Source organism: Rhamphochromis longiceps, linkage group LG4 (genome assembly GCF_057381845.1).
Source record: "Rhamphochromis longiceps isolate RC_006_pf linkage group LG4, R_longiceps_female_GT1.1, whole genome shotgun sequence".
Lineage (NCBI taxonomy): Eukaryota > Metazoa > Chordata > Actinopteri > Cichliformes > Cichlidae > Rhamphochromis > Rhamphochromis longiceps.
The window spans coordinates 13,362,874-13,434,548 of NC_140560.1; the positions used below are offsets into that span (position 1 = coordinate 13,362,874).

Genomic DNA, 71,675 nt, shown 5'->3' on the forward strand with positions numbered 1-71,675 from the left:
AGGATGACATGCAATGTCACAAAGAAAAGAAGGATGGAAGGAAGAATCACATGCATTGTCACAAAGGAAAGAAGGATGGAAGGAAGGATCACATGCAATGTCACAAAGGAAAGAAGGATGGAAGGAAGAATCACATGCATTGTCACAAAGGAAAGAAGGATGGAAGGAAGGATCACAAGCATTGTCACAAAGGAAAGAAGGATGGAAGGAAGGATCACAAGCATTGTCACAAAGGAAAGAAGGATGGAAGGAAGGAAGGATCACAAGCATTGTCACAAAGGAAAGAAGGATGGAAGGCAGGATGACAAGCATTGTCACAAAGGAAAGAAGGATGGAAGGAAGGATCACATGCATTGTCACAAAGGAAAGAACGATGGAAGGCAGGATGACATGCAATGTCACAAAGGAAAGAAGGATGGAAGGAAGAATCACATGCATTGTCACAAAGGAAAGAAGGATGGAAGGAAGGATCACATGCATTGTCAGAAAGGAAAGAACGATGGAAGGCAGGATGACATGCAATGTCACAAAGGAAAGAAGGATGGAAGGAAGAATCACATGCATTGTCACAAAGGAAAGAAGGATGGAAGGAAGGATCACAAGCATTGTCACAAAGGAAAGAAGGATGGAAGGAAGGATCACAAGCATTGTCACAAAGGAAAGAACGATGGAAGGAAGGATCACATGCATTGTCACAAAGGAAAGAACGATGGAAGGCAGGATGACATGCAATGTCACAAAGGAAAGAACGATGGAAGGAAGAATCACATGCATTGTCACAAAGGAAAGAAGGATGGAAGGAAGGATCACATGCATTGTCACAAAGGAAAGAAGGATGGAATGATGGATCACAAGCTTTGTCACAAAGGAAAGAAGGATGGAAGGAAGGATCACAAGCTTTGTCACAAAGGAAAGAAGGATGGAAGGAAGGATCACATGCACTGTCACAAAGGAAAGAAGGATGGAAGGAAGGAAGGAAGGATCACAAGCTTTGTCACAAAGGAAAGAAGGATGGAAGGAAGGATCACATGCATTGTCACAAAGGAAAGAAGGGTGGAAGGAAGGATCACATGCATTGTCACAAAGGAAAGAAGGATGGAAGGAAGGATCACATGCATTGTCACAAAGGAAAGAAGGATGGAAGGAAGGATCACAAGCATTGTCACAAAGGAAAGAAGGATGGAAGGAAGGATCACAAGCATTGTCACAAAGGAAAGAAGGATGGAAGGAAGGATCACAAGCATTGTCACAAAGGAAAGAAGGATGGAAGGAAGGATCACAAGCATTGTCACAAAGGAAAGAAGGATGGAAGGAAGGAAGGATCACAAGCATTGTCACAAAGGAAAGAAGGATGGAAGGCAGGATGACAAGCATTGTCACAAAGGAAAGAAGGATGGAAGGAAGGATCACATGCATTGTCACAAAGGAAAGAACGATGGAAGGCAGGATGACATGCAATGTCACAAAGGAAAGAAGGATGGAAGGAAGAATCACATGCATTGTCACAAAGGAAAGAAGGATGGAAGGAAGGATCACATGCATTGTCAGAAAGGAAAGAACGATGGAAGGCAGGATGACATGCAATGTCACAAAGGAAAGAAGGATGGAAGGAAGAATCACATGCATTGTCACAAAGGAAAGAAGGATGGAAGGAAGGATCACAAGCATTGTCACAAAGGAAAGAAGGATGGAAGGAAGGATCACAAGCATTGTCACAAAGGAAAGAAGGATGGAAGGAAGGATCACAAGCATTGTCACAAAGGAAAGAACGATGGAAGGCAGGATGACATGCAATGTCACAAAGGAAAGAACGATGGAAGGAAGAATCACATGCATTGTCACAAAGGAAAGAAGGATGGAAGGAAGGATCACATGCATTGTCACAAAGGAAAGAAGGATGGAATGATGGATCACAAGCTTTGTCACAAAGGAAAGAAGGATGGAAGGAAGGATCACAAGCTTTGTCACAAAGGAAAGAAGGATGGAAGGAAGGATCACATGCACTGTCACAAAGGAAAGAAGGATGGAAGGAAGGAAGGAAGGATCACAAGCTTTGTCACAAAGGAAAGAAGGATGGAAGGAAGGATCACATGCATTGTCACAAAGGAAAGAAGGGTGGAAGGAAGGATCACATGCATTGTCACAAAGGAAAGAAGGATGGAAGGAAGGATCACATGCATTGTCACAAAGGAAAGAAGGATGGAAGGAAGGATCACATGCATTGTTACAAAGGAAAGAAGGATGGAAGGAAGGATCACAAGCATTGTCACAAAGGAAAGAAGGATGGAAGGAAGGATCACAAGCTTTGTCACAAAGGAAAGAAGGATGGAAGGAAGGAAAGATCACAAGCTTTGTCACAAGTGCAATACTTTAATTTTCTGCTGCTCATTCCTGTGCAATATCCCATCTGCCCTCCCGTCATATTTCTTTTCAAGATTTTCTTATTTAATCACTAATGTACATATATTTATATTTATAGATACATATATATTCAGTCATCTTTTCTCTTTTACCATGTCTCTCTAATATTTTGCTCCTTGCTATTTTTCTATTTTCTTTATTATTTTATTTTATTTTAATATATTTTCTCCTACTGTGCATGCTGCTGAGTGACTGCTGCTCGTCAAACACATTTAATTGCAATGTTGACCCTGTGCTAACTTGCATATGACAAATAAATCTGAAAACTGAAACTAAACTAAGGAAAGAAGGATGGAAGGAAAGATCACAAGCTTTGTCACAAAGGAAAGAAGGATGGAAGGAAGGATCACAAGCTTTGTCACAAAGGAAAGAAGGATGGGAGGAAAGATCACAAGCTTTGTCACAAAGGAAAGAAGGATGGAAGGAAGAATCACATGCATTGTCACAAAGGAAAGAAGGATGGAAGGAAGGATCACATGCATTGTCACAAAGGAAAGAACGATGGAAGGTAGGATGACATGCAATGTCACAAAGGAAAGAAGGATGGAAGGAAGAATCACATGCATTGTCACAAAGGAAAGAAGGATGGAAGGAAGGATCACATGCATTGTCACAAAAGAAAGAACGATGGAAGGCAGGATGACATGCAATGTCACAAAGGAAAGAAGGATGGAAGGAAGAATCACATGCATTGTCACAAAGGAAAGAAGGATGGAAGGAAGGATCACAAGCATTGTCACAAAGGAAAGAAGGATGGAAGGAAGGATCACAAGCATTGTCACAAAGGAAAGAAGGATGGAAGGAAGGATCACATGCATTGTCACAAAGGAAAGAACGATGGAAGGTAGGATGACATGCAATGTCACAAAGGAAAGAAGGATGGAAGGAAGAATCACATGCATTGTCACAAAGGAAAGAAGGATGGAAGGAAGGATCACATGCATTGTCACAAAGGAAAGAACGATGGAAGGCAGGATGACATGCAATGTCACAAAGGAAAGAAGGATGGAAGGAAGAATCACATGCATTGTCACAAAGGAAAGAAGGATGGAAGGAAGGATCACAAGCATTGTCACAAAGGAAAGAAGGATGGAAGGAAGGATCACAAGCATTGTCACAAAGGAAAGAAGGATGGAAGGAAGGATCACATGCATTGTCACAAAGGAAAGAACGATGGAAGGCAGGATGACATGCAATGTCACAAAGGAAAGAAGGATAGAAGGAAGAATCACATGCATTGTCACAAAGGAAAGAAGGATGGAAGGAAGGATCACATGCATTGTCACAAAGGAAAGAAGGATGGAAGGAAGGATCACAAGCATTGTCACAAAGGAAAGAAGGATGGAAGGAAGGATCACAAGCATTGTCACAAAGGAAAGAAGGATGGAAGGAAGGATCACAAGCTTTGTCACAAAGGAAAGAAGGATGGAAGGAAGGAAAGATCACAAGCTTTTTCACAAGTGCAATACTTTAATTTTCTGCTGCTCATTCCTGTGCAATATCCCATCTGCCCTCCCGTCATATTTCTTTTCAAGATTTTCTTATTTAATCACTAATGTACATATATTTATATTTATAGATACATATATATTCAGTCATCTTTTCTCTTTTACCATGTCTCTCTAATATTTTGCTCCTTGCTATTTTTCTATTTTCTTTATTATTTTATTTTATTTTAATTTATTTTCTCCTACTGTGCATGCTGCTGAGTGACTGCTGCTCGTCAAACACATTTAATTGCAATGTTGACCCTGTGCTAACTTGCATATGACAAATAAATCTGAAAACTAAAACTAAACAAAGGAAAGAAGGATGGAAGGAAAGATCACAAGCATTGTCACAAAGGAAAGAAGGATGGAAGGAAGGATCACAAGCTTTGTCACAAAGGAAAGAGGGATGGAAGGAAGGATCACATGTATTGTCACAAAGGAAAGAAGGATGGAAGGAAGGATCACATGCATTGTCACAAAGGAAAGAAGGATGGAAGGAAAGATCACAAGCATTGTCACAAAGGAAAGAAGGATGGAAGGAAGGATCACATGCATTGTCACAAAGGAAAGAAGGGTGGAAGGAAGGATCACATGCATTGTCACAAAGGAAAGAAGGATGGAAGGAAGGATCACATGCATTGTCACAAAGGAAAGAAGGATGGAAGGAAGGATCACATGCATTGTTACAAAGGAAAGAAGGATGGAAGGAAGGATCACAAGCATTGTCACAAAGGAAAGAAGGATGGAAGGAAGGATTACATGCATTGTCACAAAGGAAAGAAGGATGGAAGGAAGGATCACATGCATTGTCACAAAGGAAAGAAGGATGGAAGGAAGGATCACATGCATTGTCACAAAGGAAAGAAGGATGGAAGGAAGGATCACAAGCTTTGTCACAAAGGAAAGAAGGATGGATGGAAGGATCACATGCATTGTCACAAAGGAAAGAAGGATGGAAGGAAGGATTACATGCATTGTCACAAAGGAAAGAAGGATGGAAGGCAGGATGACATGCAATGTCACAAAGGAAAGAAGGATGGAAGGAAGAATCACATGCATTGTCACAAAGGAAAGAAGGATGGAAGGAAGGATCACATGCATTGTCACAAAGGAAAGAACGATGGAAGGCAGGATGACATGCAATGTCACAAAGGAAAGAAGGATGGAAGGAAGAATCACATGCATTGTCACAAAGGAAAGAAGGATGGAAGGAAGGATCACAAGCATTGTCACAAAGGAAAGAAGGATGGAAGGAAGGATCACAAGCATTGTCACAAAGGAAAGAAGGATGGAAGGAAGGAAGGATCACAAGCATTGTCACAAAGGAAAGAAGGATGGAAGGAAGGATCACAAGCATTGTCACAAAGGAAAGAAGGATGGAAGGAAGGATCACATGCATTGTCACAAAGGAAAGAACGATGGAAGGCAGGATGACATGCAATGTCACAAAGGAAAGAAGGATGGAAGGAAGAATCACATGCATTGTCACAAAGGAAAGAAGGATGGAAGGAAGGATCACAAGCTTTGTCACAAAGGAAAGAAGGATGGGAGGAAAGATCACAAGCTTTGTCACAAAGGAAAGAAGGATGGATGGAAGGATCACATGCATTGTCACAAAGGAAAGAAGGATGGAAGGAAGGATCACAAGCATTGTCACAAAGGAAAGAAGGATGGAAGGAAGGATCACAAGCATTGTCACAAAGGAAAGAAGGATGGAAGGAAGGAAGGATCACAAGCATTGTCACAAAGGAAAGAAGGATGGAAGGAAGGATCACAAGCATTGTCACAAAGGAAAGAAGGATGGAAGGAAGGATCACATGCATTGTCACAAAGGAAAGAACGATGGAAGGCAGGATGACATGCAATGTCACAAAGGAAAGAAGGATGGAAGGAAGAATCACATGCATTGTCACAAAGGAAAGAAGGATGGAAGGCAGGATCACATGCATTGTCACAAAGGAAAGAACGATGGAAGGCAGGATGACATGCAATGTCACAAAGAAAAGAAGGATGGAAGGAAGAATCACATGCATTGTCACAAAGGAAAGAAGGATGGAAGGAAGGATCACATGCATTGTCACAAAGGAAAGAAGGATGGAAGGCAGGATGACATGCAATGTCACAAAGGAAAGAAGGATGGAAGGAAGAATCACATGCATTGTCACAAAGGAAAGAAGGATGGAAGGAAGGATCACATGCATTGTCACAAAGGAAAGAAGGATGGAAGGATGGATCACAAGCTTTGTCACAAAGGAAAGAAGGATGGAAGGAAGGATCACAAGCTTTGTCACAAAGGAAAGAAGGATGGAAGGAAGGATCACATGCAATGTCACAAAGGAAAGAAGGATGGAAGGAAGGAAGGAAGGATCACAACCTTTGTCACAAAGGAAAGAAGGATGGAAGGAAGGAAGGAAGGATCACAAGCTTTGTCACAAAGGAAAGAAGGATGGAAGGAAGGAAAGATCACAAGCTTTGTCACAAGTGCAATACTTTAATTTTCTGCTGCTCATTCCTGTGCAATATCCCATCTGCCCTCCCGTCATATTTCTTTTCAAGATTTTCTTATTTAATCACTAATGTACACATATTTATATTTATAGATACATATATATTCAGTCATCTTTTCTCTTTTACCATGTCTCTCTAATATTTTGCTCCTTGCTATTTTTCTATTTTCTTTATTATTTTATTTTATTTTAATTTATTTTCTCCTACTGTGCATGCTGCTGAGTGACTGCTGCTCGTCAAACACATTTAATTGCAATGTTGACCCTGTGCTAACTTGCATATGACAAATAAATCTGAAAACTAAAACTAAACAAAGGAAAGAAGGATGGAAGGAAAGATCACAAGCATTGTCACAAAGGAAAGAAGGATGGAAGGAAGGATCACAAGCTTTGTCACAAAGGAAAGAAGGATGGAAGGAAGGATCACATGCATTGTCACAAAGGAAAGAAGGATGGAAGGAAAGATCACAACCATTGTCACAAAGGAAAGAAGGATGGAAGGAAGGATCACATGCATTGTCACAAAGGAAAGAAGGGTGGAAGGAAGGATCACATGCATTGTCACAAAGGAAAGAAGGATGGAAGGAATGATCACATGCATTGTCACAAAGGAAAGAAGGATGGAAGGAAGGATCACATGCATTGTTACAAAGGAAAGAAGGATGGAAGGAAGGATCACAAGCATTGTCACAAAGGAAAGAAGGATGGAAGGAAGGATTACATGCATTGTCACAAAGGAAAGAAGGATGGAAGGAAGGATCACATGCATTGTCACAAAGGAAAGAAGGATGGAAGGAAGGATCACATGCATTGTCACAAAGGAAAGAAGGATGGAAGGAAGGATCACATGCATTGTCACAAAGGAAAGAAGGATGGAAGGAAGGATTACATGCATTGTCACAAAGGAAAGAAGGATGGAAGGCAGGATGACATGCAATGTCACAAAGGAAAGAAGTATGGAAGGATGAATCACATGCATTGTCACAAAGGAAAGAAGGATGGAAGGAAGGATCACATGCATTGTCACAAAGGAAAGAACGATGGAAGGCAGGATGACATGCAATGTCACAAAGGAAAGAAGGATGGAAGGAAGAATCACATGCATTGTCACAAAGGAAAGAAGGATGGAAGGAAGGATCACAAGCATTGTCACAAAGGAAAGAAGGATGGAAGGAAGGATCACAAGCATTGTCACAAAGGAAAGAAGGATGGAAGGAAGGAAGGATCACAAGCATTGTCACAAAGTAAAGAAGGATGGAAGGCAGGATGACAAGCATTGTCACAAAGGAAAGAAGGATGGAAGGAAGGATCACATGCATTGTCACAAAGGAAAGAACGATGGAAGGCAGGATGACATGCAATGTCACAAAGGAAAGAAGGATGGAAGGAAGAATCACATGCATTGTCACAAAGGAAAGAAGGATGGAAGGAAGGATCACATGCATTGTCAGAAAGGAAAGAACGATGGAAGGCAGGATGACATGCAATGTCACAAAGGAAAGAAGGATGGAAGGAAGAATCACATGCATTGTCACAAAGGAAAGAAGGATGGAAGGAAGGATCACAAGCATTGTCACAAAGGAAAGAAGGATGGAAGGAAGGATCACAAGCATTGTCACAAAGGAAAGAAGGATGGAAGGAAGGATCACATGCATTGTCACAAAGGAAAGAACGATGGAAGGCAGGATGACATGCAATGTCACAAAGGAAAGAACGATGGAAGGAAGAATCACATGCATTGTCACAAAGGAAAGAAGGATGGAAGGAAGGATCACATGCATTGTCACAAAGGAAAGAAGGATGGAATGATGGATCACAAGCTTTGTCACAAAGGAAAGAAGGATGGAAGGAAGGATCACAAGCTTTGTCACAAAGGAAAGAAGGATGGAAGGAAGGATCACATGCACTGTCACAAAGGAAAGAAGGATGGAAGGAAGGAAGGAAGGATCACAAGCTTTGTCACAAAGGAAAGAAGGATGGAAGGAAGGATCACATGCATTGTCACAAAGGAAAGAAGGGTGGAAGGAAGGATCACATGCATTGTCACAAAGGAAAGAAGGATGGAAGGAAGGATCACATGCATTGTCACAAAGGAAAGAAGGATGGAAGGAAGGATCACATGCATTGTTACAAAGGAAAGAAGGATGGAAGGAAGGATCACAGTCATTGTCACAAAGGAAAGAAGGATGGAAGGAAGGATCACAAGCTTTGTCACAAAGGAAAGAAGGATGGAAGGAAGGAAAGATCACAAGCTTTGTCACAAGTGCAATACTTTAATTTTCTGCTGCTCATTCCTGTGCAATATCCCATCTGCCCTCCCGTCATATTTCTTTTCAAGATTTTCTTATTTAATCACTAATGTACATATATTTATATTTATAGATACATATATATTCAGTCATCTTTTCTCTTTTACCATGTCTCTCTAATATTTTGCTCCTTGCTATTTTTCTATTTTCTTTATTATTTTATTTTATTTTAATATATTTTCTCCTACTGTGCATGCTGCTGAGTGACTGCTGCTCGTCAAACACATTTAATTGCAATGTTGACCCTGTGCTAACTTGCATATGACAAATAAATCTGAAAACTGAAACTAAACTAAGGAAAGAAGGATGGAAGGAAAGATCACAAGCTTTGTCACAAAGGAAAGAAGGATGGAAGGAAGGATCACAAGCTTTGTCACAAAGGAAAGAAGGATGGGAGGAAAGATCACAAGCTTTGTCACAAAGGAAAGAAGGATGGAAGGAAGAATCACATGCATTGTCACAAAGGAAAGAAGGATGGAAGGAAGGATCACATGCATTGTCACAAAGGAAAGAACGATGGAAGGTAGGATGACATGCAATGTCACAAAGGAAAGAAGGATGGAAGGAAGAATCACATGCATTGTCACAAAGGAAAGAAGGATGGAAGGAAGGATCACATGCATTGTCACAAAGGAAAGAACGATGGAAGGCAGGATGACATGCAATGTCACAAAGGAAAGAAGGATGGAAGGAAGAATCACATGCATTGTCACAAAGGAAAGAAGGATGGAAGGAAGGATCACAAGCATTGTCACAAAGGAAAGAAGGATGGAAGGAAGGATCACAAGCATTGTCACAAAGGAAAGAAGGATGGAAGGAAGGATCACATGCATTGTCACAAAGGAAAGAACGATGGAAGGCAGGATGACATGCAATGTCACAAAGGAAAGAAGGATGGAAGGAAGAATCACATGCATTGTCACAAAGGAAAGAAGGATGGAAGGAAGGATCACATGCATTGTCACAAAGGAAAGAAGGATGGAAGGAAGGATCACAAGCATTGTCACAAAGGAAAGAAGGATGGAAGGAAGAATCACAAGAATTGTCACAAAGGAAAGAAGGATGGAAGGAAGGATCACAAGCTTTGTCACAAAGGAAAGAAGGATGGAAGGAAGGAAGGATCACAAGCATTGTCACAAAGGAAAGAAGGATGGAAGGAAGAATCACATGCATTGTCACAAAGGAAAGAAGGATGGAAGGAAGGATCACATGCATTGTCACAAAGGAAAGAACGATGGAAGGTAGGATGACATGCAATGTCACAAAGGAAAGAAGGATGGAAGGAAGAATCACATGCATTGTCACAAAGGAAAGAAGGATGGAAGGAAGGATCACATGCATTGTCACAAAGGAAAGAACGATGGAAGGCAGGATGACATGCAATGTCACAAAGGAAAGAAGGATGGAAGGAAGAATCACATGCATTGTCACAAAGGAAAGAAGGATGGAAGGAAGGATCACAAGCATTGTCACAAAGGAAAGAAGGATGGAAGGAAGGATCACAAGCATTGTCACAAAGGAAAGAAGGATGGAAGGAAGGATCACATGCATTGTCACAAAGGAAAGAACGATGGAAGGCAGGATGACATGCAATGTCACAAAGGAAAGAAGGATGGAAGGAAGAATCACATGCATTGTCACAAAGGAAAGAAGGATGGAAGGAAGGATCACATGCATTGTCACAAAGGAAAGAAGGATGGAAGGAAGGATCACAAGCATTGTCACAAAGGAAAGAAGGATGGAAGGAAGGATCACAAGCATTGTCACAAAGGAAAGAAGGATGGAAGGAAGGATCACAAGCTTTGTCACAAAGGAAAGAAGGATGGAAGGAAGGAAAGATCACAAGCTTTGTCACAAGTGCAATACTTTAATTTTCTGCTGCTCATTCCTGTGCAATATCCCATCTGCCCTCCCGTCATATTTCTTTTCAAGATTTTCTTATTTAATCACTAATGTACACATATTTATATTTATAGATACATATATATTCAGTCATCTTTTCTCTTTTACCATGTCTCTCTAATATTTTGCTCCTTGCTATTTTTCTATTTTCTTTATTATTTTATTTTATTTTAATTTATTTTCTCCTACTGTGCATGCTGCTGAGTGACTGCTGCTCGTCAAACACATTTAATTGCAATGTTGACCCTGTGCTAATTTGCATATGACAAATAAATCTGAAAACTAAAACTAAACAAAGGAAAGAAGGATGGAAGGAAAGATCACAAGCATTGTCACAAAGGAAAGAAGGATGGAAGGAAGGATCACAAGCTTTGTCACAAAGGAAAGAGGGATGGAAGGAAGGATCACATGTATTGTCACAAAGGAAAGAAGGATGGAAGGAAGGATCACATGCATTGTCACAAAGGAAAGAAGGATGGAAGGAAAGATCACAAGCATTGTCACAAAGGAAAGAAGGATGGAAGGAAGGATCACATGCATTGTCACAAAGGAAAGAAGGGTGGAAGGAAGGATCACATGCATTGTCACAAAGGAAAGAAGGATGGAAGGAAGGATCACATGCATTGTCACAAAGGAAAGAAGGATGGAAGGAAGGATCACATGCATTGTTACAAAGGAAAGAAGGATGGAAGGAAGGATCACAAGCATTGTCACAAAGGAAAGAAGGATGGAAGGAAGGATTACATGCATTGTCACAAAGGAAAGAAGGATGGAAGGAAGGATCACATGCATTGTCACAAAGGAAAGAAGGATGGAAGGAAGGATCACATGCATTGTCACAAAGGAAAGAAGGATGGAAGGAAGGATCACAAGCTTTGTCACAAAGGAAAGAAGGATGGATGGAAGGATCACATGCATTGTCACAAAGGAAAGAAGGATGGAAGGAAGGATTACATGCATTGTCACAAAGGAAAGAAGGATGGAAGGCAGGATGACATGCAATGTCACAAAGGAAAGAAGGATGGAAGGAAGAATCACATGCATTGTCACAAAGGAAAGAAGGATGGAAGGAAGGATCACATGCATTGTCACAAAGGAAAGAAGGATGGAAGGGTGGATGACATGCAATGTCACAAAGGAAAGAAGGATGGAAGGAAGAATCACATGCATTGTCACAAAGGAAAGAAGGATGGAAGGAAGGATCACAAGCATTGTCACAAAGGAAAGAAGGATGGAAGGAAGGATCACAAGCATTGTCACAAAGGAAAGAAGGATGGAAGGAAGGAAGGATCACAAGCATTGTCACAAAGGAAAGAAGGATGGAAGGAAGGATCACAAGCATTGTCACAAAGGAAAGAAGGATGGAAGGAAGGATCACATGCATTGTCACAAAGGAAAGAATGATGGAAGGCAGGATGACATGCAATGTCACAAAGGAAAGAAGGATGGAAGGAAGAATCACATGCATTGTCACAAAGGAAAGAAGGATGGAAGGAAGGATCACATGCAATGTCACAAAGGAAAGAACGATGGAAGGCAGGATGACATGCAATGTCACAAAGGAAAGAACGATGGAAGGAAGAATCACATGCATTGTCACAAAGGAAAGAAGGATGGAAGGAAGGATCACAAGCATTGTCACAAAGGAAAGAAGGATGGAAGGAAGGATCACAAGCATTGTCACAAAGGAAAGAAGGATGGAAGGAAGGATCACATGCATTGTCACAAAGGAAAGAACGATGGAAGGCAGGATGACATGCAATGTCACAAAGGAAAGAAGGATGGAAGGAAGAATCACATGCATTGTCACAAAGGAAAGAAGGATGGAAGGAAGGATCACATGCATTGTCACAAAGGAAAGAAGGATGGAATGATGGATCACAAGCTTTGTCACAAAGGAAAGAAGGATGGAAGGAAGGATCACAAGCTTTGTCACAAAGGAAAGAAGGATGGAAGGAAGGATCACATGCACTGTCACAAAGGAAAGAAGGATGGAAGGAAGGAAGGAAGGATCACAAGCTTTGTCACAAAGGAAAGAAGGATGGAAGGAAGGAAGTAAGGATCACAAGCTTTGTCACAAAGGAAAGAAGGATGGAAGGAAGGAAAGATCACAAGCTTTGTCACAAGTGCAATACTTTAATTTTCTGCTGCTCATTCCTGTGCAATATCCCATCTGCCCTCCCGTCATATTTCTTTTCAAGATTTTCTTATTTAATCACTAATGTACATATATTTATATTTATAGATACATATATATTCAGTAATCTTTTCTCTTTTACCATGTCTCTCTAATATTTTGCTCCTTACTATTTTTCTATTTTCTTTATTGTTTTATTTTATTTTAATATATTTTCTCCTACTGTGCATGCTGCTGAGTGACTGCTGCTCGTCAAACACATTTAATTGCAATGTTGACCCTGTGCTAACTTGCATATGACAAATAAATCTGAAAACTAAAACTAAACTAAGGAAAGAAGGATGGAAGGAAGGATCACAAGCTTTGTCACAAAGGAAAGAAGGATGGAAGGAAGGATCACATGCATTGTCACAAAGGAAAGAATGGTGGAAGGAAGGATCACATGCATTGTCACAAAGGAAAGAAGGATGGAAGGAAGGATCACATGCATTGTCACAAAGGAAAGAATGATGGAAGGAAGGATCACATGCATTGTTACAAAGGAAAGAAGGATGGAAGGAAGGATCACAAGCATTGTCACAAAGGAAAGAAGGATGGAAGGAAGGATTACATGCATTGTCACAAAGGAAAGAAGGATGGAAGGAAGGATCACATGCATTATCACAAAGGAAAGAAGGATGGAAGGAAGGATCACATGCATTGTCACAAAGGAAAGAAGGATGGAAGGAAGGATCACAAGCTTTGTCACAAAGGAAAGAAGGATGGAAGGAAGGATCACAAGCTTTGTCACAAAGGAAAGAAGGATGGAAGGAAGGATCACAAGCTTTGTCACAAAGGAAAGAAGGATGGAAGGAAGGAAAGATCACAAGCATTGTCACAAAGGAAAGAAGGATGGAAGGAAGGATCACAAGCTTTGTCACAAAGGAAAGAAGGATGGAAGGAAGGATCACAAGCATTGTCACAAAGGAAAGAAGGAGGGAAGGATCACATGCATTGTCACAAAGGAAAGAAGGATGGAAGGAAGGATCACATGCATTGTCACAAAGGAAAGAAGGATGGAAGGAAGGATCACAAGCATTGTCACAAAGGAAAGAAGGATGGAAGGAAGGATCACAAGCTTTGTCACAAAGGAAAGAAGGAGGGAAGGAAGGATCACAAGCATTGTCACAAAGGAAAGAAGGAGGGAAGGATCACATGCATTGTCACAAAGGAAAGAAGGAGGGAAGGAAGGATCACAAGCATTGTCACAAAGGAAAGAAGGAGGGAAGGATCACATGCATTGTCACAAAGGAAAGAAGGATCGAAGGAAGGATCACATGCATTGTCACAAAGGAAAGAAGGATGGAAGGAAGGATCACAAGCATTGTCACAAAGGAAAGAAGGATGGAAGGAAGGATCACAAGCTTTGTCACAAAGGAAAGAAGGATGGAAGGAAGGAAAGATCACAAGCATTGTCACAAAGGAAAGAAGGATGGAAGGAAGGATCACAAGCTTTGTCACAAAGGAAAGAAGGATGGAAGGAAGGAAAGATCACAAGCTTTGTCACAAAGGAAAGAAGGATGGAAGGAAGGAAAGATCACAAGCTTTGTCACAAGTGCAATACTTTAATTTTCTGCTGCTCATTCCTGTGCAATATCCCATCTGCCCTCCCGTCATATTTCTTTTCAAGATTTTCTTATTTAATCACTAATGTACATATATTTATATTTATAGATACATATATATTCAGTCATCTTTTCTCTTTTACCATGTCTCTCTAATATTTTGCTCCTTGCTATTTTTCTATTTTCTTTATTATTTTATTTTATTTTAATATATTTTCTCCTACTGTGCATGCTGCTGAGTGACTGCTGCTCGTCAAACACATTTATGTGCTAACTTGCATATGACAAATAAATCTGAAAACTAAAACCAAGAGCACCTGGCTGCAGCCACTGTCCACTGTGGAGCTCCACAGTAACCGGAAACACGTGACCTCCACAGTAACCGGAAACACGTGACCTCCACACTAGCCGTAAACACGTAACTTCGGTTAAATCGACTTTGACAGCGAAAACTAAATTGCGTTTTTGTTACTATAAAATGGTTTTAAGTGGGGGGGGGTTTTTAACACTCTGGGTTTGTTCAAAAAAAATTCACCATCCCCTAAATTGTTCGTGGCCAAAAGTGACACTTGCTGTTTCGCTGATTTATTATTATTTTTACAGTACATCGTGTTGTGCGTTCTGATTGCTGTAGACCATTGTCAATCAATCTAGTCCAGTGTCTCCTGTACAGGAGCGGTCCCTAATAGGCCCACGGACCGGTCCCGGTCCGTGAGTCCTTTGGTACCGTTCCGCGAGGGTTGATCCTCCGGTGTGAAATGTATGGTTGTAGTTGTGTGTCTTATTTTGAAAGAACTATTTACGCGTTACCATAGCGACCAGAGAGCGTTAAGAAGCAGAGAGGAGGATGTCACTGTCATTGTTGTTGGCGCACAGCTCAAGTCACGTTTATTATTATATTTACAAAATACCACAGTTTCTTTTTTTTATTCTTTTGTTGTATTTATCCGCGACACCTTAAAGGTAGTTCCCTGAAAATATTGTCTGACATTAAAGTGGTCTGTGGTGCAAAAAAGGTTGGGGACTCCCGCTGTACAGTACAGAATGCGTTTAGCTTGTCGAATTTACATAAATCTTCGATCGCTAGCAGTGTAACTCTGAAGTGCTGTACTGTACGTTTGGAAGTTTTCTCCCAAACAAACACAACAATGCCGACGAAACGTTTTGCACCCTCAAATGCACCTTTAGGTTTCATTCCATAATACTGGACTTGTGTTTCTACAAAGGTTTGAACTCTAAGAGTGTTTAAACAAAGAGAAAAGTGTGAAAATGTTCATTCCTGTCTGAGAAAAGTGTATAAAGCATGTAGTGAGGGGTTTTACAGTCTTAACATCTGTAATAATTGTAAAAAATAAAGTTGGCTATGGATTTCACCTACCGCGGGTTATTTTTTGAACGTAACACCAGCGATAAACGAGGCACCGCTGTATTATTAATAGTAGTGTCTGGGACATCTAATTGATTAACATCAACATTGATTATTATGCACTATTATTTTTGTTCAAGGAGAGCCAAAAATATACAACTCTCTCTCAGCTTGTTTGTTGCCAAAAATGGCCACTTTTTGTGTATGTTCACAAAATGCTATAAAATGTATATTTCTTAAAACATTTATCTACTTTTACCGACGTGACTCTTTAAAATAGCACCAGTCCTTTTCATCAAAATCAAAATTGTATCTAAATGTTTTACTCTTTATAGCCAGTTAGGTTATATATTACCATTAACTTTTCTGGTAAAACGGTGATAAAGTCCTAATGTTTTCATGAAACTTCCTTTTTTTCCCCATCTGAGCATCGGGGAAAAGGCCGTCTTGCAATTGTTGAGGTCACTAGTGTGTGCCCCATTTCTTCCAGGATCACTCTCTTTATAGGTTTTAGTGGACTCCTAGTACTGCGAAGTGGTTTCATGGTACAAAGGGATTGTATTCCAAGATCTGGGAGACTGTAGAAATGAGCAGTGATGCCCTTCCTACCATCTTTCCAGAAAAATAAGTGATCTGTAAGCTGTTAGGCTGACTTACAGCAGCAGCACTTTCTGCACCTGCATAAACTCCAGGACACATTTACTAACGGTGTTTGTTGCTGTATGTGCAGCTTTGAATTTTTTAATAATATATATTTTGTTAATATTTTGGCTATGGTGTCTTGTTATGAAATGTAAAAGAGTAAAAGTGTTTTTAGCAGGTGCTTCAAAGCTAAGTTTGACTGGGAAACTCAAAGCTCAATTGGCTGTATCAACAGAAATTCACTGCAGCCTATGTAATATTTCATGCGTCATAATTTATTCTACTCTATCTTGCAAATACATATTTGTGTGGCAATGTCATGCACAACACACATAACTATTAGATCCTTAAGATCAAACCCGTGTCATTGTTTTGGTCCACTGCAGTGCAGTAGTCAAAAAAAAGAATAAGTGAAGTGTCCACAGATAGCCAGGATAGAGCCCAGAGTGTTAATGTTTAAAATGTATAAAAATATTATTGATTACAATTCTTTACTGTTAATATCAACAATAAGCTTTTTATTTTGAAATTACAAGTTTAAAAAAATGCTGTTACATTTACATTTAATGCTGTTTCACTGTAATCATTTATTATAAGTATGGACACAGAATCAAGTGAACAACATTTTGAAATAAGTTTAATTGGAATTTTGTACTATGCAAAAACAAAACAACAACAACAACAACAACAACATATTAAACAAACACAGCCAGTGCCTTCATTTGTCCATTACATGTCAAACATAGCACTGACCCTTAGCCCCTGATCATCAGCACATGCTTTCAAAAAGAGCTCCATGTCCTTTGCAAACTGAAAAACAAAGAGGAACAAGTCCCTTGCTCCAGTGTCTTCTTCCTCTGACATGTCTCTTAAGACCCTCTGCTGGTCCCCTTGATTTAAGGACAGATATTTGGGCATTGTTACATGTGCCTTATTTTGGACAGCCCACTGCACAGCAGGACGCAGATCTTCAACAACTGCTGGCTCCTGTGTCAGGCAAATGGGGATGAAAACATAGTTATTTCTCTGTTGCAGAACAGTTTTTTAACAGTTATTCAAATGTCACTAACCATGTAATTACACTACTGTTTAAAGTGAATACTGACCTGACTGACTTCCTGGAACTTGCGCTTTTTCAGTCTGAAAATGGGCACGTGTTGTCCTTCAAGCACAGCTTTGGCTTCCTCTCTCCAGTGTGCAAATAGCTTGCCAGAGCTACGAAGAGTAAGGCCACAGTGAGGGCATGTCATTTTCATGGACTTTCCATCAGCTGCAGTTTTATTGAACACAGAGGGTAGAGCTTATGAATGTTCTAACAAAGACTCAGAAAATGGTTCAGATACCGAAGACAAAACCTTGGGGGGGGGAGACGGGTCTCCTCGAAGAGTTCAGCGGGGAGCAGTCCTGATAATGGTGGCTGACTTGGCATTGAAGAATGCTGACAAGACAATAAATGCCTTGCCATATCCCCACGCCGTATGATTGTAATCTTACAGACAGGGCAGTGAAAGTGTCCTGTTGTCCTACAAGGCTGCCTGCACCGGCATATCATTTTATCTGTAAGAGAAAAAAACAAACAAACAAACAGATGTAATTTAAATGTAGTTGTATAGAATGCAATCAATTTGTCTAACAATCAGATTGTACATGTTAACAAAAACATCCAAGCCAACCTCAATAATGAAAGCAAAATGGTATGGATCACAAAAGTTATGTCAAGAAAAGTGGTGAAAAGTAAATAAAAATATATTTTATAAAAACACTATTTTTGTTGCAGATGAATGCACTGAACTGTACAATATCAACAGCAACTTTTAAGTCAACAAAGATACTGCAGAAGTGCTTAAAAAAGTGCATATTTATAACTATAAAGTATATTTAATACAAACATACCTTTTAAAGGCAAAGCATTTTTTATATGCACACTTAGATGCTCCTCAATCTTTGCCCTGACAGTAGGGCTGAAAGTGGGGCACAGAGGGCAGTGAAAGAGTCCTCTGCAACACGTGTTGCATTCCTGCAATTCTGGCTTTAAGCCTGAATTCCAGATTGATGTGTGCATCTAAAACACAGAGAGAAACAGATAAACACCATATACACATTTAAGTTAAGGTTTTAGCAGAAATAACAATTTACACTTGGCATGTAATAGATTTGGGAAGAAAATTCTTGAAAAAAAAAACCCAAATATTTTAAAAGACACTTTAATCTGTGAGATATGTTTCTATTGACATATAACAGTCAATTGAACAGAGGCTAACTAAAATCTGGGCAATAAAAAAGCTGTACAGAAAAGAATGACGAATAGAAGTATTGATAAATATATAAATCTGTTTGTGACGAAATTTGCAGTGTTGACGCTAACCAAAGGTGTCACAAGTACACACGTTCCTTACTACAGTTTAGATACCTCTGTTTAGAAAGCACTGGCTCGACTTTTTAGTCAAGTCGAAGTAAGAAGTACAGGGTCTAAAATATAATTTATGTACAAAATTTTGAAGTAATCTTGCGTCCAAAGCACGCGTGCTGATTTACAAATGTACGGATTACAAAGTACAGATACGCGTGCTAAAATGTGAGAAGTAGAAGTATAAAGAAGTATACAGTAGGCACAAAAAAGTACAGCAGTAAAGTAAAGATACCAGAAAATTCTACTTAAGTACAGTATTGAAGTATTCGTTATTTTGCATCTCTGACGCCAACAATAAATCATACTCTAATGCAAAATGTGGTTTTTGCTTCTTCTCGCCCACAGAAGCCGTTAATCCAGCTCTCTTACTAAAACCAGGCCCAGGAAAAAGCATATCTGTGTGTTTCTCTGCCATGGAGCACGATGAAAAAACATTAAAATAAGGAGGAATGTTGTTGTAACGCAAAAAAAGTGGCAACATGATCATTGTAAGAAAACTAGACGATTCCTAGAATTATGAAATCACTAACGGCAAATTTATATAAGAAAGACTTAACTAACCTTTGCGATCAACTTGCAAGACTTCCACGGTATCCATGCGTGTTTACGGCTACTGTGGAGGTCACGTGCTTCCGGCTACTGTGGAGGTCACGTGCTTCCGGCTACTGTGGAGGTCACGTGCTTCCGGCTACTGTGGAGCTCCACAGTGGCTGCAGCCAGACCCTTCTCACTAAAACTAAACAAAGGAAAGAAGGATGGAAGGAAGGATCACATGCATTGTCACAAAGGAAAGAAGGATGGAAGGAAGGATCACAAGCATTGTCACAAAGGAAAGAAGGATGGAAGGAAGGATCACAAACTTTGTCACAAAGGAAAGAAGGATGGAAGGAAGGATCACATGCATTGTCACAAAGGAAAGAAGGATGGAAGGAAGGATCACAAGCTTTGTCACAAAGGAAAGAAGAATGGAAGGAAGGATCACAAGCTTTGTCACAAAGGAAAGAAGGATGGAAGGAAGGATGACATGCATTGTCACAAAGGAAAGAAGGATCGAAGGAAGGATCACAAGCTTTGTCACAAAGGAAAGAAGGATGGAAGGAAGGATGACATGCATTGTCACAAAGGAAAGAAGGATGGAAGGAAGGATGACATGCATTGTCACAAAGGAAAGAAGGATGGAAGGAAGGAAGGATCACAAGCTTTGTCACAAAGGAAAGAAGGATGGAAGGAAGGAAGGATCACAAGCTTTGTCACAAAGGAAAGAAGGATGGAAGGAAGGAAAGATCACAAGCTTTGTCACAAGTGCAATACTTTAATTTTCTGCTGCTCATTCCTGTGCAATATCCCATCTGCCCTCCCGTCATATTTCTTTTCAAGATTTTCTTATTTAATCACTAATGTACATATATTTATATTTATAGATACATATATATTCAGTCATCTTTTCTCTTTTACCATGTCTCTCTAATATTTTGCTCCTTACGATTTTTCTATTTTCTTTATTGTTTTATTTTATTTTAATATATTTTCTCCTACTGTGCATGCTGCTGAGTGACTGCTGCTCGTCAAACACATTTAATTGCAATGTTGACCCTGTGCTAACTTGCATATGACAAATAAATCTGAAAACTGAAACTAAACTAAGGAAAGAAGGATGGAAGGAAAGATCACAAGCTTTGTCACAAAGGAAAGAAGGATGGAAGGAAGGATCACAAGCTTTGTCACAAAGGAAAGAAGGATGGGAGGAAAGATCACAAGCTTTGTCACAAAGGAAAGAAGGATGGATGGAAGGATCACATGCATTGTCACAAAGGAAAGAAGGATGGAAGGAAGGAAGGATCACAAGCATTGTCACAAAGGAAAGAAGGATGGAAGGAAGGATCACAAGCTTTGTCACAAAGGAAAGAAGGATGGAAGGAAGGAAAGATCACAAGCTTTGTCACAAGTGCAATACGTTAATTTTCTGCTGCTCATTCCTGTGCAATATCCCATCTGCCCTCCCGTCATATTTCTTTTCAAGATTTTCTTATTTAATCACTAATGTACATATATTTATATTTATAGATACATATATATTCATTCATCTTTTCTCTTTTACCATGTCTCTCTAATATTTTGCTCCTTGCTATTTTTCTATTTTCTTTATTATTTTATTTTATTTTAATATATTTTCTCCTACCATGCATGCTGCTGAGTGACTGCTGCTCGTCAAACACATTTAATTGCAATGTTGACCCTCTGCTAACTTGCATATGACAAATAAATCTGAAAACTAAAACTAAACTAAGGAAAGAAGGACGGAAGGAAGGATCACAAGCTTTGTCACAAAGGAAAGAAGGATGGAAGGAAGGATCACAAGCATTGTCACAAAGGAAAGAAGGATGGAAGGAAGGATCACATGCATTGTCACAAAGGAAAGAAGGATGGAAGGAAAGATCACAAGCATTGTCACAAAGGAAAGAAGGATGGAAGGAAGGATCACATGCATTGTCACAAAGGAAAGAAGGATGGAAGGAAGGATCACAAGCTTTGTCACAAAGGAAAGAAGGATGGAAGGAAGGATCACAAGCTTTGTCACAAAGGAAAGAAGGATGGAAGGAAGGATCACATGCATTGTCACAGAGGAAAGAACGATGGAAGGAAGGATCACATGCATTGTCACAAAGGAAAGAAGGATGGAAGGAAGGATCACAAGCATTGTCACAAAGGAAAGAAGGATGGAAGGAAGGATCACAAGCATTGTCACAAAGGAAAGAACGATGGAAGGAAGGATGACATGCATTGTCACAAAGGAAAGAAGGATGGAAGGAAGGATCACAAGCTTTGTCACAAAGGAAAGAAGGATGGAAGGAAGGAAAGATCACAAGCTTTGTCACAAGTGCAATACTTTAATTTTCTGCTGCTCATTCCTGTGCAATATCCCATCTGCCCTCCCGTCATATTTCTTTTCAAGATTTTCTTATTTAATCACTAATGTACATATATTTATATTTATAGATACATATATATTCAGTCATCTTTTCTCTTTTACCATGCCTCTCTAATATTTTGCTCCTTACTATTTTTCTATTTTCTTTATTATTTCATTTTATTTTAATATATTTTCTCGTACTGTGCATGCTGCTGAGTGACTGCTGCTCGTCAAACACATTTAATTGCAATGATGACCCTGTGCTAACTCGCATATGACAAATAAACCTGAAAACTAAAACTAAACAAAGGAAAGAAGACAGTTCGACCAAAGACTGCAGCCAATGATTGATGAAGTTGAAAAGCTTAAAACTGAGCTTGACTACTTCAAAAAACAGGACACAATCAAGAACAAACGGATCGAGGATCTAACTAAAGAAAACAAAGAACTTTGGCAGAATAATGAGATGCTGTCTTCTGTTGTGGACGACAGGACCAGTATCTCAGACAGGTTGGACTCGATAAAAGATGACAACGAAGCTCTCATAAAGTTCCGCGCTGAACTTAATAGGAAACATGAAGAAGATGTTGAAGTGCTGCAAGCACTGCTGGAAACGGAAAAAGAAAAATTTGCGCGTCAGCAGTTTCACAACAGCCAAGTCGTCGACTTACTGGTGAAACGCCACAAAGAGGAGAAAAATCGGATGCAGCAATTTTATGACGAAAATACATCAAAACTCACAGACAAAGCATATGCTGCAGAAACAAAGTTAAAAATCGTCATAGGCATTTATGATAAATATATTGCAAAGCTTGAGAGGAAAATGGAAATTGGTAAACGTGTGAGCATCAATGCAGTCTATGAACGTGAGGAGGAACATAAACCCTCACAGTTTTGGATCGAGGACATTTTGGCGCATAATGCGAAGCTGCAGGACCTAAATGAATTCATGGGTAAAACTGTGAATGATTTAACAGATGAGAAAGCTCAAATGGGGAAGACCATCAACGAAAAAACGGCCCAGCAAATGGAGATGAAACAAAAATGTCAGAGAAATATTAGGGCTCTGGCCTTTGAAAAGAAAATGAAGGCTGTGGTCGAAGATGAAAATGATTCTCTGAAAAAGAAAAATGAAGACATAAAAAAGGCCCTAAGCAAAGAGAAGGAAGAACACAGAAAGACAGCAGTGGACAGGCATAAAGTAAAAACGGCACACAATCAGGCACTGGCTGAAAAGATCTCACTGGAAGAGCAACTGCGCGCCACAAAAAAGCAAACAGAAATATTCACACAAAAAACGAATTGCCTGGAAAAGAAAAAGCGCCACTTCCAAGAGGAATTGTACTAGTGCGTTTTGTCCTTTGAAAAGGCATTTCCACATGCAGGTCACTTCAGAGAAAAAGAAAAGGTGGAATTTAGGGATATGTTCTACAACTTGAAAAAGAAATACGTAGACGGTGTGGAAGGCATCCCCTTTGTTGGAACAACGAAGGAGTTTCTTGAAAAACAGCTGAACTGTCTACGTATCAGATGCAAGGATCTAGATGCAGCTTTACTAGATAAAACACGGGAGCTGGAATCATTTAAAAAGCAGTACAATTATATGGTAAAGTCTTCCGAATACGCTTTATTCAAACAAAAACAGGAGCTCATTGGACCAGTGAACCAGATGATCAGAAAGGCTGCCAATGAAGAAAAAGAGATAGGTCATCTAAAATCTAGAGTGAAAGACGTTCAACTCCAGCTTAAATTAGAAAGACAGAAAGGACAAAAGCTCGCACCGGTGGTCCATAGAGGCGTGATGGGGAGATGTTATGAGGAGACTCCGACTCCGTCTCAGATCTTTCCACAGATTAAACCTCATCCACCTCCAGTGCCTCCAAAACACCCTGGCAGACGAAGGCCTTCCCCAGAGTCTCCATCAACACCACCTTTCCTCAATTCTTATGATGTATTACCACCAATTGGAATAGGCCATTAGAAGTATACTTCATCTTGTCTCCCTCTATTCTCTTTCCATCACCCCCAACCGGTCGCAGCAGATGGCCGCCCCTTCTTGAGCCTGGTTCTGCCGGAGGTTTCTTCCTAAAGGGAGTTTTTCCTCCCCACTGTCGCCCAGTGCTTGCTCAAAGGGGATCATTGGGGTTTTCTGGCTTTTTCTGTAGTGTTTTCACCTTACAGTATAAAGCAGCTTGAGGAGACTGTTGTTTTGCCATGATGCAATATAGTATTAAATATTGCTAAATTATAGCATCAAAGTAAAACAAAAAATACTTCAATGAAATTAATCAAAATGTCTAATCTGGCAAAAAAAAAAGAAAAGAAAAGATAAAAGGTTTCACCTTTAAATAAAAATCCAAATCACAAACATTCTGATTTTTGTTGTGTTTTTTTTGTGTGTGTTGTCAAGTATAAAAGTTTTGCACTCTGTCACGGTCTCGATGTCTGCCCGGCCGGCTCCGCAAGGTTACATATGTTTATTGTGTTGCTGCTTTCTTCCGCTCGTCATTCTGCCTGGGCAGAGCTCAGGCCCACGCACCTGTCTGCAATTACGCTGCAACGTGTCCTGTCTGTATGAAGACTGAGAGCTGTATTAGATTATAATATTATTTTATGCCATGTTAGACCCCTAAGTAAAGGTTGTGAATTATTATGTAGTTTTAGTTGGCATTATTCTCCTGAATTAGAAGAAGCTGATAACTATTGCATTAGTTAAACTGATTTGCATTACATTAGACTGCTGATTTATTGTGAATGGATGATATTGTTTCATGATGCATTATACTGCTGAGTTATAAGAAATACTGTTTGCAGAAAGTCATCGCCTTATTTGTCTGATTAGAAGAGAACGGAACATGCTGGAGTTTTCTGCCCCATCTCAGCAGGAGCAGATAGACGGGGAGCCAAGGTCGTAGCTTAGGCGCTGTGTGAGAGAAAGCATGTGAATGTTTAGGCTTTTTATGATAAGGTGGAGGCACCAGAGGCTATAAGAGTTTGAGCAATGCTCCACCATTTTGAGATCTGAGGCTCACTGCATCAGTGTCCATCTCCCACGTGTGTGACCATTAAAATCATCGTTTGACTCAACCCGACCGGACCAGTGTTGTTATTGTGGTTTTTTCTCTTGTCTCCATCCCCAATATTTTGAACCTTAACATTTTGGGGGCTCGTCCTGTGGTATTGGGGTGGAATTTAAAAGTTTGGACGGTCTGAGGTTGTTGAACGGACAGGCACGAGCCAGTGGTCTGATGTGAGTGGGCATAAGCCGGCTTATCTAAAGGTAAGGCACTACCTGTTGAATTATTTCCAAAGTGTGCCAAATTGGATATGACTAAATTAAAGTCTACTCACTGAAATTACTGGTGGGTGTCTGTTTTGATTTTGATGAGGATCCCCGTGTGTGTGTTATGCAGTTAAAGTCGGCTAAGAGTCTTTAATGAAGTTTAAAAAGTATGAAAGAAATGCTGGGTTAGAGTCCCAAGGAATTGAGTAAAGGCTCAAGTAGTTTGGTAGGGAATTGGTCATGTTGTTGGTTAAAGTCCAAATTGGTTATAAGTGTGGTCCTGTGTGATTATAAGTGAGGGAAACGGCTCCATTGACCTCTAGGTGGCACTTGCCTTAGTCAGACTCTTGTTTTAGGGTGTTGACTGTTGTTTCAAATTTTTATAAATTATTATAGGACGGCACTGGAAGATGCTAAGAAGCGCATAGCCCGGAGGTTATGCTCCCTCCTGGCCGTGGACGCGCGGTCTTGACCTGTCGGCGAAAAGGGTTAGTTCAGTTTGGCTTATCTGTGGGGTACAGGGCATCCTGAAATAAGCTAGGAGTTCAATTCTCCTCACCGTTGGAAACGGTGTGATGTGCTTTTTTGGACACAGTTAAATTGAGTTAGGGATTTTAGAAATCAGGCCATAGGCTGTTCTGGAGGAAACAGATACTGGTTAATTGATTACAAAAAAGTTATCTTTCTTCGGTAAGACCCGTTATTTTAAATTTGTCGAAATTTGTTAGGTGCTGAATCTGTCAGGCCTGTCAGTGATTGTAAATATAAGACGTCTTTGTAATATAAGATAAAAGAGTTTTGTCTGAGCTTTGTGTGACCCTGTGTGTGACGACAGCGCACTGCAGAGCTGCGAGCTATTTTTAGACTGTGTGTGAACATGCAAATGAGCTGTGACGCGCACAGAGGACTTTTGCTTCCTGTTTAGCGTGTTATTGAGTTTTATAATTTTGATTTGCAAATAATGATACATGCCTGTAATTAAAACGCTGTTTTTGCTGATTATAATAGTACAGATAAGGTTTTGAATGACTACGCTGAATGTTTGATGTTTGGCTGAGTTTTGATATAGAAGACCGGCACGTCAGCTGGCAGAGTAAGATTGTGATGAAAATGATATTAAATAAATCTCTCAGTGTGTTGATACAGGTGGCCTGAGGATGAAGTTCAGGGTGCAGAGCTCGAGAGTTCTACAGTTTCTGCTCCGACCCTGCGACTCCTCAAGAGACTCTTTCAGCTCCTAATAGCGGCTGCAATGGAGAGAAACCCCACTCAGTTTCAGCTGGATTCAGGATGTCATCGCGCTCCAGTGTAGTATCATGCAACACCTATCCATCAAACAGAAGGCCTCATCAACAGAGTGGCACTTTGAGAAGAAAATACACAATCAAGTGGAACATCAGAGGACATGAAAAAGGCTGAGCTACAGAACAGACTGAAGGCTGGGAAAACGCCATCAGCTTCTGCCTCTGGACTGGTGAACCACATAGGAACAGAAACGGTTAAGAAGGAACCCGAGAGCACTGTAAATGCATGTGCCCAACAGAACTGCCCCACTGCCCCCACGATATGGCCCCACAGTGGCCAACAGAACCACAGGAGCCAGACAGAGCCCCAGGAGGAGTGTGTGAGCACCGATGAAAAGCCCTCCTTCTCAATCACCAGCAGTTCCTTCACAGATGCACCATCTAGAGGCAGCCAGGAGCACGACACAGTAATGTTTGGATCAGCACCTACTCCAGGTACACATCAGAAATGTCAAAGCTGCAGTCTAAATGTATCACTTTATACAGCTAATAATAATAATAATAATAATAATAATAATAATATACTCAAGTACCGGTAATCATTATGTTACTCTCTCCTCATTATACGTGTAAGGGGACCATGGTGTGCATGAGAGAACATTTAATTTGAGGCTATAGCAACATTATTTTACATATTTAAATTAATATAAATACATTTTTAACTTTAAGAAATTGTGTTAATAGTCATGCTGTTAGGCTGAATTATTATTAGTATTAACATCTCCACTTTCATAACGTCTGTTTTGCATTAAAGCACAGAGAATGCCTCAGAACTGAGAATGGTTATATGCTCACCTTTCTTCACTGCAGCCACTACATGCTTGTTTCAAGGCTTACACACATTCACTCGCACAATTTAACACACATGCAGGGGCAGGGATAGCTCAGTAGGTAGAGCGGTTTCCCCATGATCGGAAGGTCAGGGGTTCGAATCCCCTGAACGGCTACCCTGAGGTACCCTTGAGCAAGGTACCATCCCTACACGCTGCTCCCCGGGCGCTGCACTGGTGGCTGCCCACTGCTTCACTGAGTGAATGGGTCAAATGCAGAGAAGAATTTCCCCACGGGGATCAATAAAAGTGTACATTATTATCATTATTATTCACACGCGTGCACACTGACCAACTCTGCTTCATCCAGGAGATGCGTTACTGTCAGAACTCTTTTTTCCCCTTATAATGTAAGAAAGAGCTCCAAGCAGATGGGAAGAAGGCCTTTTTATTTCATGCCTCAGTCTAGGATGGATGGGATGCATAGCTTATTTTATTTGGCAGATCACTTAAAATTGTGATTCTGTTATTTCTACTTTTAATAATTTATCAGTTTTTTGTCTTTAGGAAAATGTTTCTTCAAGAAAGTGGAAATGTGATTGTGATATGGGATGTAAATACAGTGAAAGAGTTGAGCTCTTTTGGCAGATACTGTGTATTGTTAAACTATCAAAACAAGCATTTTCTAAAGTGGAAACAAATGAAAAGTTCATTTTAAAAGACCTGAGTTTTCTCTCTTTTGAATGTTTACTGTTGCTATTAATTGAATACTCACTGCTGACATAATCGATAGTGCTAACAATTTTCTTGCATATTTTGTATCGTGCAGCCCCATTTATCCAAAGGATACATGGCCATTTAAGAGCACATTTTATTTTCAGTTACTGAGTTATGAAGAAAAAAAAGGTATTCAGATACAACTTGCTTTGCCTTCTATCTCAGTAATAGTTCCTGTGCACTTTTTTCCTTTATAGTGAACTATCAAAAACTGTGTTTTTTCTGGTCCTTCTTTTATCTCATCTCATCAATTTGTCTGTTTTTTTTTCTCTCCTGTCCCTCAGACATAAAGGCTGCTCCTGCACTGACGGACTCACTGCTGCCCAACACACTGCCCTCCATCACCAACCTGTCCAGCTGCATGAAGGATGGAAAAGAGGAGGATGGGGGTGAGTTTGTCACTCTGCGGCCACATGTGACAGTTTAAGAGCCTTCATATTGCTGTGTTCTGCTATGAAGCACACGAAGATGTAATTAGCTTTCAGCGGTTGTGTGTGTTTGTGTTTTTGTGCACATCGATCGAGCTGGACAAACTGGATACAGAGATGATCAAGCTCTTGGCACATCAGAGGATCCAGCAGCTCTTTGCTCCCAAAGTGCCCAGCACTCAACCTCCCCCCACCACCAGCACTACCCCAAAAACCTCAGCACCCCACCCAAACAGTAAGACACCTTTGCACTACAGTTTAGTCTGTTTACTTGTCAAGAAGTCAGTTTTTCTGCTGTTTGATTGCTGTTTTGTTCTAATTATTAAAACCTACACGCTCCTCCTTCCAGGTCAGAAAAAGGTGCAAGCCAGAGCGGTCTTTTACCCTCTGACAGGAAGAGGAGCAGCTGTCAGCATGTGCTATAGGATGTTACACATAGGATCAGGTAGGACATTCAGTCGCTGTGACTTTGACCCTGCTGCATTCTGTGCCCTGGCTCTGAGCCACTCTTAGGTTTCACCTGTGATGTGGGAAAGGTTCACGTAGGAGAACAGCATTAAAGCTGGTCTCACGTAGTTTTTTGAAATTATACCAGTTCACCAAACTCAAGTCAATCATGTTTGATTTAGGTTATATTCTTGCCTTGTGACTAAAGTTTAGTAAGACCGAAGTAGAACATAGGTAGGGCCCCATCATACCTGCTGTGTGGTGCCTGGCAAATGTCACCGTACAGCAAAGTTGATGTTGCATGTTGTAAGCTGTCATCTCTGCTGGTCATGCACTTCTCCATTTTTATAATCTGGTGTGTTGTTGCATTGCTGCTGCAGCTGGGTTAAAGTCTGTTTTTAATGGCATCCTAACATCATATCAGTACAGAAGTTTAGAGGTTCACAGGTTTCACAGAGGGAGATGTTGAAACTTTGAAACTTTGCAAAAACTTTAAAATTCCTTGTCTTCCAACTTTGACTTCTTCTCCTTCTATACCAGCGCTGATTTGGAGGACGGGCAACACCTGTTGTTCAGAAGAATACTGCAGCACGTACATGCACCGTAACAGCTAGCATGAATGGATATAGCTGTGTGATGGTATTACTGGTGACACGCAAAGCTGCCAACACAGCAGGTATACCAGGGCCCCTGGTTTGATGTCTTGGCTCTGAGCTAATCACTCCTACAGATATAAAACTGGGAAGTGATGCAGAAGCAGTGTGTGGAAAAACTAACAACACCCCATCGTTCATCAGCTTGCAGAACCACCAGACAGATTTGCTGACGTGCTAGGAGTCATTGCACTGCCTGAGCCTTGGTGGCTGTTTTTGGACTTTAACTCCTGGGAATATTTTGCAGCTGTCTTGCATGTTTTCCACTTGAATAATGAATAATCTTTCTCATGGTAGAATTATGAGCATGTTTGGGACTGGCTTCATGCAACTTCAGATACTGACATGCAGCACTCATTTATTCTTTAAGACATCTTTCCTCTTTGGCATTATGTCGACAGACACCAGAATGCTTCTGAGTTTATAGAGGTGGTCACTCGTGCTGATAATCAGTTAATCAGCTACTTGTCATCTTTATTTATATGGAAGCAACAGGGGTTTGCTTAGTGCTTCATACACTAATTCTGCATTTTGGCTTCTTTTTTGTCAAATACATGACAGTAGTGTCATATTTTATAGTTCATTTGAGGTTATATATCAAGATTTAATTTCAAGACCTGCTAAAAACAAGATAATTTTTATTTTGTCCTAATATGTAAACCTTGACAGAAGGTATCCTTTTAACCATGACTGTACTTCTGCACGACATGCAGCAGTACACAACAGAGTATAATATAATATAATAATATACTGAGCCTGTACTAACTCCCAATCTCTGTATCATTAGTCAGGTTGAGTGATAGTTGATACCGTCATCTTTAAATCAGAGTATTTTAAGCGAGTTGTCTGTGAAAGTAAGTTCTTAGACCTGTGAGGGTCACAACAGGACCATGTGGAATAAAAACTACTGAACAAAAACACAATATGTCACATTGGAGTGCAGGTCATTAAAATACATTTTGACACGTCAATATTGCAGAAAAAAAATCCATGTTGCAAATCTGTATTCCTTGTGTTGTGGGAAAGGGTGTTTAAGTCTTTAACTGTTTCTTTAAGGTGCTGACATCGATGTGTGCCTTACAAACTACGGTCACTGCAACTACGTATCGGGGAAACATGCCTGTATTTTCTATGATGAGGTGAGGCCGTTAAACTACATCACTCTGCAGAGCACTCCTGTGGTTGTCAAAGGAGCTTGCAAAGAAGCTTGCAAAGCTCCTTTGACTACGATGACCTGGATGACTGAGAACCTTCACAGACACTCCTGTGGTTGTTAGTGACCAAGATGTAAATTATGTGTGTTTGTCGTCCTTCAGAATACCAAGCATTATGAGCTTCTGAACTATAGCGAGCATGGCACCACAGTGGATAATGTCCTGTACTCGTGCGATTTCTCTGAGAAGACCTCACCATGTCCACCCGGTGGCCTGGTAGCCAAAGTCCAAGGAATCATTCGTAAGTACATCTCCGTCATCTGTTTGGATTGGCTTGAAGGAACCCAGGTCTGCGTGCCCAGTTTGACCATCTTCATCCACTTAGCCACTCATCTGTATGTGTCCTGGTTAAAATAGTTAAAATTTTATTTGTGAAGAAATCATAACATCATTGCTTCTGTAAATTAAAGGAATACTTTAATTTATACTCTAATACTGAAAAGAATCATTTTTAGTTTGGCTAGAATTTCAGGAAGTGTAGCCCCCCATGTGCTTAATGTCAGTGTCCTGTTTGTTACACTGACACTGCTCCTGCAGTATTGGACAGCTTTTAGTGTTCTTCATCCAAATTGTGGTCAAGGTCACATTTGTCATTCTTAATGGGTACATGTAATTAGTTTATGCAGTGCAGTGAACCAATGACAAGAAAACTTATCACCTTCTTGCTGTAATTCATACCTTACAGTAGCCTATGAGATGTGCTGAGCTATACGTGCTTATTTTTAAGTGAATAATATTAAATGGTAAATGGCCTGTATTTATATAGCGCTTTACTAGTCCCTAAGGACTCCAAAGCGCTTTACACATCCAGTCATCCACACATTCACACACACACACATATTAGCTTAATATAAAACTAAAATAAATGGTAAATGGCCTGCATTTGTATAGCGCTCTACTCAGTCTCTAAGGACCCCAAAGCGCTTTACACTACATTCAGTCATTCACACACACAGGCAATGGTAAGCTACATTGTAGCCACAGCTGCCCTGGGGCACACTGACAGAGGCGAGGCTGCCGGACACTGGCGCCACCGGGCCCTCTGACCACCACCAGTAGGCAAACACGGGGTTAGTATCTTGCCCAACAATATTTGGCATGCAGCCAGGAGGCAGCCTGGGATCGAACCACCAATCTTCTGATTAATGGCTGACCTGCTCTGCCACATGAGCTACAGCCACCCCAAAATAAATAAGTGAACATCATCATTAGCTGTCTTCAGTCAGCCCATGTTCTTGGACTGCAGCTGCTGGCTCTTGTTCTGCTCTGAGTCCCAGTGAGCTCATTGTATTCTCATTGTGTGAGAACTGCACACGAACCAGTTCTCCGTCTGTTGTAGGTTCTGGTTAGAGTGCCAGCTTGAAGTGCAGGAAAAAAACAAACCATGAGTTTGGTATTGGAATTCATCTCCATCCATAATGGCGATCTAGCCAGCGAGCCTGCTGGTAGAGAAAACACCAAATGGGAAAGAACGGGCTGGCTTATTATTAGCTATTGCAATTTCAAAGTAAAAGTAAGGATGTAGTAAACGTACAGTACAGTGGTAAACTTGGTGCATGTGGCATTGTAGCAATGAGAAAGGTAAATAAAGTGCTAAAATGAGCAGTCAGATATACTTGTTCTGTGGCAGACCACGTTATGTAAAGTCTGAATGTTGCTGTATCACATAAAGCTTCCAGTCTTAATCTGTTATTAAAGATCATTTGGACAGATGTTTGATTAGTAAAGAGCTGCAGTGTGAAACAGCATTAAATCAAATTTCTCTGAAACTGTTTATAGATGATGAGTGTAAAACATGTTTGCCAGAGTTCAGCTTTCCACATGATTTTAGTCTCATTTTCAAAACAAAGTGTTCATTTTTTATTTTGTGGATAAAATGTAATCAGTGAAATCTTTTCATGGTTGCATTGTCTCCACATTAATGGAGTTTACTGTGACACTAGTCTGGACAGACGTCTTTCTCAGACCTGCTGCATTTCTTCTTTGCGTAGGTCGCAGTAAGAAACGGGAAGAGGACGAGGGAGCCAACTCCATGGTGGGGTTGTTGCCAGTAGGAGGAGTGATGAGTAGCCAATGTCAGGGTGGTGCTGAGCCGTCTTGTAGCTGCAAAGCGAGTAGCTCCAGTCTAATTGGAGGCAGCGGGGCAGGCTGGGAGGGCACGGCGCTGCTCCACCATGGTAGCTACATCAAACTGGGCTGCCTCCAATTTGTCTTTAGCATCACTGAGTTTGCCAGTAAGCAGCCCAAAGAGGAGCAGGCCACTACACCTGCTGCCAGTTGCACAAGCACCAACACCAGCAGCAGCAGTGTCATCAGCACCACCCTCACCACCACCGCTAACACCTCCACACCACCACCACCCAGCACTGCCACAACAAGCGGCTTTTCCAACCAGGATGAGGCTGACTCTGAGACTGTACCTCCCCACCAAGTGCCCGTACTGCGTTTAACTCTGTTCCATAATCCGCACAGGAAGCCCCGCCCTGCCTCTTATTTTGCACCTTCTGTGTCACGACGAAGGGAAAGCTGCACAGCTGGTTGGTCAACAGGGAAAAGTTCTTTTTTTTTTTAATAGTTTATATCTTTGCATGAACTTGAAGTATTATTGACAATCTCTTTTTTTCTTTTTTCTTTTAAATGACTGACGTAACCGTTAGGACCGTTAGGTCTTTGAGCAAACATTACTTCCTTGCGCTCAATCTTTGTTTTTGCCAGTATATTAGTTATGTATGGTGTAACCTTTTTGTCAGTCAGCCCATTTAGCACAAACATTTTTTGTTTTTTTTCCTTTGTAGTATTCAATTCCATACATTCTAATTTCTTTTGCTGCTTTTGCACCACAGGTAGCTATATATGTATGAAAACATACATGCTTATACACTATAACATGTATATATAATGTAAATACATTTTAATTCAGTGCCTCTCGATTGGAGAAACATTGGATTTCATTTAGATTTGCCATTTTTTGGTTTTTAACTGTACAGCTCATTGAATTTGTGATACTGTGTAGAGTACCAGACGTTTTGTGATAAAACTTGTTCTTAGTCTGTACTTTCCGCTGTAGTCCATCTGTAAATACCGTATAGTTTTAGCATTCATTTTAACATCTTGTGCTGCTGTGTATATAAGCACTCTTTGTCTGTACCTGCTTGTCTGTTCAAACCTGTGAATACAGAAAGTTTCTAAGAACAAACTCAGTGTTTATGCCTGTTATTTTCAGCCTTGTTTTAGGTCCACTTTGAGCTCTAGTTTGGTTTTCACTTTCTGAGACAGCAAGTTCAGTACTGACAGGGGTGGATCTACAGGGGTGGCATTGGGTGGGCATGTGCCACCCTAAAATAATCTTTGCCACACCCTAGTTGTTTGCATATGACATGTTGTTTATTAAAATAAGCTAGCATTAACACTTTGAGCCTAGCTGCAATTAACGTTGAATATAAATTCTAAAAAATGAATATATTGCATAGCGTTACCCTCCCTCCCCTATTAGAAAATGGTTCAGCCCTGCTTTATTTCTTGTTGTTGGTAGCAACCAATGCCTATGATTGGGCAGAGCACATTTGGAATCAAGAGTTTATCAATGAGGTCGACGCGGACCTGGTCATCATACTGTTCATTCAGAATGCTGGTGGGCTCGGCTTGTTTCAGGACAAATAAATAAATAAATAAAAATGGACAAAGTGATGACGTGCTCCATGAAAAGCAGACTGTGGGTTGGAACAGAAATAAACAGAGATGTGTTTTGTTTTCATTTCTGTACCTCATGGTTGTTTAATTCAAAAATACAGGAAGCAGCAACAGATGCAAATACAGTTATTAAGGTGTCACACATTAGGGCTTTCACAAAGTTGGTACATTAACTGTTTAGAAATGACAGCTTTAAAAAACATTGTTGTCTCTAGCATGATTATATCTTTGATATGATTTACTTTTAAACTCAAATGTTGCACATTCTTCACAAACAACTACGCTTTAGTTACACCACTTGACACAACATTTTACTATTTATGTAATCTGGTGTATCTGGGTGCTTCACACTATATAGCTACATTGCTTTAGTCCACCTGACAACTTACACCAGTTTAGTCTAGCCCATTGTTAATTATACACCGGCTAGCGAACTACACACCTGAATGCAGCCAGGCTGATTTCATTCTGGCTACATTCCTGTTTCCTATCCTGTTTCCTCAGTTGTCGCCAAATCGTTGCACTGGACTCATTACTCAACCTTGGCTCCCTCGCTTGCATACTCACTTTGCTTAAATTCACCTTGGTGTCCTTTTGCCAAAGCTGCTGCTGCAGAGCTGAAGAGCTGTGGAGAGAGGGCTTGAGTGGAGCGACGTGGAAAGCAGCAAGCTGCATGGTGTTACACTCAGTGTTGGGGAGTAACGCAATACATGTACCAATGCTACGTATTTAAAATACAAAATATGAGTAACTGTATTCCATTACAATTACCGTTTAAAAAGGTGGTATTCAGAATACAGTTACTTTGTTGAAATAAAGGGATTACACGGTGGTCTTTTCCTGTTCCATATGTTAGGCTATGCCCTCTCTATTTTTGGTAATTCCACGCTGGTGGAAACCCAAACAAAACACGCATTAAGAGGCTCTTATGCCTGTGTCTCAATCTCGTGGCCCATGTCACCTCTAATGACATGAAGAAATATTTTTAAAAATTATTATGCAAGAAATTATTTAATATGAAGGCAATAGCAGAGTGTTACAGGCATCGCCCTAAAGAATGTAGCCTCATGGGCAGTGTAGTCCGTGCTGCAGGGAGAATGGACTGCCATACCCGTTATGTGTCTGTGAGCGAGGGAGGGAGAAAAAGGAGAGTGGAAAAGTACGAGCTGTCACTGAGCAGAAACGGGAGCTGGAAGCATGTAAATATAATAATAACCACTGCAGCCAAGAAGAGTGCCTGACGAGCCCAGCTGTAAGTAAGCTATTAAGACTCGACTGTACAATGTGTGCGTGTTTTCCTCCGAAACAATAAGTTTTGTTGGAGCAGCCTTTCAACGCCTCTCTCTGTCTCTCGCTAGCAAAATTGACCCAGACAACAAAGTAAAGCTAGTTTTCGGCTACGAGCCCGACACGAACCCGACGTATTAGCCAGAGGTCCTTTTACTACGGTTCGGAGCCGCGGACCTGTTTTATATAAGCGAGGAATAGTTTTCTATATGAGATCGCTGCAAAAATGGTGAGTACCTTCAGTAATAGTAATAAATCACACAGAAATAGTACATTCATGTAGTTGTAAAAAGCATGATAATATCTCAAGTATTCCAAAGTATTCAGAATACGTTACTCTCAATGAGTAACGTAACGGAATACGTTACAAAATACATTTTAGGGCATGTATTCTGTAATCTGTAGTGGGATACATTTGAAAAGTAACCTTCCCAATGATGTTGCCTCTCCTGACACTTTTCATGTTCCTTGTTTGCCTTGAACTGCTGCCAAGCCTTCCCGTTTCACCAAGTCAAGACTGTTTTTACAAGTTCTGTCATATCTGGGATAATTTTAATGGTTAAGTCAGTCACCTGATCTCAGAGTGTGCTTTTCAGTTTCTGAAGTCAGCAGGACCCACAAATAAGCACGATGAACAACTGAAGGTTTAGCACAAGTAAGGAACACATAAACGGATGGTGTAACAGATAAAATGCAGTTCCAATTACTATTTTTCTCATTCAAAGCAATCAAAAACACTTTGGGAGCTTTTAGCCAAAAGAACTAATACTTAGCAAAGACAAATACACCAAATTTAAACGTATAATTTAGTACAGGGAGAGGAGCTATAGAAAGTGTGCCTCACCAGTGTGGAGTCCATGCAGCTCAGGCTGGGAAACCCCACACATGCAACATGTTTACAAGTGGCGTCACACTGATTAATGCCCCACTTCAACAGTGACACGTGGAACCTTAGTGTAGATAACCTGCTGTTAGTTTGGTATTTTGTCCTAATCCGCTTGCCGTACCTCCGAGTAGGTGTGTATGTTTTGAGTGGTATAGGCGCCATTCGTTTAAGGAATCCAAGCATGTAAGTTCTCTGCTGCTGTGCTGGTTAATAAAACCACGTTAACCGAGACTACTGCTTCATCATTATCATACTGGTGAACATACAACATGGTGTCAGATGGGATAGAACACGTACTTCGTAGTTGAGGGTATTTTTTCTTCCCGCCTCAAGTCTTTTTTGTGTGTGCGTTTTTTTGTATCCGGACTGCAGACAACATGGCGGAGGGATTCAGGAGGCCCGACCCGCTTGTTTTCTATGGTAATGTTGCTGAAAATTGGCGCATTTTTGAGCAAGAGTATGACATTTTTATAGCGGCGGCACACTCTGACAAGCCAGCGCGCACACAAGCCTACATATTGCTCAACTTAGCAGGTCCCGAAGCTATAGAACGAGAGCGGTCTTTTGTTTACGCGCCAGAAGTGAGAGAGCCCGGCGATAGAGGACGAGTTCTCATTCCTGCAGAATTGAAGGAGGATCCTGAGTGTCTCAAAAAGAAATTCAGACAGATGTGCAGCCCTCAAACCAACGTCACGATGGAAAGACACAAGTTCAACACGCGGAATCAGAGGACTGGCGAGACTGTTGAATCCTATGTAAGTGATTTACGGATTAAAGCAAAAAGCTGCAGATTTGGCGATCTGAGTGAAGAACTAATAAGAGACAGACTAGTTTGTGGCATCAACAATGACAATTTAAGGAAAGTGCTACTGCGTGATAGTGATTTAACGCTAGCAAAAGCCATATCTGTCTGCCAGATTCATGAAATGACTGAAGAGCATAATAAACCACTTGCTTTTCCTCAACAATCTGCATCAAATGTTGATGTGCTCCAGCCCAAATTTACAAGAAAGCACAGAGGAGATAAAATTAAAATACAAGGAGACAGGTCTGAAACACAGCATGTTACTAACTGTACTAACTGTGGGGGCGCTCATGCTGCAAAAAAGAGCAAATGTCCAGCTTTTGGGCATGTCATGCATGCAAAAAGTGGAATCATTTTAAGAAACGGTGCAGAGCTGTTCAGCCTACCCAAAACGTAGCAAGACGCAGAAAGTCAGTTCATCATGTGGAACCAGAACAAGCTGATCACAGCGGAGATGACACCTTCTACGTTGATGGTGTAAATCTTCAATATGCAATCCATGCGACTGATGTGCATGTGGAACACAAAGAGGAAGTTTTTGTCACCGTACAGATTAATGGGATTCCTGTTGAGATGAAGGTGGACACAGGTGCTAAATGTAATGTGCTTCCCAAGAAAACGGTTAACATTGTAAGAGCAGATAAACAAATGAAAGCACACCCCAAGTCCGTTAACCTAATAGCATTTGGAGGCAGCAAGATTCAAACCTCAGGTGTAATTAAGCTGCAGTGTTTTCTGCATGGACAGCCACATGTGTTATCATTCTTTGTTATTAATGAAGATGTACAGCCAATACTTGGACTGTGTGCATGCAGAGAAATGGGGCTTGTATCATTCAGCAATGACGTCCACCAATTGAGCACGTCTGCAGATGACCTGTCACAACAGCTTATCACAGAATACAGCGACTTATTTTCTGATGAGCTTGGGAGGTTGCCAGTCACCTATCGCATGACACTGAACCCAGATGTGAAACCAGTTGTTCACCCAGCACATCGCATCCCTTTGGCCATGAAAGACAGGGTCAAGGCAGAGCTGGTCAGGATGGAGAAATTAGGCATCATTACTCCCGTCTCAGAGCCGACAGACTGGGTGTCTTCCATGGTAGCCACCAACAAGAAGGGCAAAGATGAAACCAGGATATGCATAAATCCTCGAGATTTAAACACTGCTCTGAAAAGACCACACCATCCCATGCGCACAGTAGAAGAAGTGGCTGCAATAATGTCAAATGCTACTGTGTTCTCTGTTTTGGATGCTAAGAACTCTTTTTGGCAGGTGTCATTGGATCAGAAATCATCCATGCTAACCACCTTCAGCACTTGTTTTGGTCGTTTCAGGTTCCTCAGAATGCCTTTTGGTCTTAACGCTGCCAGCGAGGTGTTTCAGAGAGCCATGGAGCAGATATTCGCTGGATATCCATGTGCCATCATTGTTGAAGATATACTCATCGGTGGAAGAACCATGAAAGAACATGACGACAACCTGAGAAAAGTCCTTGATCATGCCAGAGAAGTAAACCTGCGACTAAACCCATTAAAGTGCAAATTCTGGCTGAATCAGGTCAGTTATGTCGGACACATTTTCACAAGCGAGGGGCTTAAAGCAGACCCTTCCAAGAAAGCCGCAATCAAAGAGATGCCGGTTCCAACAGATGTCCAAGCCCTGCAGAGGTTCCTGGGGATGGTCAATTATCTTGGAAAATTCATTCCAAACTTCAGCCATCTGTCAGCTCCTCTGCGACAGCTCACACACAAGGACAGCGAGTGGATGTGGGACACACAGCATCAGACTGCGTTCGAAGCACTTAAAGAGCACATGTCTAATCCACCTGTTCTGTCATATTACGATGTCAGCAAACCTGTGACACTAACGTGCGATGCATCACAGTATGGTCTTGGTGCAGCTTGCTTACAGGAAGGGCGACCTGTGGCGTATGCTTCACGTACTCTGACAGACACTGAAACCAGATATGCTCAGATAGAAAAGGAGCTGCTGGCTGTTGTTTTTGCATGTACAAAGTTTCATGACTACATTTATGGCAAGCCTGTGGTCGTAGAAACAGACCATCAGCCACTAGTCACCATACTAAAGAAACCTATTCACGCTGCACCAGCCAGATTACAGAGGATGTTGTTACGGCTCCAAAAATACAACATCACCCTCACATATAAATGTGGAAAACACATGTATCTGGCTGACACACTGTCTCTCCCAACAGCTCCACTTTCCAGCAGTCTGAAGAAGAGGACAACTTTGATGTCATGACGGTGAGCTGCATCTCTTCTTCACGCCTGGAGGAACTTAAAGGACACACAGCTGAGGATGAGACACTGCAAGCACTCAGCTCGCTCATCAAACATGGTTGGCCACAACGACTCCACAACCTTCCCTCAGCAGTTCATCCATATTTTCCTTTCAGGGATGAGCTGATTGTGGATGACGGCATCATTCTTAAAGGTTCCAAAGCTGTGATCCCAAAATCACTGCAAGGAGACTACATCACCATCGTGCACAGAGGACATCCCGGCGTAGAAGCTACCAAGCAGAGAGCACGGGGATTGTCTTCTGGCCGTTCATGTCAAGAGATATTGAGCAAACAGTTACTTCCTGCTCGGTGTGTAACAGCACTAAACAAAAAGAGCCCCTTCATCTTCATGAAGTTCCAGAGCTTCCTTGGTCAACTGTGGCTGCAGATGTCTTTGAGTGGCACTATTTAGTAGTAGCCGACTCATACTCAGGCTGGTTTGAGATTGACCTGCTAAAGGATTTGACATCGGCGACAGTCATCAAGAAGCTGAAAAGACACTTCTCAGTTCATGGTGCTCCACACACTCTGATCTCAGACAATGGAAGGCAGTTTACAAGCCAGCGTTTCAAAGACTTCGCTTCACAGTGGGACTTTCAACATGTCACCAGCAGTCCAGAGTATCCTCAATCCAATGGGCTTGCTGAGAGAGCAGTGCGCAGTGCTAAACAGCTGATGGAGAAATCACACAGAGATGGCACTGATGTATTTCTCAACCTGCTGAATCTCAGGAATGTTCCACGTGATGTGAACCTGGGTTCTTCTGCAGAACGACTTCTATCCAGACAGACTCGAACTACGCTCCCAATCACAACGAAACTGCTCGAACCACAACACCGTGAATCTGAGAGAGTGAAAGCCCAACTACTCAACAAGAGACTGACTCAGAAGGTCTGTTATGACAGATCCAGCCGACCACTTCCACCTCTCAACGAAGGACAAGTAGTGAGGTTACAGACCCCACAGGGTTATGACCGCACAGGTGTGGTCAAGGAACTTTGTAAAGAACCTAGATCCTACCTGGTACAGTCAGATGGAAACACTTACAGGAGAAATCGCAGACACATATTGCCTATGTCTGAGCCCGTTACTGTTCAGGAAGACACTGATCATCATCATTATGATAGACTGCAGGGTGTGGATGAAAACAATGATGTAGAACAGTTTAAAGACAGCACTCATGTTGAGAGCTCTTCTGATGTTTTGCATTCTCCAAGACCTTCCAAGAGTGATGGTGCTTACAGGACACGCTTTGGTCGTGTGTGCAAACCAAATCCAAGATATAGGGATTAATTTGGTGCTAGTTAAAAAACACAGAACATTTTCAGGTTTGATGTTTGAGCCAACAGTAACTGATGTCAATGCCTCAAGATAAATTCTGTTTGAGGTGTTTTTCAGTTGTAATCATATTTTACTTTATACAGCAAAATGGTATTTTTGTCATGTTTATTTCTTCCATCTGCTTGCAAATTTAAATGTTCCTAAGGGTCAGCGTATGTCACCTTTTATGCTGTGAGTTTTATTATTCAATATGCACTAAACTTTATATCCGGTTGGGGAAGTACTAAAGAAGGGGGATGTAGATAACCTGCTGTTAGTGTTAGGTGTGGCTGTGTGCAGACAGGAATAGGACCCAAGGTGCAGACTCCGGAGACAGAACTTAAACCAAAACAGCTTTAATGCTGAACGCAAACATCATATAACTAGAAAAAACTCAAAATAAACTTACACCGGTGGACGAGCAAAACACACAGCAACGTAAACGGTAGATCACGACACAGACACAGAGAAACACAGGGCTTAAATACACAGAGGGAGCAATCAGGGAATGGGTAACAGGAGGGAAACACAGCTGGGGCAAATCAGGCCTAACGAGACAAGGGGAAGCAAAACCAGACACATTAACATCAGACATGGACTTTCAAAGTAAAACAGGAAACATAACACAGACTCACAGGCAGGCACTATAACAAAGGGAACAGAGATGTGGGACCAGGGCAGACACAGACACTGACTGGATGTGGGGATACAGCAGACAGGGGAGACAGCAACATGACACAGACAGAAAACCAGAACACCAAAACTCTAACCAAATCCCACCCAGAGAACCTAAACTAAGAATAATCCTAAAACCCATAAAGCAAAGCTAGAATATAATGAAATAACAAAATCAAAGAACCAAAAACACAAAACACTGGGTCAACGACCCAGGGACCCTAACAGTTAGTTTGGTATTTTGTCCTAATCCACTTGCCGTACCTCCGAGTAGGTGTGTGTATGTTTTGAGTGGTATAGGCACCATTCGTTTAAGGAATCCAAGCATGTAAGTTCTCTGCTGCTGTGCTGGTTAATAAAACCACGTTAACCGAGACTACTGCTTCATCATTATCATACTGGTGAACATACAACACTTAGTTTTACAAAAATTTAATTTACACAATAAAAAAAAAAATCTATATACAATACAGTTTTGAGAATGTTCACACTCCGTATATTATACCTTGTTTCTGTAGAGAAGGTGATCAGGGTTTTTCTTCATTTCCTGAGACCAGCTGCTCTGGATCATCACCAGCTTTTCTCTTCATTTTTTTTTTTCACTCGGGGAAGTCTGTCCTTTTCTTGGCCATTGCTCTGCACTGTGTTGAGAAATCAGTTTTACCCCGGTTCTTTTTATTCCTCGAGCATCCAGAGATGGCACCGGACTCAGTAGTCATTTTTACAAAACTTTATTCATCTTCATTCATCTTTACTCATCTTCATTTAAGCATGCACTTCTAGAAGGGAAGATGAGGCCGGTGTCCCTCTCCAAAAATCTTCACCCCTTTGTTAGTTACAGCCAGCTTTATAGAAGTAACCCCATCATAAACCCCCCCACGGTGTGCTGCAAACTCTGTCTTTGTCTATGTGCACGAGCACGTGAATGCCTACATGTGCACGTTCCCACGTGTCTATGTGAGTGCTCGTGTGTGACTGTGTACGCATACCTGTGTGTATGTGTGAGTGCACATGAGTGAGTGTGCGTGTGGATGTGTGTGCGTGACAGTTAAAACACTGTGGGTGAAGATATCTTCCTAGAGGTCATAACCCCCCCCCTTGCATCCTCTGGGGAATTTCCACTCAATGGGGGAGAAGCCCTCTAAAATCTACTGCTAAATTCACAACACAATAAGGCCTTTATTACTCTACAAACAATGTCTCTACAATAATTCTACTTTCTATGATAACACATTTCTAAACTCTACATCAGCTAAACATTCCTACAACTGGAGAACCAAAGTGTGTGATCAAAGCTGAAATAAGGGATATTTTTCCATTGCAGGACTTAGAGTGCTTCAAGTAGTGATAGCTGTTGATCCATTTCTCAAATAATCTGTAAGGATCTGGATTTTTAAGAAAGATACAAATATCTCTGCTTATATTTGGCTAAAAGCTTGATATAGATAAGGCATATAAAGCCCCTGTACACCAGCACTGCGCTTACATTATAGTTCAATCAAGAAATAGTTATTATTGATTTATTATTGAATTTTTTTAGTAATCATTATTAGTATTTAATCACATTAGCACAGTGGGGTGGCAATAATATTCCACATACTAGAAATCCTGCTCAGCATTTCATAAAATACATTTTCAACAAATGTTGGAGTAACAACACAGTTACGGGGAAAATGTGTCTGTCTGTAAATATTAACTAAACATTTCTATGTGCTACAAAATAGATATAATTGTAAATGTGCTGAGGTGAAACTATACTTTCAATAATATAACCACCGAAATAATCTATTTATATATATATTAGGGGTGCAACGATAAGGCTTGTTAGTGTCGGTAATCGATTGTTCGTGAAGTACCCTCAGAAGGTCTGCTAGATGATGTTAATGCAGCACTACGGACGATATATATATATATATATATATATATATATATATATATATATATATATATATATATATATATATATATATATATATATATATATATATATATATATATATGTATATAGTATGTACATTGGGTGAATGTACAGTAGTAGCAGCAAGCAGGTGAATTCTGTACATTAATATGAATAGACATCTGACTATTTTATTATTATTATTGTTTTATGTGATAGAAGAACTGAATTGGGCATGTATGGCGTTATCACATCATTTGAAACTTAGCCCTGATTGCAGAAATTGGAAGTGTTACAATTGACCCACGTTACAACTATCCCCGGTCTCCCTACTAGCACTTAATAAAGTGGTCAGTGACTGTATGAGAAACTGATGCATAAAGCTCTGTAGCCAAACCCACATGTTGTATCTATAGCACAGTAAAGTGGAAAGTTACAGGAGATCCTACAAAGCATTGTTTTATCCAGGGGCAATTCTAGGATCAGAGCTTTGGGGGTGCTGAGCACCCAGAGCTGCTCAGCCAGGCAAGATAAACTTTACTCGTCACGATGAGACTTCTTCCCTGTCTCTGTTAGTCCCTGCATTCCACTCCAGTTGTCCTGAGTTCCCTGTCTCCTTGGTGCATTTAAACCCCTGTTCCTCCCTGGCCTCATCATCTGTTGTCTTCATCTCCGTTATCAGTCATCATAATTTTACCCTCTCTGTGCAAGTCTGCAAATTTCTTTATTAAATCATAAGATTCTTAAATTCATCAAGTCTCTCTGTGCCTGGGTCCACGTCACAAAATATGACATCACTGTTTTGTACATTTTAACACAATTTAATCCCCACATTTGTGAAAGAAAAGCAAAACACTTTTTTTTTTAAAGTCTGTAACAAAACCATCAAATCTGATAAAGGTTATTTAAATGCTGCAAACGAAGAATGGATTGGAATTTAAAAAACAAACAAACAAACAACATATCCTAACCTTAATTACTTTACTGGGGGAAAATGATGAATGGTGATCATAGTGAGTAAGAAGTAAACTGAGTGCATTTTTTGGACAGAGATTCACTTTTAACTCATTCACTGCCATTGACGGCTATAGACGTCAATTGAAAAACTTACGTTGAACTTACGTTACTTACTTACTTAAAAATGCACAAAAACCCTGGCAGTGGGGAGTTACCTGATTTGAAAATGGCTGGCAGTGAATGAGTTAATGTGTATGGTAAATGGTCTGTATTTGTATAGCGCTTTACTAGTCCCTAAGGACCCCAAAGTGTTTTACACATCCAGTCATCCACCCATTCACACACTGGTGATGGCAAGCTACATCGTATGTATAATAAAATACAGATATATGAAAATAGACTCCAAAAATAGAGTCCTTGAAATGTACAAATTATTGATTAAAAGAAAATTATAAAAATGGAGGCAACTTTGCCTATGGTACAATGTATGAAAATATCTTTACTGCAGATACTACTATGGCTCTGCAGATTTATTCCTTTCATTTTAACCTGTGTTGCCTCACCTTAAAGTTGGCAAATACTTTTGGTGGTCAACTCTCACAAACAGTTTAGCAGTTTCTGTTTTGCCTGTCACTGTTCCCTGTCTGTTTTCTTACCTGGTTCTTTTCTTAGGACAATTTTAAATTTTAGATTTTAAATAGGCTGTATAAATTTCAATGGGAACAACAGGACAGTCAAATGTCGCTGATTTTACTACACAGTAGGATGGATTGTAGGGTAGCTAACATTGTCGCAAAACACGTTTTCAATACTGCAGGTTACCTGGGTGTAATGTTTTTCAGCTAAAAAGAAACATGGCCTGACTCCTACCTAACTAAATAAAAAGTAACTGAAGGTTAAATGCAGTTAACATGTCCCGTTTTAAACCAGGCACTTACACCTCCGACCCGCTGCGTCTCAGCCACCATCGCTCTGGCAGCAACGACGGCGCAAGAGCCAGAGTAGGTGAGAGCCGAACTGGAACAAACCATTTTGGGACGGGGGGGTATCTATACTTTTGTTGTTAAAATGTTACATCTCAACCAAGTACTGCATGCTTTTTTATATTTTTAGTAGTGTGTAGTAGCAAGTATTGTCAAAAAAGTAAGAAATATTTGGGGGTGCTTTGATTCATTTCGGGGGTGCTGAAGCAACCCCAAAAATGGGCTAAAATCACCCCTGGTTTTATCCAATCTCTGTAAGGAAATCCTGAAGTTCAAACAGGAACGTGTAGGGCGAAGAGAACTACATTTCCCTAAAGCCATCGCGCGAGTCTGAAACGAGGAAGCGAGCTGTTTATTAGAGAGAGGCAAACAAGAACAGCTAGCAAGAGAAAGGAGGCTGTAATAATAATTATTAGGCTGTCAAGGCAATATTGAATATTATTGAATGTAACAGACTCAATTTGGCGGTGACAATGAGCGAGGTTTTCTCGTATGAGAGTTTGGTTCATGCTGTCTCAGGAGCAGTGGTAAGTTGATCTTAGTTTCAGTATGCGCTGCTTAATTTTAAGTCACAAATGGGAGTTGCTGTAGCGTCACTTCTTATATGCTTTATCCAAACAGAGCTCAGTTCAAAATAACAATTTCCACTCCCAACTTTACCAAAAACAATAAATAGTAGATAATGTAGCTGTAAATGTGGAAGTGTTTACAATAATAATAACCTCTTTATTCGGCGAAATGTTTATGTACGTGTAACTTATTATACGCACCGAATTGAATACTGAATAACAATCATATATAAAACGTCTTATTTTAGATCCTAGTGTGCATTTTAAACCGTTTACATGTATGTTCCTGTAACTTGCTTGATTTTTATATGGGGTTCATTCGAGGATTTGTTCCATATGTCAAAAAAATGGCATGCCATGGATTTCTTACTGTTGCCCCTTTAGGGAAGTGTGACTGCAATGACAGTGTTCTTCCCTCTTGATACTGCCAGACTACGGCTCCAGGGTAAGAGAGCAGAAATCACAGTCTCATTTCCAAAAGTTTTGGGGTTTTTTGTTTTGTTTTTACTGAAAGAAAATCCCCATCTGTTTGTGTTCAGTGGATGAAAACAGGAAAGCCAAATCAACTCCAGCCATTCTGGCAGAAATTGTGAAAGAGGAAGGATTGTGAGTATAAATAGTGAAAATCTCAATGTGTTTCAAGCCAAAACTATTTTAATAAATTTGCACGCATCCCCTCAAACATCAAAATACAGTCTTTCAAGCAGTAGAAGGCTGCTAAGATGTGTTCCTGTGTTTACCTCTGCCCCCTAATTCAGACTGGCACCCTATAGAGGTTGGTTCCCTGTCATCTGCAGCCTGTGCTGTTCCAACTTTGTCTATTTCTACTGCTTCCACTGCCTCAAGGCTAGCTGGCTGAAAGGAAAACAGTCAGCACCAAGCACTGACTTGATCATAGGCATCGCAGCAGGTGAGGTGGTCATTGGCAAGATCTGCCATCTAATTTCAGACGAGTCCCTCATACCTTTGTCCTAAGAATGACTAGCGTGAACTCCTATTTAGTAGCCTATTCTGCACAGTGTATAAAACCAGTTTACATTATTTACATTTCTAAATGCTGAAACCGGTAGTAAAGATTCAATTTCATCTGCCTCTTTGTCTCTCCAGGGGTTGTAAATGTACTTGTCACCACCCCTTTGTGGGTTGTCAATACCAGACTGAAGCTCCAGGGCTCTAAGTTTCACAATGAAGACATCCATCCCACCAACTACTCTGGGATTCTGGGTAAATGACCTTACATTTTTCTTCTAATGAGTATTTGTGCAAACCTTCTACACATGTGCATACTACAAATTCTCTCTTTCGCGCGTTTGTTTCCAAATTGTTTTGATTTTGCAGATGCATTTGTGCAGATCATCCGTGACGAGGGCATCGCAGCACTGTGGAACGGGACCTTCCCGTCCCTGCTGCTGGTGCTAAACCCCGCTATCCAATTCATGATTTATGAGGGCCTGAAGAGGCAGCTGAGGAGAGGCATTCCCAAGGAGGTGAGTAAGAAAAGGGAAGGGAAGTATGCAGACATTGTCTGGTTGGTAATTCTGTTCACATGATTTGTTCAGTGGCTCTGCATGTGTTCCCTGATCTTTTGAACACCACGTTTTGAGACTTTTTTGGACACTACCGCAGCGTTTGTTGGTATGTTTATTAGCTAAGGAAAATCTGATAGGCAGAGTAAAACTTTAAACTACACCTGTTACTGAGGTCATCTGAACTCAAAACTTTCACCTTTGGGATACGTTTGTTCCTCTGATGATACACAAAAGATTCAGGTTCTTCTTTCTGCCCAAAGCTGTCATCACTGGAGGTCTTTGTGATCGGGGCCATCGCCAAAGCCATCGCCACCACTGTGACATACCCACTGCAGACTATACAGTCCATTCTTAGGGTATGTCTGCATTCTGTTGATCACTTTTAAAGTGACACATATAATCTTTTAGTAGCTAGATTTGTGAATGTATGAACCTGTAACAAAGAAAACATTAATCTCAGAGATGCTTTTCTTTTTTGTTCAATCACCACAGTTTGGACAGTACAACAACACATCGACAGAGAAGTCAAAGCTGCTGTCCAGTCTCAGAACTATAAAGTGTCTGCTGGTCAACAGGGTGAGGTAAGTGTTTACACACGCATATTAACATACTTGCAGTGCAAATTGCCACCATGACATATGGGTTAGAAGGTCCTGGGTTTGAAGCCGCCATCTGACTAGCGTGTTCTCTGAGGTTTTGCCTGTGTCTGGCTGTCGTTCTATGAAAAAGTGGTGATTGAATTGGATAAGGAGAGGAAAATGGCTGGATGGGAACCCCAAATATGGTTTTGGGTTTTGTTACATCCACATTAGAATCTGTTTGATTTTGGGTGACCGCATTTAAACAGAGCATACTAGGCAACATGGGTTAGAATTACTATGAAGAACAAGATGAAAAAAATAGCTCCATTTGGTATTTAAAAAAATCTGTATGCATACAGAAGCTGCTCTGTTTGTTTGTTTTTTTTGCGTTATTTTTTTTTATTTATTTACAACAGAAACCATTGCAAATGCATTACCATACACATCTGTAATAATTATATACAACTAACTGTACAATCAGACTCTAGAGAACTCATCAGGAAAACACACTGAATAATCTCTGCATTTATATTTTAACAATTAGATTAATTATATCCAGCATAACAAGCAAATAATCCCTGGTTTAATTCCTTGATCGAACCTTATGAATTAGGGAGTATGCTTTATATGGAGTATGGGCATTCATCACTGGGCCCTCGTGATGTATCAGCTGAGTTACTGAATATTAATAATTTTGCTCTTTCACCTCTTGTTCTTTAACGTTTTCATGCTGGTTTTCTTCTGTAGGAAGTATGGCATGTTGGGTCTTTTTAAAGGCCTTGAAGCAAAACTGCTGCAGACGGTGCTGACTGCTGCTCTCATGTTCCTTCTCTACGAGAAGATCGCAAGCTGCACCTTCAGAGTGATGGGACTGAGCAACAACCACTACAAGAGGCGCTAGCTTACAAAGACACTTAACAATCCTGCACACTTGACCACAATAAAGGACAGATGAGCAATGGAAATCACTGCTGACAGACTGTATGAGTGACGGGGGCTTCACCTGCCTGGACACCAGTCACTTTTTTAAAAAGGTGAAACTGTAACTTGCGTAAGCCATCCAATAAAACATTACAAACTAAAGAGTCCTTTGGGAATTTATAGGTAAAGAGGTAATGTTTGATTATGTGGAAGATGAGAAGTGCAAAGTTTTGGGTGTTTTTTGGAAACAGCCAAATCAGAAAAGTTCTTCTGTCTCTCTGGGTTCTGTCTCCAAGTCATCCATAGACACAAGAGAGCACCAAGATCTGGGTTACGGCATTGACTCATCTCTTTAGAAGCACAAATAGAAAATCCTTGGTGGACCTGACTGTAGGAATAACTGTAGGAATAACTTCCTGTTTACCAGCAGCAGAATAAAAAAGATGAGTGTGTGGATACAAAGATTTTAAGAGGCAATTAGAAAAACGTAAGCACAAGAATTCATGTTAAAAACCAAAGCTTTATTAACACAGCTACTTTCAACATGGATGTGTTTGATTCAGATGACAGGCTTGGTTTGGAATGGCCCTCAGCAAACAAACATTTTAAGCAGCAGTTTTATTATGACCTGGTGGCAGGTATAGTTTTTAAGATGAGGGCATTTTACAGACATTGAAGGCCTTAAAGGAAACTGTATCAGGTGGAAGTGCATTGCAAAGTATTTGGGCAGGGCAACTAAAGGTTCTGAGTCCCATGGAGTCCCAAGTGGAAGAGACAAAAGACATTGAATATCAGATAAATACTAAGGAGCAAGGTTATGAAGGTCTGTGAAAGTGGGAAGGAGGATCTTGAAGTTGATGCATAGGTGAACTGGAAGCAGTAGGTATTAATGGGCCTAAAGTGTGGCAAGAAAATATACACCACCAGCATGATCTAGACCATACAACGATTTAAAATAAAAATTATATATATATATATATATATATATATATATATATATGCGCATGCATCAACTTCAAGATCCTCCTTCCCATACATATGTATATACACATATATATATTCCAAGGTGGGCCCGCGTGAATTGTAGCTTCAGTCTGCTGTTTTTAGCCGCAGCTTTAATGAATGTTTTCCAAAGTACAACACCTCCTATCAGCACATTTACCGGTTCCCACCAAGGTACGCACGTGGGGCTCGCACAGATCCCACAAGGTGTGATGGGTAAAAGCACCGCTGCAGCGTGCGCTCGGTCCATCCCTGTGGTGTGTTGATCGCTGGTGTAACACTTACGTGACGCGGCAGTAGACTTTCATAATTACGTAAGCACCTCAGCTCTGTGGCGCTCCCAAATAACTATTAAGCTTGACTTGTGCCTTTTCACCAAGATGGACTCAACAACGACAAAAGACGCGGAGAAGAACTGTGTTCTGTGCTGCCAAGAGGTCGAGATCTTCGCCTTGGGAAAATGCGACCATCCCGTTTGTTACCGCTGCTCCACCAAGATGAGGGTGCTGTGCGATCAGAAGTACTGCGCCGTCTGCCGGGAGGAGCTCGACAAGGTGCGCGTTCTTCTGCTACGTTAACCCGAGGATGGAGCCTTGTGGCATTAGCTAGGCCGTAGCGTTCTCATAGTTTTTACTCTATAAAAGTAGGCACAAGTTGTGTGTTGGCATCCTAACTGTGTTCAGAATCAATTAAAATAGTCACCAGGGGAAAAAAGAGGTGGCAGCTCATTGTGCGTACCCACTGTGGAGAACACTTTTTCTTAGCTGTCATTAACTTAGCTAAGCTAACTAGCGAATATTAGCAAGTGCATAAGTTAGCTTATCTGTTAGACTGACACTGGTCAGAAAGAGTTGGTTTAGAAGCCGGATTTTATAATTGAGCTGATGACAGAGTGCTTGTCTATCCGACGTTTATGGGTATACCTCATTTAGCCAGGGTGACAGTAAACTCTATAATACATTTTTAATTGAACACGTTAGCTGTCACCTCTCAATTTAGCATGAGCTTTAGCGGCGCTGGTATGCTACCTGTTATTACTGGGTTGTGATAAATGTTTAATTGATATAGTTTTAGAGGTCATTGTGATGTCTGCCTACTGTCAGCCCTGAATAAATTCCGAATCTTGATTGCAGATGACGGAATGAGTCAAAACAAGTGGACGGTGGCCCCGGCCTCATAACACTCCCCTAAAGGCCAAATACACCTGTGATCAGAAGTTTACATCCACTCACTATGGGAATTAATGTCATGGTCGTTTGGGGCTATAAATGATTTCGTTCTTTCTCCAGGGTAAAATGATTGTATAGCACACATCTTTAATGACTTTGATAAAACAAGATAGGGTTAAATGTGGACACAGTTCCAGTAGGACAATGATCCCAAACACACATGAAAACTGGATTTAGAATAGATAAAGCAGGTTAGTAATAAGCCTCTGGAATGGCCTTCCCAAAGTCCCTACTTCAGCCCCACTGAGCATTTGTTGACTGTGCTTAGAAAACAACTCTGAGACTGACTAATTTGATTGAAGTCTAACAATTTTGTAAAGAATAGTAGTCAAATATCCAGCCAGGATTACAGAGAGCATTTCAACCTTTCAGCACTAAATTAACACGACATTCGTGGCCATGATGAGCGGACGTAAACTTTCCCAACAGCTGGATGTTGTAATGTCAAACTGTGTTGAATTGCCTAGATTAGACGCGTACCAAGTATGCATCCTCTGTACTGACGTGGTTTTGCTCGTGCATCATTTCATGTGATATTACAGTAGGTGTTTGTGTGACATCACTGGTATGCTTTCTATTTCTAAAACAATCATCTTCCTCCAGTTACCACAGGTTATTACTAATAAGACTGTCATGTTGTTTTCAGGTGGTGTTTGTGAAAAAACTGGAAGCCTTTCAGTCTCTGCCCTATCAGCAGTTCCACTGTGAGAAAAAGTATGACATCTATTTTGTGGATGAGAAGATCTATGCCCAGTACAGGTACTAGATGTCTCTATTCTTTGTGCTTGTGTTGCTCTTTGGCATTTCAGTTCATTTATACTACAAAACCCAGAAATAGCAGTAAGAGAATTACAGTTAATATAGCTGAACTGTTGCTTGAAAAATACAATGGAAATGTGTATAGAGAGCCATGCTGGTATTAACTAATGCTATGTGTGGTTAGAGATGGTGCTCTTGCTGTCTCAGTATATGGTCATATTGTAAATGTATACAAGCATGTGTATAAACCGGTATAACTAAAAGTCAGCTTTTAAAGCCTTTAGTGTTATCTTCTTGAACACTCCATGCTGTGTTCTTGTTTTGATTGCTTTTAAAGTGAGTCTAAGTTTGTGTGATGACTAAAGTGAGCGCTTTTATTTGCAAATGTGTAAATGACTTGCTTTAGCAGGAAGTCTCCTCAATCTGATCTGTCATTTAACTAAACAAAAACTTGGCTTGAATTTTGGGTTTTTCCTGCTGTATCCAACTGCCTTTCATGCCCCTTTTGATTTTTACTTGACTCCGACTGAACTTTTCCTCGATGTGTGTCTGTCAGGCATCTGCTGTTGCCCGAGTGTCTCTGCTGCTCGGAGCCCAAGGTTTTCTCCAGGTTTGAGGAGCTTGAGCAGCACATGAGGAAGCAGCATGAGCTTTTCTGCTGCAAGCTCTGCACAAAGCATCTAAAGGTATCATCATCATCATCCCTAAAGAGTAAATAAAGGGGTGTCTGATCGGGTTCTCAGTATTACATGACTGGCCAAATGTACATGGAAACTTTGTAGCACAAACGGTTCTTTTTGGTCTTTTTCCTTTTAATTTACTGGAGCTACCACCAACAGTGTTCAGATATAAATATGAATGTTTAGTTAGTTACTCTATTTCAGTTTGAAGGCATTCGGTCATTGTCCTTGACAACAGTATCTGCTACTAAATGGTAACAAAAGCACTTACACAATACAGTTGTTGAATTGTATTAAATTCACCCTCCTTTTTAAGGTTGTTATTTGATGTATTGCTTTTCACACCGAATGAGAAACCGTAGCGTTGTTCAAGTTGTCTGTTGATAACTGAAAGTGCTGTGCATCAGGTCATTAACTTAAACGGTTTTGCTTGTACCATTAAGTCAGATTTACAAATTTTGCAATTATTTTTTTATGCATTTGTTGCTGTTGCATATAAAAATGGTGAGTTGGACAGACTTACATTTGCAGGCAAATAAGGGCTGGTTGAAGGAAGCCAGATATAAAGAAGACAGATGTCAATATCCTGATAAAGAGCTTTGTTTGCTGATCTCCTGAATAATTATTTACTTTAAAAGTTACTCTTTCCCTGCAGATCTTTTCCCATGAACGGAAGTGGTATAATCGTAAGGAGCTGGCACGTCACAGAGCGCATGGAGACCCAGATGACACCAGTCACAGAGGCCACCCGCTCTGCAAGTTCTGCGATGACCGTTACCTTGATAACGATGAGCTGCTGAAACACCTGCGTAGGGATCACTACTTTTGCCACTTCTGTGACGCAGACGGCTCTCAGGAGTACTACAGGTGTGTGTGACCCTTTCACCCATCCACACAAACCCTCCTTTGTTTTTGTTACCTAATGTAGAAGAATATTAAACCAGACTTTTGTTTTTAACCGTGCTACCAACAGTGATTACCAGTATCTGAGTGAGCACTTCAGAGAGAGTCACTATCTGTGCGAGGAAGGTCGCTGCGCCACAGAACAGTTCACTCACGCGTTTCGCTCCGAGATTGACTACAAGGCTCACAAGGCTGCAGCACACAGCAAGAACCGAGCAGAGGCTCGACAGAACCGCCACATCGACCTGCAGTTTAACTACGCCCCAAGACAGCAGAGGCGAAATGAAGGTCGGTCGGTCGAGACGGTGGTGTTTTTGTATTGCCATACCACCAGGATTTCTGTTTGGCATTTGAGATGATCAAAACACATGCGTTCTTACAGGTATGGTGACAGGCGAGGACTACGAGGAGGTGCGTCACAACCGAGGAGGAAGGGGAAGGCCTCACGGGGGACAGAAAAGCTGGAGGTACTCGAGGTGAGTATAAATGACCAGCTCCGAGTTAATTGGAAGGGAGCATTAGTGGTGGAGCTGTCAGAATTGGAAGAGATGGCTGTTGTTAAAGGGTACATTCGTCTTTGTCTGTGACATGGAAATTTTGCAGGATATAAAAAGATGGATGGGTGCAGTTATATGCATGAGTACTGGACTGCAGAGCATCCACTTGTATTGAGAGACAGACATGGAAAACATTTGAAGAATGACTGCACGGCATTGTTGCACCTGGGTGTCTCACATTGTGCTGTTACTGTGTTTGCGTGCTTGTGTATCTGTATATTACTTTAAAAAAACTTCAGCAGCTGTTAGAGTGGGAGTAGTTTCTTGCTTTTTACCGTTTTGTCTGCTTGTCTGCACAGAAATGAGGAAGACAGGCAGGTGGAAGCTGCTTTGAGGGCATCCATTGCAATGCGAAGACAAGAAGAGAGAGCAGCAGTGCAGGAGAGGAGCGCTCCCAAACACTGCAGAGAGGAGAGGGCCGAGAGACCAGAACCAGAAGAGCTCAGACACCCGATCGGACATGCCAAACAAGCGAGCAAACCTCCAGGTAAAAAGTAAACTGAAAAAACATACATAATGGTTATGGTTGCTAGATGTCAGGCGTATTTGTCTGCTAGTTTTAGTGTATTTATTTCTGCCTCTTTAACAGTAAAAACAATGAAGAGCCAGAACCCGCGAGATGTAGAAGATGACTTCCCAGCTTTGGGAGCCACAGCTGCTGCAGCTGTGTAAGCTTCATCAGAGTACAACGTTTTCATTATTCAGTGTGTATGTGAGCATAGTGTGACACAAATCTGTTATTTGTGCTGTTTTTTGTTTGTCCCTGCAGTGTAAAGCCAGCTCCTGCAGTGACTGCACCATCCCACGTAGCTTTAAAGGAGGACGACTTCCCCAGCCTGTCAACTGCCACGCTCACAACCCCCATGACTCCAGCTTACTCTGCACAGCCTAAGAAGACGTCCTCTTTTCAAGAAGAGGATTTCCCTGCTCTCGTCTCCAGAGTCCGGGCCCCCAAACCTGCAGCTGGTACCACCTCTGCTTGGTCCAACCACACATCTGCAGCTAAACCCAACACTCAGCCTACTCCTTCCTCCAGACCTCCCCCACCCCTTTCCTCTGTATCCTCTGGCCCTCAGCTCCTTTCCTCCTCATCCTCGTCGTCTTCACGGAGGAAAAAGAAAGTGGGTGAGAACGGGAAAGCGTTGTCAAATTACTCTCCCCTTCATTCCGACGATGAAAGCGGAGGAATGACACAGCAGGAGTTCCGCTCAGTGCCCACCATGTTGGATATTTCCTCTCTGCTAACTGTTAAAGCAGGCAGCAGCAAATCCTCAAACCCAGCTGTGACCCCGAGCGCTTCAAATCCAACCCCCAACACCGATCTCCCGACCCCAAAAGCCAACAAGAAGAAAAAACCGAAGAACCCAACTGCTCCCCCTACATCTGCAACTACAACATCAGACCTGGGAACAACTGTAAATCCAGTCTCAGTGGAAACAACGGCACAAAAGGAAAATGTTCCTGAGAAAACGTGGAACAAACCGCTTTCCGGTCCTGTGACAGCGGCACTTACAAGTGGGCTGGCTAATGGCTACGCTGAGCAATCGCCACCCACTAGCAAAGATGACGCTCCCGTAACAAATCATCCCAATGCGGAGCCTGCAGATGAACAAGAGGAGGAGTTCCCTGCCCTCATGACCAAAAATCCACCACCAGGTACGGAATAACAATCCACAGTATTCATTTATCATCAATTTACATGTACTGTTGCTTCTTTCCACCCAATATATCCACCATACAGGTCTTTTTTACAGGACCTCAAACTACAAACGACTAATACATTTAAAACTGAATGTACAGCTGCTTTTCAGAATCAGAATCAGAATACTTTATTGATCCCTGGGGGAAATTATTTTTTGTTACAGTGCTCCATTTTAAACCAACATTAAGACAAGACAGACAATACACTAACTAAGAATAGTACAATATATATATATATATATATATATATATATATATATATATATATATATATATATATATATATATACATACATACACATACATACATACATAAGTCACTCATAAATAAATAGTTGGAAAAGAAACATGTGTAGTTGTAGCAGCAAACAGTGTGTTAAGTGGATGCGTTGTACAGGGAGATGGCCACAGGCAGGAATGATTTCCTGTGTCGTTTAATGACTGATAGCTGCCATCACAAAGAAGCGGTGGGGAAGACTTCCTGGAAATCATTTGGAAACTCTCCAACTTAGCTCTTACAATAAACAGAGTCAATAAGAATTATGGAAAGTCATTTCTGTTCTTTGGTTGTGTGGTTGATTGGAAACCAGGAATGTTTCATTATTAGGCAATATGATATTTGATTGATATGAGAGCGGTCCGGCAAGCAGTGGTAAAAAGGTAGACAGCTAAGGTTTTCCATAGACTTCATATAAAAGAAGAGTCATAGAGTTTGACTCCTCATTTAGTGAACGGTTTGGCTAATCTAATGTTTTGGTTTGGTTTGGGGTTTTTTGTTTGTTTGTTTTTTAGCCAGATGTTACTACAAAGCACCCACATCCCTAAATTTAAAAAAACAAAAACAACAAACAAGTCACCCACCACACAGTTGTTGTAAAGAGGGAAACTGGTTAAAACTTTTTTATACCCGGCTGTGAACATGCTCTTCAAAATGTTCTTAGGTGAATATTTAAACCCTGAGCTCTGAGCTTTGATTTGACTTAATTTTCGGTTTTCATCAAATTAATGATGTAATGATGTTATACTATTGTAAAACCGTATAAATGCCTCACAAATAAGCATTTTGTTTGAACACTGCGGTGTTGGTTTTATAGTTAAAACCCTGAGAACTGTTTTTCAGAGTTGGTACTGCATCATTCAAAGTTCACGATCTCTTTGTTTTTCAGGCTTTAAGACCTCTTTCCCAATGAAAGCCTCAGCTCCAGCCCCATCCTCCACCATGCCCCTGCCTCCACCTGGCCTGGGTATGTCAGCCCCTAAACCTCCCCCAGGGTTCACAGGGATCCCCCTCAACAGCAATGTGGTGGAGTCTACACCCCCAGTAGTCAACCTGTGAGCCTCTCGTTTTTCTACATTACATGATCACTGCTTGACACAAAGGTTTTTGGTTGGCCTTGTTGGTACTTAGTGTTTTTTGTCTGTTCCCAGGCCTCCCAAAGTGCCGAGCAATGGTTACCTGGTGCCAGAGGACTTCCGCGAGAGGAACCTGGAGCTGATCCAGTCCATTAGGAAGTACCTCAATGATGACGAATCAAAATTCAACCAGTTCAAAAACTACTCTGCCCAGTTCAGACAGGTACTCACTACATAAGAGCTAAATACTCTGTTGGTATGGATATTGTGTCTGGGTTTTTTTTGTTTTTTGTTTTTTGTTCCCCGTCCCCTTTAAATGCCCCTGAAGTGGTTACAGCTCTGTGTTAAGGTTGTGCATCCCTCCAAGAGTTGTGAGAAGTAGTATCTCAGGGACAGACTTTTATTTTATTTTTTAAATTCTAGTTCACTTTGACTTAAATCAGTAAGAATTTAGTTGTATTTGGTCTTATACATCAATTATGACATAATAAATAATAGCTGTCACTGCTTTATCATCCTCAAATGAGGATAAAGTGATTATGAAGGTCAAAGGTTAGCGTACATCATCGTAATCTTGCACATAAACACAACCATTATTCAGCACCGTTAATCAGAGTCAGGAGGGTAGTGTGCGTGATTACCATAGAGTAGATCAAGAGAATTCATTATAATGATGTCATGATTTTCCACATTTATAAAGAAATGTGCTGCCAGCTAAAAATGTGAATACGTATGTGCATGTACTACCGGATTTTTATGGCTGCAACTTTATTTTCTCTCTGAATCCGATTTTTTTTGGCCAAACATAATAAATTTAAATACCTTTGATTGGATTACATTAAAGCCTTCACCTCTATATTTTGCTCTAGTTCGGACAGATGTGGATGTAAAGTGCCACTCCCCTGGTTGTAGGACTGTGTAGTCGATCAGTAAAACAAAACTGCAGCTGATTTCTGCATTATATTAATTATTATTAATAATATAATAATAATAATGCTTCCATGTGTTGAGTGAAAAATGTTTAGCCCAGTGGTTATTTTGTTAGGGCTTACCTTTTCCCAAGACTATGTCTTTATTTAACATGAATGACAAACGAGAAGAAGCCCACTGAAAGAACCTGCTCCTCACATTTGGCACTTCCTGTTTGTTTACTTTGCTCATATGTCCTTTCTGTCTTTCCAGGGTGTGATATCAGCAGCCCAGTACCACCGCAGCTGTAAGGACCTGCTTGGGGATGGCTTTAACCGCATCTTCAATGAGCTGCTTGTGCTCTTACCGGACACGGGCAAGCAGCAGGAGCTTCTGACTGCGCACGGAGACTGTAAGGCACTGGAGAAGCAGTCTGGGGCTGGAGGAGGAAAGAAAAATAAAAACAAGAAGAATGCCTGGCAGACGCCTGCTACAGCGGTTAACATGGCAGCTGAGCTGGACTGCCGGGTGTGCCCCACTTGCAGACAGGTGCTGGCCCCCAAAGACTTCAACTCCCACAAGACCCTGCACATCACGGAGAGCGAGGAGTTCCCCTCTTTGCAGTCGATTAGCCGCATCATCAGCTAGCCCCCCTTTCTCAGCCTTCCTCTGGTCCGTTTGCCATTGCGAGGCGAATTCAGTTCTGTGGTTCTGACACAGCCACGCAGCAGCCGGTGTGGGAAAGCAGCCGCTCATTTCCTCTGGGAGGAGTCGGAGGCCTAGTGTAGCAAAAGAAGATGGTTCATGGTGTTTCCACTTTGATGGGGATTAATATTGATAGGTTTATGTGATTGGTTTACAATTCAAGATGCACAGGGTCGCCACATCTTATATCTTCTTTCAACTCTCATCGCTTGAGGACGTCCCCAGCTGGCACTGGCACCGGCAACGTCTAATCAGAACTCTAAATTTATTTAATGAAAGCGGAGAGGCGAGCCAGGGCTTTACTTGAAGAATGCAACGCTCCCTAATGCTGATATTATATTGATTTTCTTTTCTTTCTTTCTTTTTTACCTTGCTCTGGCAAGTTGATAAAGTCTGCATGAGTCTCCAGCTGTGCTGCTTGGTTAAATAAGAGGTTCAGTTTGAATATTTAGCTTTATATTTATAGCTGTCTAATTGCTTTTAATTGTTCATTGCTCTATGCAGGCCTGTCAACAGTGTCAGTGAATGGACTCCTCATTCAGGATGGTGTGTCAGAAAGTGAGCTGCTTCAGAAATTGGAACAAATTATGGATTCATCAGTTGAATGCTTTTTTTTTTTTTTCTTTCAATAAACCCCATTCTCTTTTATTCCGTTTGCACAACTCACCAGTAGATTTCATAATTTTGTTTATGGACTGGTACAAATGTGGCCATGATGTTGCACAAGGTTTCAAAAGGAAATTAAAGAACTGAACAATGAGTCTTGTTGTATATTTCTCAACAGTTTTGTTCAAATTGTCTTTTTAAACATGGGAGAAACAAGATGGTAACAATTGAGATCTCCACTTCTGACTACACATTTGGTTATGATGAACAAATTCAGCTGAAGGCATCGTTGTTTCCACCCACACTCGGTCTGCGTACTCAAGTAAAATCAAGCACTGACACAAATTGAAAGGTAATGGATTATCTACTCATCTCTTTGTCATGCTTGTACTGTTGTCAGCAGGGTGTCTGTGTATTAAAGTGGCAGACTAGTTTTCACAGAGTAGACTGCTCTATTTTTGACCTGCTGCCAAAAACACAGTTTCTGTTGACACTGCAAAGTTCTCCATGTTTGACTTGATGGCAGTTTGTTTGTTTTTTTTAACCATTTTTCATTATATTGCTCCAGTGGTCTGCTGACACAGTGCTGTGCAGGCTCACAAATGACCTTTTAACCCTTAGTTTTATGAATCGTAGTGCTATCGTGGTTCCAACATTTAGCTTGCTGTATTTTGGGTAACTAGTGAGGAGCATAAGGAGATCTAATATATGTACTACTACACCCCACACACATGATGGCACATTATTTAAGCACAAACAAAAAACGTCTTCATGTTTGATTTGACACCAAGATCACATAAAAAGCAAGTGCAGTGCAAGTCTAACTATACTGAAAATGGATCAGAAAAGCAATAATAAAACAGGTTTTGTACCAGTTTTGGTACTTGTATCTACCTGTGAATGATTTCCCTCTAAAGTTAAGTTATCTAAGATAAGAGATAAGATAAGATAGAACTTTATTAATCCCTCGGGTGGGTTCCTCTGGGAAATTCGACTTCCAAAAAAAGCACAGCAACGACCGAAGTTACAGTTACAGAACTGTTATATATATATATATATACACACACACACACACATATATAAATACAGAGACAAATATAAATAAAATATACAAAGGGGATAAATAGGAATAAAAAATAAAAATACAAGTGAATTGCACATTTCAAGTATTGAGTCTATTGCACTGTTGACTATTTACAAAAAGTATTGCACAAGGTATTGTACAGTGAGGTGCAGAGGCACTACAGCTTAGTTGTTCCCCCCTCCTTTGTCCTCCTGTTTCCCCTCCCTCTCCCCTCCAGGGAGGAGTTAAACAGTCTGATGGCGTGTGGGACAAAGGAGTTTTTAAGTCTGTTAGTTCTTGTCTTGGGGAGAAGCAACCTGTCACTGAACAGACTCTTCTGGTTGTTAATGGCCGTGTGCAGAGGATGCCTGGCATTGTCCATAATGTCCATCAGTTTCTTTAATGTCCTTTTCTCTGCCACTGTCACCAGAGTGTCCAGCTTCATGCCGACCACAGAGCTAGCCCTCCTGATCAGTTTCTCCAGCCTGGATGAGTCCCTCTTTGCTGTGCTGCTCCCCCAGCACACCACAGCATAGAAAAGTACTCCAGCAACCACTGACTGGTAAAACATCCTCAGGAGCTTCCTGCAGATGTTAAAAGACCTCAGCCTCCTGAGGAAGTACAGTCGGCTTTGGGCTTTTTTATACAGGTGCTCTGTGTTGCATGACCAGTCCAGTTTATTGTCCACCCACAGCCCGAGGTACTTGTACTTGTTGACCACCTCCACCTCCTCCCCCTCTATCTGAACTGGCAGTGGACCTTCTCTGGACCTCCCGAAGTCCACAACCAGTTCCTTAGTCTTTGAGGTGTTGAGTTGCAGGTGGTTTGTGTGACTCCATGCGACAAAGTTCCTCACCAGACTTCTGTACTCCTCTTCCTGATCATCCCAGATACACCCCATGATGGCCGTGTCATCTGCAAACTTCTGAATATGGCATAATTCAGAGTTGTAGCAGAAGTCAGAGGTGTACAGGGTGAAGAGAAGAGGGGACAGCACAGTTCCCTGTGGTGCTCCTGTGCTGCTGACCACTGTGTCAGACGTGATGTCCTTCAGCCTGACGTACTGTGGTCTGTCGGTGAGGTAGTCGGAGATCCAAGCCACCAGGCAGGGGTCCACCTCCATCCTGTTCAGTTTTTCCTGAAGCATACAGGGCCGGATGGTATTAAAGGCACTGGAAAAGTCAAGAAACAGGATCCTGACCGTGCCTTTTCCCCCATCCAGGTGTGAGTGGGCTCTGTGTAGGAGGTACAGGATGGCATCCTCCACTCCGACACCCACCTTGTATGCAAACTGTAGTGGGTCCTGGGCATGTTGTACCTGTGGTCGGAGGAGGTTGAGGAAGAGCCGCTCTAGAGTCTTCATAAGATGTGACGTCAGTGCCACCGGTCGGAAGTCATTCAGCTCATTGGGCCGGTTCTTTTTGGGGACCGGGACGATGCAGGATGTCTTCCATAGGGCGGGCACTCTCCCCAGTCGCAGACTGAGGTTGAAGACTCGTTGTAGCGGCTCCCCAAGTTCAGCAGCACACGCCTTTAGCATCCTAGGACACACCTTGTCTGGGCCTGCTGCCTTTCTGGGGCGAAGCTTCCTCAGTTGCCTCCTGACCTGATCCACTGTGACACTGGGAGATGTTTGGGAGGAGGGGAGGGGGGAGATGTCTTGCTGCTGAGAGAGGGATTGGAGGAGGGGGGTGTCATGGTGTCAGGAAGGGGGGGAAGCGAGGGAGGCAGGAGAGTGGGGAGAGGACTCTGTAGTGAAGGTGAGGGTGGGGGGGTTGTGGGCTGGTCAAACCTGTTGAAGAAGTTGTTGAGTTCGTTTGCCTTCTCCACAGTCCCCCCCACTGTGCTTTTCTTGGTGTTGTGGCCTGTGATGGTTTTCACACCATTCCAGACCTCCCTCATATTGTTCCTCTCCAACTTCTGCTCCACCTTCCTCCTGTAGGTGTCCTTTGCTTCCCTCAGGCAGCGTTTCACCTCCCGCTGTGCTGCTTTCATCTCCTCCTTCACTTTGCTCCTGAAAGCCTTCTTCTTCATGTTGAGGACAGCTTTGACTTCCTGTGTTACCCACGGTTTGTTATTAGGATAACACCGTACCGTCTTAGCAGGGGCGACTGTGTCCACACAAAAGTTGAGGTAGTCTGTAAGACAGTGTGCCCCCTCTATGTCCTCACCATGTGGGCTCAGGAGCACATCCCAGTCTGTGGTGTCATAGCAGTCTCTCAGAGCATCCTCCTTTTCTGGGGTCCATCTCCGGATGGAGCGCGTCTGGTGCACAATTAGAGCTTTCTTATTGAAGAAGTGTAGGGGTTGGCACAGCTTCCATTCTCTAAAGCTTTGGAAAGCCCAGGGAAATAGTGTGTATATGGAAAATAAAGTAAATGGTAAATGGCCTGTATTTGTATAGCACTTTACTTAGTCCCTAAGGAGCCCAAAGCACTTTACACTACATTCAGTCATTCACCCATTCACAAAGTCACAGGTCCTCACCCACGAAACCCAGGGACACAAACAGCCAGTCCAGAACATGGTTTCTTTTTTATTGGAGTGATGGTCAGACTGCAGTCCAGAGACATTCAGGTAATAGACAGTGATACACATCTCTGTACACGCGTTTTTACACTGAAGAGGTCAAACACCTTCAGGAAAGGAAGAAGCAACTCAGAAGAAACGTTTAAGGGGTAACACGCCATAAAATCAATGTTCACTTGAATTCTTGGTTGATGTATCCATACAACGCATTATACTATATGACATGCCTTCTTTATGACCTCGGTCTAACAGATTAATGGCATGAACGACTGATTTTAGCCCCTTTAAGAGTGATCGGACAAAGTATTTCCAACAGAGAGTGCTTTCTAGTTATAAATATGCATTATTGACATAAATTTATTTATTTGTTGTTGTTTTTTAAATTTTCTGTAGTAGTGGACACATCAGACCCTGAACAGCATCACACAATAATTTCATTTACTTCAATAACATACTGAATTTTACAATCAAACCAATACCACGGTGGTGTACATGGGCCAGAGCACGAAACACAGAGAATGCTTGTATTATTATTATTATTATCTACCACAGTGACTGAAGAAGAGACTGAAGCACTGAGAACATCAATACAACCTGACCTGACAGCAACCCAATCTACCCAGTAACACCCCAGCAGCACCTCTCACCCAACCACAGTTATCTGTTCACTACCATCCCGGCAACACTGAAGACTTAAAGGACTACATCGGTGCTTTCTAACACATAACGACAGACTATTTTCAAAACTCATGCCATAAACTGAACTTAAACTGTATCCATAGCTGCTTAAATCCGATTTCTCAGAATGGCAATGGCAGACTCCACCAGCAACAAAGCTGCTTTCAACTATGTCAAATGTCTCCTCTAGAAAAATGGTGTCAAAAATAGTATAAAAAAACCCCTATATTTATGATTAAATATTTTTTCAAAGTTTTTATTTATTAGCAGGTTGTGGTTTATGGTAAGCCAGCGTCCTTAACAGATAAATCTGAACAAACAAACAACACGTAAACCAAGCTGGAGTCTGTGAGAACATATTCAAAGCATTTTCAAATAAACTAAGACCAGCCCGTGTGAAAAGTAGGGGATCTGTGCACAATTTGCAGCTGGTGGGCTAAAACACAAAGTGTAGTCCTTTAACTCTTACAAATAGACTTAACGGTACTCCTCCTGTCCCCTATTCTAGCTGTAGTCCAGCAGCCAGTGGCGTTGCACCCTGTCCCAAAATAAAACTCTGAAAGACAGGACTGTTGGATTATCCCACGGTTTTAAAGACATGCTTAACTTAACACTCGCTGACAGACGGCGAGGTGAGTAAAACTGGGTTTTTTTTAAAGATCACAGGTAGATCAGTGTTATTCATTTGAGTGCTGGAACTGAGGACACACAGAAATTCTATTATTGCAGAATAAGAGTTTTTTTTCTATAACTACATATCTACAGTAGTTAACATTTTCAGTCTGTTGGCTTCCTGTAGCTCCAGTCCATGAAATCAAGGGCCGGATCTGGATTTTTAATAATACTTTAAGTTGTTTTTTTTTTTTTTAATGTGTGTACACACTTGTGCAAAACTACAACTGAGGAATCAGAAAGTAAATTTAAAGTATGGATACATTGGCGGTTACAAACGTATAAAATGATCCTGTCAGCTTCACCGATGCTGCCAGTCTTTCTAAAACATCCTATCAGAGTCGGAGTGACACAGCATTCGATATATAACAAACAATTTTCTTTCCTTATTATGATGATTGCTTCAGTTGTCCTGCCGCAGCAGAGATAACCATTTACACTGGATCCATTAGAACAGCAAGCAAGGCTTTCGACTGGTCATGTGTGTCACTTTAACTAGAATTCTTTTAGATTTGGCCCAGTTAATTTGCTTTGCATTATGTATACCTTATCAGTGACACTGAGGTTAAATAGTGTTTTTACTGAGGCAAAATGATTAAATATCGTAGCACGCTCGTGATTCCCCCTCTCTGATAAATGCACGTTAAAGAAAAAACAAACTTCGATGCAGCACAGAACCCAACTGACTGCACACACTCACGGCTTTGGACACAAGCGTGCAGACTTACACGTCCCTCGTGCACGACGATGGTGCACGTGGACACACTCGCACGGTCGCACACACACCACACGACACCACAGATTCACTGATGAGAGCGTGCACGCGAAGCACAGCACAGACACTGCTACACACCGACATGGTTGGCATGGGTACTATCTACATCAGGGCCCCTGGTGACCAACATCCACACAACCCTGTCGTCATGGCAACTAATTATTACACCCCAACCCGCCGCTCTCTCCTTAATGTGGCGGGATTGCAGGATCAATGAATTAGCCAGCGAGCGATCTGTAACACCCCCCAACTATATTCTTTCTTTTGCCCCCCCCCTCCAGAAGATCCTATTAACAACATAGTAGTAACGTAGTAGTAACGTGGTAATCAGAAGACAGCAATAAGAACACAGGGCAGTTTGGCAGCTTCTAAAACGTAAACATAAACGGACCTACATAATTTACCCAGAATATCTCCCACTCTCCTGATTTTTGTACACACAGCAGTCAGCACAGGGCGCTGTCTCAAATAACACACTGAATACATTCCCTGGCACCATGGATTGATTGTGAGACAAAGGCCCCCTGGGCACAGGCTGTAAAAGCCCCCACCCTCCCCCCGAACTCCTGATCAGTTTGTGTGTGTGTGTGTGTGTGTTTTTAATAGTCATGTAACTGACTTTCCAGGATTAATAATCACTTCCAGCGCAGGAGCCCATTAGGTCCACTTAATAATCCATTCATGCCAGGCACAGAAATATACCAGACTGAATGGTGATTCAATAAGGATGAAGGTTTCCACACTGAATTTGAAGTGTAATCAGGCTGACCCCCAAAATCACACCGGCTCAGTCAGGGTGACACTGTACCATTTATATTTTGCACCGTGAGTGTCGTTTGCTTTAAAATGTGCGATAGATTTCATTAAGGGAGACTAAAACATGTCTGAAAGGATGATATAGCACAATTTGAACTTTTCTAATTATATATATAATAGCTCAGCTTCCATGGAAGAGAAATTCCCTCTTTCTCTCTCTCTCTGGAGCGCTTTGATCATCTGATACAACTTCCATTTCCTGCAAAACATCACCAGGGTGGTCAGATCGTCGAGACTTATCAGCACAATCCAAAGAATTGCATGTGATTTGAGACAGCACCTGAAATTGACCTAAACTAGTTTACCCACAGTACTGCATCTACCTACTTACATAAGAATGTGAAATATTGCACTTGGTCACAAAAACATTGCCGTTGTGTTTTTTTTGTTTTTCTTTTCTTTACAGCATGTGGAAAACTACTAAATTAAGTCACTGTCTGAAACACACAGTACAGTATGGCACTTAGTTGATCTCTAAGTTTGGAAACATGCAGATTTAATGCAGATGATGGTTTCTAACTGCAGCAGGGAACATACGAGGAAAGACCAGACTCTAGCTAAAAAAGAAAAAGAAAAACAACAACCAAAAAAAAGAAAAAGAAAAACGATTCCCTGCAGTGTTTGGCATGAAAGGGGATTTGGAATAAATGAAAAGAATAAGACAAGGGTGCTCTCTGGATGCGAGTGCCTCCTGCACTATTTTTAGGGATCTAATACTGCTTTGTTGTGGTGGAGTCACTGACTTGTTGATCACTTTTTTTTCATACTTATTTTTTGTCAAAATGCGTTTGAAGTCGGCAAAAGTGGCCTCCTGCTCTGCATTTCCTCCACTTGTTTTTCTTTTTGATTTATCAGCTCTCGTACCTGTGCTGTGGCCTTGCTCCACAGAGAGGCGTACAAAAGTGACGATAAAACTGGAATGTTCGGGAAGGAAAAGGTACCAAGAGGAAGAAATGAGGAATCAGAGGCCGCTAATTCAACGCTTACTGAAAACTCAGCCCGGATCAACATAAACAACTGCACGTGTAACATCACAGAAAGCAGTTTCCTCTTATCTGCATCCCTCTCCCCTGTCGTCTTCTTCTTCTTCCACCACCATCACCAGGTCTATCCTTTCTAGTAAATGGGAACCTGGTATGTGGGTGCTGCGTTGTTTTCGGTGAATGGTGGGCTCTGGTAGGTCTCCGTGGTCTCGATGGTGGTGCCGCCGCCTCCCGGAGAGTTGGAGGGGTATGGCTGGGTGGGTGCGCCACCGTCCATGTGTTCGGTGGTGAACAGTGTCATGTCTGTGCCGAGCAGATACTTCTGGACCGCACGCACTGTTAGACCAGCCTGGAGGACCGGGAAAAGGGCCACAGAGAGGGAAAAGTGAGTCTGAGACTCAATGTGAGGTATTCCTAATCATAAAAGCACATTATAACTACACTTTAGCAACAAAGGTTTTAAAAAGAAGAATTTTATCATTTATTTTATAGAATTTAGTAGAAATAAAGCCAGCTAATTTATAGGTAAGCTGGCTAGCTAGTTATACAAGCTAGGTAGCTTGTCTGTGCCAACAAAATGTCAGAAAGAAGAAGGGAAAATAGTGAACTGAGTTTACAGCTAACAAAACAGCCCATCATGGAAACCAATAAAACTTCAAGAAGAAGCCAAGAGAGAGTCCAAAAGAAAAGCCTTAAAACAAATAACATTTCTATAGTTAGACTTAAACTAGCTACACTGCAGTATGCGCTAATCGAGAAGTGCTTTAGCAGGTTTTTGTATACTGTGAGCCAGGCAGTTATTACAGTTTTGTAACTTCTGATTAGTTTTTATTTATATTTTATAAAGGCAATGTCAGAGGTAGCATTTAGGAAAATCAGTACAGCTATTACAATAAAAAAAAAGAAACTTTTTGAAAGTCCAAAGTCTCAATAAATACGTACATCAATGCCTCATAAGGCCAGTTGCTGCTGGAGTTTCATAATTAACTTTAGACATGGAATCAACTCAGATAGAAAGATTTCCAGCCTCAGCTCTTGGGGTTAAAGGTGGTTTTGCTTTTAGGTGGTTGGAGGGGCTTACCCAGGTGATTATGGAGAAGAAAGAGAAGGCGATTGCTGCCCGAGCGGCATCTGCTCCTTGGTTGAGTGGCAGCTCTTCAGCTCTGGTCCGAGACCACTGATTGGCGAGGAAGCAGAAACTTACAAAGTATAGAAAGGTCCAGAAACCTGTCAGAAACCAGCAGAGCAATTAATAGTTTATTCAACGTTAGCGTTCCACATAGATGAAAGAGCACCTGTAGGTGTTGATTTCTCCAATTTTTGGACTGGAAGCACTTCTTTGTTCCCTTTTAGAAACATAAAATGCTCCTTAATACTATTTAAAACTTAAATTCAGGTGACAGGTTTCATTCCTTTGAATGTTATTTGAAATAAAGAAGCAAGCTGGTATCTGTAGCATTTTTGTTATTTTTGGGGAACTCCGGCCTTTTGAATCATGATTCCAGGCTTCGTTCACTCACTTCAGTTTCAGACCCTTTAGGCATTCAGTGGTTAGCCTGTGATTTGTCAAAGTGCAGATCTGATTTGAGCAAGGAAATCAATGCTAGTCATGTATATAATTGGTTTTATCCACTCATCAACCAACTTATTTAGGTACACTTTGCTGGTACTATGTTGGACCCCATTTGTTCTTCAGAACTGCCCTAACTCTACCTGGCACAGATTCAACAGTGTGCTGTGGTCATAAAGTTATGGACATGATCAACACCAATCAGTTACCCACAGAGTTAAAAGCCAGGGAATAAAAATAGGTTTTTAACCCTCGGAGGCTTTAAGTCAAAAAAAGCTTTTTTGACTTAAAGCCTCCGAGGGTTAATAAAGACTTAAAAACTGGCACTGATGTAGCCTGTCTAATATGGAGAGGAAGGTTATTCCAAAGCATCGGCACAGCAACAGAGAACGCTCGGTCTCCTCTAAGTTTCAGCCGTGACTTTGGGACCGAAAGCAGCAACTGCTCAGCTGACCGAAGGGAACGAGTGGGGACGTGGGGCTTCAACAAGTCAGACAAATAAACAGGTGCCAGACCATTTAGAGATTTAAAAGCCAATAAAAGGACTTTAAAACGGATCCTGAATTAAATTGGAAGCCAGTGTAAAGAGGCCAAAATCGGAGTGATGTGATCAAATTTTGTTCTGCCAGTTAAAAATCGTGCCGCAGCATTTTGCACTAATTGCAAGCGTGACAAAGTGCCCTGCCCAACCCCTATTAAAAGAGAATTACAATAATCTAAACGTGAGGTAATAAAGGCATGAATAACACTTTCCAAGTCACACTTGGAAAGAAAGGGCTTAACCTTTGATAAACGTCTGAGGTGATAAAATGCTGATTTTACCACCCCGTTTACATGGTCATCAAAGGTGAGTGCAGAATCAATTTTAACTCCAAGATTTGTGATCGAACTCTTTAGTTGGGAAGTCAAAGCTGCAAGATCAACATCCAGAGTATGAGAAGAACGATTTGGGCCAAATAAAATTGCTTCTGTCTTCCGATCATTAAAATTTAAAAAGATTTTTGCCATCCATGCTTTGACATCAGTAAGGCAGTCAAGCAGAGGTCCAGTTGGGAGACTATCAGAATGACTAAAAGGTAAGTAGAGCTGGCAGTCATCTGCGTATAGATGGAATGGCACTTTATGCTTTCGGAAAATCGCGCCAAGAGGCAAGAGGTACAATGAAAACAATAACGGCCCAAGAATAGATCCCTGTGGCACACCCCAAAGCAGAGGAGCCACAGAGGATGAAGCCGACCCCAACTTAACACAAAAGGTCCTATTTAAAAGATAGGACTTTAACCACAAAAGTGCCGAACCATTTAGATTAAAAGTACATTTTCCAAAAACATCCAGTGCACAGTCCCATTACGCGGTTTGGCATTATGCACTAGTGATGATGTATTTTGTTTGATTTCTTCATTTTTTCTCACAGCAAGACCTTTTAAAAACGAATCACTTCCTGTAGCTGCCATAACTCAGACACACCAGGACAGCCTGGAAGAAATGCTCTGTGCCTTCCCTGTTTGCTTGTGTCTGCGAACAAGACCTCCCATCACATGTCACATCCTCACCTGAGAAGCCGATCTCAAGCATTACAGCCTTCTTCCTGTCTTTAACAGAGCTGATGGAGGAGAACTTGTAGTCAAGCAGGAAGAAGAAGGAGCATGCCAGCAGGCCAACCAGGCCCACGAACACGCCGTAGTTGCACGCGTCTGTGTTCTTATTGAAGATGCAGTGGAGTCGCTCGCTGCCCATGTTGACATAACCCTCGTTCACGATGGAGGCGAAGACCACCAAGGAAAATATCTGTTGTTCGAAGGGAAAGTAGAGGGTGGAGTCAGAGTCAGAACAAAGTGAGCGACAGGAAGGAAGAGCTAGATTAAAGAAAACAACAAAAACAGATTACCATTTAAAGCGATACTGTTTCAGTTTTCTGTCTATCCAGCAAACAAACACTGCTTGCAGACTCACTGGAAGCGGGATTGTGGCTACACTACTCAAAAGCATCTCTCTGAGCATACTCAAACCAAAAGGCATTAACCTAATTTCCCCTCTTTCTCTCTGACCGACTGGAAGAGGTGGATGCTTCGCTTCCCCTAAAGAATCACACAGTCCCGAGGCAGTGTGTGTGTAACTGCACGTAAACCTACTACCATAAACTCCAACTTAAATTTCTCAAGTTCATTTTCAGCCTTTCTTCTTCCCTCTGTTGATCAGCTGACTAACACTCATGGCAGAGTAGAGCCATGTGACTGACACACACACTCACAAAGAAAAAATGCACTCCTACTGGGGGGGGGGGGCTTGTGGGTCATATGACAGAGGTGGAGGGGACACACAAAGGAATAATGTCAGGTCCACATTTTAAACTAATCACATGTGTGGATTTAATCTGAGTAGACGCACACTCGGGTGCTTTTAGTGAATCGTTGTGATAAAAAAAATAAAAGCTGCTTAAAAACAATATGTCTTTTTAAGGGTTGGCTTCTCCTTTTACCTGCCTGCTCTAAACTTTGATTCGCTTCTTCCTTAATTAAAAAAATCCTGCTGTGAGATTTCTAACTGACGAATAGCTTTTTTTTTTAAACAAACGAGAGGAAAGGGCATTAACCTAATTGCCTGTTTACTGTGGATTCCCACTACAGACTAGAATTCATTTCCCCCTCCTCCTGAAATAGATTCCTGGTATACTGTCTTCTGTAAACTGCCACTGCAGTGGTGGGAAGTACCACATGGGGCTGGAAGCACAGGGCTACCTTAACGTATATCAAGCAGAGTTTAAAAGGCTCCATCTTGAGTGGCCACAGCTATAAAGTGAGGCAGCTTTTTCTGCATAAGTACATCACAGCGCTATCTTAACTCGACGTGGCAACCTCTGCATCCAGTCAAATTCTTTAAAATCACGTGATGATGATGACATTAATTGCATACGATCCACTGGCTTCCTTTTGAGGCCCTGGCACCACTGAGGAAGACCTTCTCTGTGTCACCCAGAGGTGATGCGTTTAGCCTACACGAAACGTCAGGGCACGAAGCTTCTCGTGGCCCTCCGTGCGTAACGACGATCGCGGACCAATCACAGGTGGGATGACGAACGGCGACGGCAGTGTAGGGGTAAATCAGCAAAATCATGAGCTGAAAATTGTGACTTAACAGTGTAAACGACAGGTGAAATGATAAATAAGAAGTGGTAGGTCAATGGGACCGTAAATAAGTAGCA

The 71,675-nt window shown here is 41.4% G+C and overlaps 4 protein-coding genes and 1 long non-coding RNA gene across 5 annotated transcripts in view; 3 read left to right on the forward strand and 2 right to left on the reverse strand.

Moving 5' to 3' along the window:
• Positions 1–19,445: 19,445 nt before the first annotated feature.
• On the reverse strand, positions 19,446–43,044 carry LOC146671185 (uncharacterized). Its single transcript, XR_014911412.1, has 3 exons — positions 42,052–43,044; positions 30,772–30,919; positions 19,446–19,524 (listed from the first exon to the last, which is right to left on the reverse strand). It is a non-coding gene; the product is annotated as an uncharacterized LOC146671185 (long non-coding RNA).
• On the forward strand, positions 25,944–33,389 carry LOC146671186 (PHD finger protein 12-like). Its single transcript, XM_085403369.1, has 6 exons — positions 25,944–26,721; positions 28,118–28,496; positions 28,611–28,706; positions 30,418–30,500; positions 30,678–30,816; positions 32,567–33,389. Exons 2-6 carry the CDS (start codon positions 28,379–28,381, stop codon positions 33,145–33,147), a joined length of 1,017 nt encoding a protein of 338 aa, XP_085259495.1. The 5' UTR covers positions 25,944–26,721; positions 28,118–28,378; the 3' UTR covers positions 33,148–33,389.
• Positions 43,045–45,698: 2,654 nt separating the features above from the next.
• On the forward strand, positions 45,699–49,154 carry slc25a17 (solute carrier family 25 member 17). The gene is made up of 9 exons (XM_085405131.1): positions 45,699–45,910; positions 46,337–46,397; positions 46,492–46,558; positions 46,711–46,862; positions 47,060–47,176; positions 47,291–47,439; positions 47,742–47,837; positions 47,974–48,062; positions 48,810–49,154. Exons 1-9 carry the CDS (start codon positions 45,857–45,859, stop codon positions 48,961–48,963), a joined length of 939 nt encoding a protein of 312 aa, XP_085261257.1. The 5' UTR covers positions 45,699–45,856; the 3' UTR covers positions 48,964–49,154.
• A 1,071-nt stretch (positions 49,155–50,225) lies between these two features.
• znf598 (zinc finger protein 598) lies at positions 50,226–59,553 on the forward strand. The gene is made up of 12 exons (XM_085403371.1): positions 50,226–50,539; positions 51,861–51,973; positions 52,530–52,659; positions 53,309–53,520; positions 53,627–53,844; positions 53,939–54,032; positions 54,413–54,600; positions 54,703–54,781; positions 54,883–55,769; positions 56,981–57,146; positions 57,243–57,390; positions 58,350–59,553. The coding sequence occupies exons 1-12, from the start codon at positions 50,366–50,368 to the stop codon at positions 58,722–58,724; spliced, it is 2,784 nt and encodes a 927-aa protein (XP_085259497.1). The 5' UTR covers positions 50,226–50,365; the 3' UTR covers positions 58,725–59,553.
• Positions 59,554–64,948: 5,395 nt separating this feature from the next.
• syngr3a (synaptogyrin 3a) overlaps positions 64,949–71,675 on the reverse strand; it is a 7,527-nt gene continuing 800 nt past the window's right edge. Inside the window, exons 2-4 of the mRNA XM_085403374.1 lie at positions 70,027–70,261; positions 67,985–68,130; positions 64,949–67,252 (exon numbers count right to left, since the gene is read on the reverse strand). Of these exons, the coding sequence (XP_085259500.1) occupies positions 67,037–67,252; positions 67,985–68,130; positions 70,027–70,261 (597 nt within the window). The 3' untranslated portion in view covers positions 64,949–67,036. The remainder of the gene's footprint in view (positions 67,253–67,984; positions 68,131–70,026; positions 70,262–71,675) is intronic.

Bases quoted from the DNA above. Each gene is read 5' to 3' on its own strand.
- LOC146671186 (XM_085403369.1), top strand. From the start codon at position 28,379: ATGATCAAGCTCTTGGCACATCAGAGGATCCAGCAGCTCTTTGCTCCC. The intron at 28,497-28,610 runs GTAAGACACCTT...TCCTCCTTCCAG, and splicing joins CTCAGCACCCCACCCAAACA to GTCAGAAAAAGGTGCAAGCC. The intron at 30,501-30,677 runs GTGAGGCCGTTA...GTCGTCCTTCAG, and splicing joins CCTGTATTTTCTATGATGAG to AATACCAAGCATTATGAGCT.
- znf598 (XM_085403371.1), top strand. From the start codon at position 50,366: ATGGACTCAACAACGACAAAAGACGCGGAGAAGAACTGTGTTCTGTGC. The intron at 50,540-51,860 runs GTGCGCGTTCTT...TGTTGTTTTCAG, and splicing joins GCCGGGAGGAGCTCGACAAG to GTGGTGTTTGTGAAAAAACT. The intron at 54,033-54,412 runs GTGAGTATAAAT...TTGTCTGCACAG, and splicing joins AAAAGCTGGAGGTACTCGAG to AAATGAGGAAGACAGGCAGG.
- slc25a17 (XM_085405131.1), top strand. From the start codon at position 45,857: ATGAGCGAGGTTTTCTCGTATGAGAGTTTGGTTCATGCTGTCTCAGGA. The intron at 45,911-46,336 runs GTAAGTTGATCT...TTGCCCCTTTAG, and splicing joins ATGCTGTCTCAGGAGCAGTG to GGAAGTGTGACTGCAATGAC. The intron at 47,838-47,973 runs GTATGTCTGCAT...CAATCACCACAG, and splicing joins CTATACAGTCCATTCTTAGG to TTTGGACAGTACAACAACAC.